This window comes from Strix uralensis, chromosome 12 (assembly GCF_047716275.1).
Source record: "Strix uralensis isolate ZFMK-TIS-50842 chromosome 12, bStrUra1, whole genome shotgun sequence".
NCBI classification, from domain to species: Eukaryota; Metazoa; Chordata; class Aves; order Strigiformes; family Strigidae; genus Strix; species Strix uralensis.
In genome coordinates, this window is record NC_133983.1 from 432,064 (window position 1) to 493,011 (window position 60,948).

The 60,948-nt window shown below is 44.0% G+C and overlaps 1 long non-coding RNA gene across 2 annotated transcripts; it reads left to right on the forward strand.

Moving 5' to 3' along the window:
* Positions 1 to 20,518: 20,518 nt before the first annotated feature.
* LOC141948704 (uncharacterized) lies at positions 20,519 to 59,846 on the forward strand. Of its 2 annotated transcripts, none has more exons than XR_012630530.1 (5): positions 20,519 to 20,724; positions 22,462 to 22,635; positions 27,685 to 27,854; positions 28,390 to 28,586; positions 59,724 to 59,846. It is a non-coding gene; the product is annotated as an uncharacterized LOC141948704 (long non-coding RNA). The 2 variants fall into 2 exon arrangements; XR_012630529.1 differs by lacking the exon at positions 59,724 to 59,846 and adding an exon at positions 29,186 to 29,574.
* Positions 59,847 to 60,948: the final 1,102 nt, after the last annotated feature.

The following is a 60,948-nucleotide window of genomic DNA, read 5'->3' on the forward strand; positions in this document are numbered from 1 at the left end:
AATGACCGGCAAAGCCAGAAGCAGGACAAGCAGCACCAGGGCAGATGAGATCCCCCCTTTTGAGGGGGTGGGCAAGTAGCACAAAACTGTCCTGCGTGAGGAGGAAAAATGGAGAAGCCTTTTCTGGTTCTGGCTTCTCTCTCCAATGAGCTCCCCGGCCTGATCACGCTGACGTCAGCAGCCGGGAGCATCGTGGTCCATAGTCCCCGTGCCAACAGTACGGCATCAGTGCCCTGAGCCCAGGTACCTCTGGAAGCGTGTGGCTCTTCCCAGCGTTTATGGGATGCTGAGGGAAAGAGAGGGGATTGTTCCCTGAGAAATAGCCCAGCTTGCTTGTTTCTAAATGTTAATTAACTTTCCCTTTCCTTTTAGCAGAAGGCCACTTGTTTAAAGGACAAAATGCTTCCTCAAAGTTAAAAGAATGTCTATCCCAGTTAAAATAAAAAATGGGTTTGCTTAGATTTAATTAAACCATTTTCTTTATCGCCTAAAATGATTTACCAAGATGGATGCATGTCTTGCAAATATTACCCATCATCCTGTAATGGCATCTTCCAGGTGGAGAAATCAAAAGGTCTGTGTGTGCATGCTGCAGCTTCAGCCAGCCAAGTGCTCCTCCTCCGCCGACCCCACCACTGACACCATCATATGGCCGGCTGCCTTCCTGCCTTTCTGCTAACAATTCATCAGGCATTGCTTCTCTTTCTGAGAGCTGTCCTACCCTACGTTTGTGTGGCTAATTCTCAGCCAGATTTCCTCTACTGATTCTTGTCAGTAATTCAGGTCTAGAACCATCTCTCTGCCACCCTCCTGTTCTGCCCGTGTCTCCTGAGCGCACGTCTGTCTGTGCCACTCTGGGTGACAGGAACAGTTTACAGTCAGACGAAAACGTTGACTTTTGAATTTTTTTTTATCCATGGCACAACTTTTGGTAACTGCAGGTGGTAAGTCCTGCTGACCCTGCCTGCCTCCACCCACGGCAGCAAGTCAGCAGGATTAAGCCGTTTGGTGCTGATCAGAGTGCTGGGGTGGGAGGGGGGCTGGCCATCTTCTTCACGGCCAGCAGGAGTGTCAACCTCCATCGCTGCCGTACCGCGCTGCGAGCCTGCACCCTCACGGGAGATGTGCTGGCGCTGGGTTTGCGTCCTTGCAGGCGGCAGCACCCTTGGCCAGCTCTGGCATCAACACGGTCATGGGATTTGTTTTTAAGGTGTTTCCTCCTGCTGCAGTTTGAACGGGATTGCAGATTATTTCTCCTACAAACACTGTACAGTGGTCAAGTATTTCATCTGTTATCCATAGAAACTTTTATTTTTCTGGTGGTTACGCACAGCCTTTAACTTTCGAATCTGTAATTCCAGGCAACTGAGCGTGGCACGAAGCCTTGGTTTTTAGCTGCCCTAGACATGGAAATGCCCACTCGTGACTCCTCCGGGCGGCAGCAGACTCTCAGACTTCCTGGGGGCCCGCAATGGCAATGCCCACTGGGGTTCTGCTTTTCATAGCGGAGTCTTCCCTCAAGTCCTTAAATAGGTTAATCCATCGTCACAGGAAAGTGATAGGAAATGAATTACTGCGGTCTCGGAGAAACAAAGTTAGCAGCAAACTTCCCAGTGCAGAGCAGGGCCGGTCTGAACACCGAGAGAATTCAGCCAGAAGGAGACACTGTCTCAGGGCATTAACCAGTTTATCTTCTCAGAGTGCAGGAACTCTTTTGTTTTAGAATTATTGACGAAAATTACACCCAAAACCCAAGAAGTAAGAGTTTTCGATGACTCCAGAATGGTTCTCACAGGTGGATATGTAATGTATCAGCCCGAGGCGACAGAGATGCTGCAGAGGCTGAGAAGAAAGGCGCTTAGATCAGAAGACCTATGATGCTTGAATCGGGGGGGGGACACATTGAGGAGGGACATGGGGGCACAGCAGAGGGTACAGGGGGACAACATGGGGGGACAACCGAGGGGGAGGGGACATGGAGCAACACCAGAGCAGGACATTGCGGGGCAGCACAATAGGCACGGGGGGGGGGTTGACACCAAGTAACATTGGGGGGGCACGGAGGAGGGGACACCACGGGGCACTGGGCGGATGCAGGTTCTGGCGCTGGAGTATAGAGGTTGGGCAGTCAGTTTATGTAGTGAAGCACTTGCTTTATTTAATGCAACATTTAAATTTCAGTAGGCTTTTTTTTTCAGAAGCCTACAGAAATTGAAGTTTTGAGACCTTCCAGGCCTCAAACTGTATTGTTCGAGCCTGAGCAGCAGTTTCCCAAGCTTGCAGGAGCCTCCTGGCAAGGTTTGCAAGGACCGTTGTGAACTGCCCCAAACCCTGGTCCTTTCCTCTGGAGTGGCGCTGGCCCGGGGCCAGGTGCTGCCTTGCTGCTAAGAGGATGCTTTACAAGGGGTTTTACTTGCTGGTAGTCGGGGCTTAGAGGTAGGAGAGGGGGCTGGATTTTAACTTGTTGTTTTCTTTTGCTATTGGACTTTAAAGCGCTTAAGTATTTCTGAGTGTAAAGAGAAAAGGATCTTGTTGAAGAAGGTCTGTTTCTTGTGTGTGGCCAGGGAGCACATGGATGTCCCGAGCACAGGGAAATCCCGTCCCCCAGGCAAATTGCGGTGATTTGCCAGGGCTTGTCCCAGCCTGCCTGCAGCCTGCAGCCTTGTCTCTGCCACACCCCTCGGCCGGCCCCTTCCCTTTCCTATGCTAATAGCGACCTTCCGCAGGAAAGGCTGGAAGCGAACAGAGAAAAGCCTCGGCACTGCGCTGGTGACTGACTTGGTTTGTTCACTGGCTTTGTAAGCCATCGGGGCTACTGCCGAGTGACCTGGCGCAGCCCTGCTGAAATCCCCCTGGATGAGGAAGATGAGGATACACAGCCTGGATAACCCACCCAGAAGAGAATGGCCTGGCCTTTGCAGTGAGGAAGAATATTCCTGCTGAGCTTCTCTCTCCCCTAAGGATATTTACCTGGCACAAACTCCAAGGGAGACCCTTCCTCTGTGCTCATCTGTGGCAAAGTTCCTTGCAGAGCCCTTGGGCTGCACACTGCCAGCCAAGGGCACCTCCACCGCGTGTGAGGTAGGTGACTGGGTGTGGGGGGGGCTGCTGTTTGACCTGTGCTTCCCATGAGTTTTTTGGAAATGTCTGCAGGGTGCTGCAGGTCTGACCTTTCAGCTTGTAGAGCTCTTCTCCACTGCTGCAGTAACCGAAGGTGGGGCAGGGATTCAAGGAGTTCAGAAGTTTTTCTGTCTAGTAGCGACACCAGGTTTGCTTTCCTTTCCATACATTAGTGGACAGACAGCTGGAGCAACTGGCTGCTGCTGCTCACTGCTCGTCTGAAAAAGGGTTTGGCTTTTAAAATGAACACCCTTCAGTTCTCCCCTCAAACAGGTCATGTCAGCTGATACATGTGTCTCAGTCACCAGCAGACAAAGGAGCTCCCTTGTTGTAAGCTGAGGCACGTGGTGTGTGCCTGAAGCTCCCTTTTTGCTGCTTGGGGGTGAAGGGAGTGCTGCAGTAATTTCCAGTGCTCTGGAAAGAATATCATTCAGAAAATTAAACTTTTTAGGATGAGGTAAATAGCTCTTGAGCACATTCTGTGCAGGTGAACTTGCAGTGTTTTGTAGAAGTCTTAAAGGCTCGTAAGAGGGTTTTACTTGTCTTGTGCTGTACTGAGCAGGGGTGATTTTTGCCTGGTTTTAGGGGCTCTAGTCCAGGCCTGAATGGCAGCTCATTGTAGCAGTGTCCTTCCATGTGTGGACAGTGAGAGGAGCCAACTGCCCTGAGAGGAAGCAATGCAGGATAGTTTCAAGTTACATAGTACTTCCACCGAGTGGGTGATACCTGACAAGTCTGAATGAGGTTAGTAAATAAATAGTCTGTGTTTTCAGTTTAGACCATCTGCAGTTGTCTTGCATCATCTCCTGCATGGCAACATAGGTGTACTTTCTTGTGTTCTGTTCCCCTAGCCTGGCCCTGGAAATAGCTTATTTGAGGTATGGTTTTCAAAAATTCTTCAGTTTTAAGGAATTGTTTCAATTGCACTTTCTGCCCTATGATTGGGTGATGGTAACCAACCATCACTGCAGATTTCAGGTCCTGGAACTAAACTTACCATCTGAGCTCTGTGCTCAGCAGAGGTTTGAGCAGAGTGTGAGGTTCGTTATGTGTCTGGCCCCAGAGACTGGAACAGGGAGATGAGAGGAAGCTCTGGAGTGTTGCCTGTCTCTGTGCTGGTGTGGATGACCTCAAAAGTGTTCTGCTTCTGGATCCCAAGTAGTGCAGTTTATAATATAGGGATCCTTTCCTAGGCTTGAGCACATTCTCGAAGATCTGTGTCCAGCTGTTGCTGTAAGCTTTGTCTGTTAAGAAACTCTGAAAGTAGAAAACCTCCCTCTTGGGCAAAACACCTTTTGGTAGAATACAGCAGGACTGTTAGGTTTTGGCCTGGCATTCAATCTGATAGAAACTAAATAAAATTACCATCTACTGCTATGAAAATCTTGATTTTATTTGAACTTGTATCTTGGTTTAGGTTTCATTTGGTCACTTGAGACAAAGGAAGTTTACCTTTGCATCATTAATAGGCACCAAAATGTTTGAATGGATCTGAGTAGCGTAGGCTTCCTCATTCATTTTTCTCAGGCTGTTGGATCTGCCTTTTCAACTGGCCAGTGTCTGTTCCCTGTTGTATGAAAGGCTTGCCTTTACTTGGGCTGCTTAGTGTAACTTCAGCTCCAAGCACTTCTTCCTGCTGCTCAAATGGCATCAGCTGCTGAGCCCTCGATTAATGGGAATGTGGGGGCCTCACAAACAGTTCAAGGCTGTGGAAATGCCTGGGAGACTAACACACACTAACTCAGTAGTAAAGATCTGAGGCTTGAGGGTAAGACCTGTCTATTGCTAACATGGCTTCATCAGTCAGCGTGAAGGGGCATAAACTCGGATTTGTTTCTGTTTGCAAGTCTCTACATGTCCTCTGTGAAGTCTGGTGTCTTGGCAAGCCTGATAAATTGAGATTCATGGACCAAGGAGCAGCAATAACAAAAGGCTTGAAAGGAGAATAAAAGGAACATCTTAGAAACGGTGAAGTTCTTTTCCTGATGTGTCTGTTATACAATTAACTATGTGATGGCTTTAGTGAAGATGTTGCCCATAACACATTGCTTGCTGCAAGGGAGGGCTGCCCCAGTTTCTTTTTGGCTAATTCTTGTCTGTTAGTTCCATGGATATTTTCTGTATGCACTGAAGAAGTAGCAATGTGCTTTGTAACATAAACACTTTAAGGCATGATTTTTGCACATCACTGTGCTTTCTGAGTTGCCTGTTGGATTTAGAAGTTTGTTAGAAGATGTGAAAACATTATCTCTAGAGCAAGGGTAAGGTATGATTAGTGTTCCTGGCTGCTTATTGCTCCTTCTTGTGGTGTTGCAGAGATTTGGCATCTGGAGGTTTAGCCACCTCATGCTACTCTAATCAGATTGTTGGGAATTTGGGCCTCTTCCCTTTTAGATTACTGTAGGGCGAGTCGCTAATAGAGCAGAGGAAGGTAAGCAGTAATTGAATGTGTAAATTTTAGAGCAGAATCTCATCTAGAGCCTGACTTCCAGTGGTAGAGCTTGGTTATGTTTGGGGAGCATGCTGCCTTCTAAACTCACTTTTGAAGGATTGAAGAAAACAGGGTTTTTGCAGGGGTAGCACAGTGCTCTGTCATGGGATAGTGAGGATCAGGACTGCTCTGGACATCTTGGTGCTGGCATTACCTTTGTCTCATGTTTGATCTGAGTACCAGCTTGCCTGTCTACTTGTTGGGCACCTTTTTATTCATAGGGACATATGAGGATTTTTCTGTTAAACCTTTACCTGTGTCCTATTTTAGGGGTTGTCACTGAACATGAGGTTAATGTTGATTTGTGAAATAGTGGAATGATGAGGGACAAGATGTGTGGAGCTGGCGCTGCTTTGGTTTCACAGGTGTTCTTGAAATCCTGGTATCATCAGGATTTAATTTTGTTCTTGGAGTATCAATTCAGCAGTAATACAGTGATTCCTATGTCTGGATACGTTTTCTTTTCCTCCTGATCTCTGTGGAGAGGCTTACCTTTGGAACAGTGCTGAGCAGAAGTGCAGAGAAACTGGGGTGAGCTTGCCTTGGTTCTTTTTAAGTGATGATGGAATTACCACTCTCTGGCAGCAGAGAAAGCAGGTTGGTAGGGAGTTTCTGTGGTATACATGTGCCCTGAGACACGTGGGGAGTGCTAGCCTGGAGCATGTTATGCAAAAGCAAGTATGACAGTACTCTGGCTGATCATGCATCAGACAGAAAAGTTATGATTTCAGCCTTAACCGGCTGCCAGTGGATCATAGCCAGTACTTGTTCAGTAACAGAGCCAGCTAATGCAGTTTAATAGTATCAAGTGCAGGCTTCTTAGGCTTACATGGAAGCATACTCCCAACTGTGCGAATGAAAACAGGCAGCAACAGGTTAGGTAGCAGTTCTGCAGAAAAAGGAGAGAGACACACACACACATACATGTGGTGATTAAAGAGGCAAAAATACTTTGCTTGAAAAAAAGACAAGCATGCGATAAGCAGAAGTAATTTTATTTTACGATTTTCATGCCATTTCTACAGTCTCTAGAGAAGATGTAGAAATATGTAGGTTGTTTATTGTTCCAAATAATTTATTTGCTCTGCTGCATGCGTAAGAAACTCTTCTGTCTGGTTAGAAGTGGTAAGTGTTGGTCCAGAACCAAGGGTTAGCTCTACTCTAGGGAGTTATCACTGGGATTTTCATATTTTGTAGTAACTTAGCAACTCTTGGCTTTTATGAAAAGCTGACCTGAACTAGCAGCAAGTTTGATTCATATTGCATTGCCTTTGAATAAACTTTTAAGTTGCTTTGGGAACTGAAAATAAATACTCCAATTTCACAAACTTTAAAATGTAATTTGTTATTTTGCAACTTATACTATCACAACATCTATAGTCTTACCTCTATTAACAGTAAAAATGTTGCAATTGAACTGTGTAGTTTTGCTCTGTTTAAAATGGTTAAGGGCAGCTGTTACTTAAAGGTTGCTTCTGTCAGTAGTACAACCAGCTTTGTTCATAGTCTGAGCGCAGCACGTTACCACTCTGATGTAAAAACAGGTCCTTTTGGTCTCAAACTAAATGAGAAAAAATGGCAATGATGGAAGTTGTTACACCTTTTGAAACCCAAAGGCCTACCTTAATTCTTTTGATACTTGCTGATAAGGTTAGGACATATGGACTAATTCCGTAAGTATGTGGTTAGAAAAATTACCTGACTGCAGTGGCTGATAAACTGGTCTGAAGCATCTATAATGCTGAAAGGTTACTAAGCTAGCTAGAACAGAGTCATAGGATCATAGAATCATAGAATGGTTTGTGTTGGAAGGGACCTTAAAGATCATCCAGTTCCAACACCCCCGCCATGGGCAGGGACACCTTCCACTAGCCCAGGTTGCCCAAAGCCCCGTCCAACCTGGCCTTGAACCCTTCCAGGGAGGGGGCAGCCACAGCTTCTCTGGGCAACCTGTGCCAGGGCCTCACCGCCCTCACAGGGAAGGATTTCTTCCTTAGATCTAATCTAAATCTGCCCTCTTTCAGTTTAAATATGATACCCCTCATCCTATCACTACACTCCCTGACAAAGTCCCTCCCCATCATTCCTGTGTCCCCCTTTAAGTACTGGAAGGCCACTATCAGGTCTCCCCGGAGCCTTCTCCAGGCTGAACCCCCCCAACTCTCTCAGCCTGTCCTCATATGGGAGGTGCTCCAGCTCTCTGATCATCTTTGTGGCCTCCTCTGGACCTGCTCCAGCAGGTCTATGTCCTTCTTATCAAATCAAATGAGTACATGGATTTGATAAGTCCTAAGCAGGCCTGTTGCAAGTTTCTCTTATCTCATGAGTCTGTGGGACCTTGGTTGGTGATTTCACTTGCAGCTTGTGATCATTTTTGTGAAGTTACTGGAAATACTTGCAGCTTGCTTTGCTGGAGAGGGAAAGCAACATGGAGAAGAACAAGGAAGTTCAGTGCAGCAGTAATGTCAGTAGCAGAAGAAAGTTGTGTTAAAATGAGCCCCTACTCAAAGGCAATTCTGCGTGGGGTTTGGTTTTATTTTTGGAAGGATATTTCCTGTAAGAGATGACAGAAGTTCAGGTTTATTTTGAACAGGTGCTTTGTGTTTTTGTTTCAACTTTAATTGTCCATTGTTGCATAAAATGAATTTTAAACTCAATTGAGGCCATACTCTCAAAGTGGGAGTTAGAGGAGTCTGGCCTATTGGGCAGCCCCTTGGGTCTGCCTTATGGATAATGAAGCATTAACAGCTTGTGCTGCAGTGTCGCTGTGGAGGTAATGTCCTGTAGGTAGGAGAGGGAGTATGTTTGGCAGTGGAGGAAGGAGAAATATTCATGATAGACTGAAAATTTATTTTGATGGCCATGACTGACAAGGGTCAGTCCCTGACCAAGCTCCTGTGCAAAGCTTCATAAAAATAGCACGTAGTGTTAGTATAAGCCAATTTCTGTCTTTCTAAAAGCATTTGCTATGTATGTCCAGTAAAGTACTGGCTTTTGGGTGTATCTTTTCAAATGTCAAGCAGCGTTCTTTTCAGGATGTAGCAAATCCACTTGCTCTGACAGTTTGTCCTTTCGGGACCAGTTGATTTCATTAACTGTAGATGTTGAGCAGCACCTCTCAAACGCTGTCAGCTCCATTCCCATGAGTGCGCTCCGAAGTTGACAGAGTATCCATGAGGTTTGCCAGCTGGAGACAGGTCCTAAAACTGCCATAATCCCTGGTTTTCTTTTGTTTCTTTGTAGATAACTTGTAAATCTTTCCTGTCCCTGATTTGATTTTTCTGACAAGTATTCAAGCTTCTGGTCTGCTGAAAGATGATGCATATGCAGAGGCAAGACTGGTTTTTTGAGGATGAGTTCAGAACATAACTGTTTTTAAATCTAACTCAGTTTCACTGATTCTGTTTTAAAAGCCATAAAGATGTATTCATTTTCCTGTATTCACACTACTTCTGGTTGTTCTCTACAAATATCCCACCAAAGAAGCACGTTGGGCCAGCATGTATCTGTGAAAAAAGATAGCTTTTTAACCTCGTGTGGGCACAGAAAAGAGGAGGCAGTTTGTGTGCTGGGAGGAGCTGAGCATTGTATCCTCTGCACGTTGGACAAAAGGGACTCTGGCTCCTCAGGCCTGCTGGGGATTAGGGGACACCAGACGCTGCCGTGCTGCCCACCTGCTCAAGTTTTCTGCTGTTTCCTTTAGTATCTGAACAGACTGCTTGAAACACACCTGGTGAACAAGGTGTACAGACATGCAGTTTCAGAATATGCTAGAAAACTGGAAACTCATGAGTGACCTAAATGCATTCTCTGATGCCTTCTAACCTGGGTTCATGTGTTAATGTGTTCTGAATTGAAGCAGCAAGGCTAGTTCTGGTTTAAATCATGCAGTAACAAGCTGATCTTGGTTTTTTCCAAGTGGTCTTCATGTGAAAAGCATGAAGTTCCCCCTAAATCCGGTTAGTATTTCTGGTGTGGAGAAGACTGGCTTTGTTTTCACATGTTACCATTTTGTTTGCCTGGTCTGTTAGATCAGTCTTAATGCTCTTTGTTCAGCAAATGTTCTCACTGAATTTGCAGCTAAATGGGAATGGTAGTATCAGACCTTGTGTGTGTCACTGAAACATGCTGAAAATGATGCCAAGGCAATCCCAAAACTCCCAAGCCATTCACATCAGTAGAAAGATTCTTAATGGCTATAGCGGGCATTGGGTTAGACCTTTACAAACAGGTCTAGGGCCGTTTTTTCAGAGAAGAGTTTGCACTGATTTTTTCTTGTGGACAATTGGAAATTTGTTTATACTTGCAAATCTCATCTAGACTGTGTGCAAATGGAGCTTTCCCACTTTTCCCTTTGGTTTGTAGTTTGTGGGTGATTCTGTGTAAACAGAGGCGATTGTAAAGAACTGAACTGATGACGTGTCATTTTAGCTACTCTTTCACTTGATTTGTATTTCAAGGAATACCTTCTCATCTTCTGAATAATTAGAAACTACATTTAAAAAGTGAAGTGTGAGCAGGAAGACTGAATATAGGAAGTGTGTGGCAGGTGTAACCCTGTCCTTAAGCTGTTCAAAAAACACAGCATAGAAATGTCTCAATGCAGTGTATGGAGTTCTGTAATAATGGGTTTCTACATGTTTATAGATAACTAAAAGCTCTGAGCTATCAAATATGATGCTGAGGTTTTAAGATGTCGGTTTCCCTAGTGCTTTCCCTTCAGGTTATTAAGGATCAGATCATATATAAGTGAAGAAACTGCACTAGATCTGTGTGCCAGAGACAACAGAAGAGCAGTTGGGTCAGACATGGGTAGTGCTGGCAGTCTGTCAGGTAGGTGTCAGGGGAGGGAGGGAATGCTAGAACTCAACTGATTACCGAGACACCTAGTATTTTTTTCTTCCTACTCATGAGGAATTTTTCAAATTGTATTTTGCGATGCTTTCCTCACTACCACCCTTGGTTTTATTTCTTTACAGTTTCCTTAAGCTTTCTAGTAATTCTAGGTTTTCTTCTCCATCCCCCACCCCCTCATCTTATTAACTGATTAACTCAAAGACTGGGCACTAGCCAGTACCTGTTCTGCTGCAGGAAAATTTAATGAACTTGTAATGAGTTGTGGTGTTGGAATGTTCTTTGGTCTGCTGCTAATAGCTGTCTCCATCAAGCTGCACTCAACTCCTGTTTCAGGGGTGTTAGGGGAGAAACATGATGTTTGCTCAGATGTTTTCCCATTCAGAGAAAAGGCATGGCTGCACACATGTATGCTCATACCCTGCTTAGGGGAGAGACGTGATCTTGGAGACATTCTCCTCTTGAGAGGAAACTAATGCCTGCTCATACCCTGCTTGTCGAGTGCAGGAGGGTGAATGGGGCCTTGAGGTAATGGGGAAGGGTATAGTAAGTAGTTAGCCTGAGACAGGAAGGATTAGGGGAAGGGCAGACGAATCATAGAATATCTCAAGTTGGAAGGGACACATAAGGGTCATTGAGTAGAACTCCATGAAGCCTTCAAGAAATAGGACAACAGGTTATGGAACTACTGGAAGAACACAGAAGTTGTGTGTTAGGAACAGGGCTAACAAGACTACTGATCTGCAATAAGTAATAAGGGCAATAAGTTTTCATGTTAAGTCTTCTCACAACAAAGAGCTGAAAGTAGAAGCTAGTTGGCTTCTTGGCCACTTGGTTTGAAAATATATTGGTCATAAAAGTCTTGAATTTCATCTGAAGTAGAGTGCTTTCACTGACATGTTCCTGACCTTTAAGGTGTTGGAGATGTATTAAAAAGTTGATATTCTGCCTATTAAAGGAGTTTTACTGGGGCTTTTTTGAGTCAGTTGTAAATAGGTAATCTAACAGGAGAGCTGTGCTACAATTCAGCAGCAGATGAAGTGCTGCAGAGAATGGCTGATTATGGGAGAGCGGTGGGCAGTGGGTTCATAGAGGCTGAAACTGCAAACTACTGGTTAAAAACAAGATTTGTGGCCACCTCACTGGGAAACAGGGTTTGGGGCAGAGAGTTGCTTCTGTCAGCACCGAAATGTTTTGCTGCAGCGCAGAAGCCGGTCTCTCTCTGAGGACAGCACTGGGAATGTTACACTTCTCAGACAAGCAGAATCTAGAGTAAAAGTTGGTTATGCAGCTTTGGTGTGTTGAATCTGGAAGACTGTTTCCTCAGATATGTATGGCTTACTAATACAGAGATCATTATAGTAATCAGTATAGGGAAGCTGAGCGTGCTTACAGAGACCCAGCAAACAACTGCAGAGCTTGCACTGCCCAGATAAATTGATCCATGACACCTATTGTCTGATTGGTCTCTAATGGATGTATTTCTTAATGGGGTGTTTTAGTTGAGAATGCTGGTAAGTGGCATTATGGTGTGTCTCATTATACACAGGTCAGGTTCTAATGCTAATGGTATTTCATGCTTAGAGTAAGCTTGTAGCTTGTCTCAAATATTAAACCCTTTTTCAAAAACACAGTTCTGCAGCTATCTTCATAATACTGCCAAGTACTTTAGAATTTCGGAAGATGTTGTAAACCCTTGTACCTAGCACATTCCTGGTCCGATGTGCAATATAAGCTACAAACTAATGTAAGTCCTGAAAAATGGTTTTTGTTCCATTTTGCAAAGGGTAATGCTGTAAACCAAATAGGGTTGTTCAAGGGTTTTGCCCAAGGTCGCAGGTCTGTAAAAACTGGAAGTAGAGATCCCCAGTCCCCTGATGTTCCTGTCTGCAATTGTGCTTGAGCTGCTTGAATAGGTATTATGTGAGGTCCCATTTTAAATACGTGACCCACCCTCTCTGGATTGCCCAGGGAGGTTGCAGATGCCCAGTCCCTGGAAACACTCAAGTTCAGGTTGGACGGGGCTCTGAGCAACCTGATCTAGTTGAGGATGTCCCTGCCTATTTAATTCTGTCAGGGCTTTTTCCTTTCTAACTTGATCCCTGGCTGCTTGGACAGTTTCTCTGTATTCCTCCCAGGCTACCTGTCCTTGCTTCCACCCTCCATAGGCTTCCCTTTTGTGTTTGAGCTTGTCCAGGAGCTCCTTGTACATGAATGCAGGCCTCCTGGCAGACTTACTGACTGCCTCTTTGTTGGGATGCATCACTCCTGAGCTTGGAGGAGGTGATCCTTGAATATTAACCAGCTTTCTTGGGCCCTTCTTCCCTCCAGGGCTTTATCCCATCTTACTCTGCCAAGCAGACCCCTGAAGAGGCCAAAGTCTGCTCTCCTGAAGTCCAGGGTAGTGAGCTTGCTGTGCACCCTCTTCACTTCCCTAAGGATCTTGACCTCCACCGCTTCTTGATCACTGCAGCCAAGGTTGCCCTTGAGAGTATACAGGACTAGTAACCCTCTGAACCTACTGGTCACAGAGGATTAAGTAATGAAGTGGGAAGGTTGAGGGTTAAAGGGGCAGGTGAAGATGTTCTGGAAACAACTTGCTAGAAGTGAGGTGAACTGAACAAGAAAGCAGTTATACTAGCATTCACATGGACCTGTTCACATTCAGGATAATATCCTTTTTCCTTTTCATAGTCCTTTTTCATATTTCAATGAAAGGTTAATTTGGTTTCAAAAGAGTAGTAAGTATACTGAAGTAAAAACTTTCTAGATGAAGATCTCAATTCACGGTACTTCCTGTCATCATGCTTCATTTTGTCTGAGGGTGAAAGCTTCATTAACGGCAGAAAAGTCTCAACAGGTTTTTTTGCCAGGGTCTTAAGTCTAAAAATGATACTATGAATTTAAATGCTTTTTTGAATTGTTACAGGATACTTATCCCATTTTTTCTCCCCATTTGTGGTTGTTTTCCTAATTCTAACTCTAAAAATGCGAAGCAGAACCAGAATCTGATCTGTAAGCTTTACAGGTAGTAAAACCTCGCCCAACCACTTGTGATGAGCTGTCACCCCTGAAGAGGAAATTGCTCACAAGTCACAACATGTTAACACCTGGGAGTATCCAGAAGTTACAATTTAAATTCCTCATACATAACACGTAGCTGTTTTTATGCAATTACTGTTCTGCATTATAAATAAGGCTTAGGAAAAAATTATAAAATGTACTTATATATTATTTTTGTTATTTGATTCATGCAGTGAAGCTTTCTAACCTGACAGGCCCATTTACCTGTTTATTAGCAGGACAGCTAAACCTGTTTGGATACATTTCTAGGGAGTATTTGCTGCAGCAGAAGCAGCCTTCTAGGACTTAGAAACTTATTAAGCATTGTGTAGTGCCAGTTTATTGGTGAAGTGGAGGTGAAAATAACAATAGCTGACAGGCTGAGAAGAAATGAGATTGAGTTTTTGCAGGGTCACATAATAAATGGGCAGTGAAAATAATGATCAGTTTTTTAATGTGAGCAAGATGCTTTAACAAGGACCCCAGCTTTCTTGACCCGTAGGAAAGTTTATGAAACAAGTGAATTTACATTCTTCTTATGAGCCCAAACATTAACCCGATCGCTGAGTAGGACTCTTGGTGACTAAGTATGTTGGTGCTAATTAGCAGCTGGTTTTGATTTGGGTGACTGGCAGAACAGTGCAGTGCAGTTGCTTTACTTGCTTGCTTGGGGATAGTCTTTTGATTTGCAAGAAAACAAAGTCTAAACACATACCTCCTTTATGAACATCAGTTAGGAGACCTGGTAGTAACCTGCTAATATGGGTAATTACATCCTGCTTTCTCATCTCATTCTGTCTGTCTTTAAGCTAGTATTTTACAGGCAGATTAATCTGAGTTATATTTCCTGTAAAGAACCTTCAGTGAGTTTCAGTGACAATGTACAGTAATGACAGACAGAGGATTAAGTTATTGAGGAGACATTGCCAAGGTAGCCAATGAGCTTTCCCCTTGGTTTTTAGGAGTAGTACTTTTGCTTAGTACTGCATCAAGGATACAGTAAAAATACTTTCTACACAGTATCTTCTGAATTATACCTTGCTATTAAATTTCAGTGGAATGAGTAAAACCTACCACAATGAAGAGCAGCTTTCTCTCATTGCAGATGACTGAAGTGAACTGTAAGTGATGGCTGGGCAACTGGAGTCCTAGGCAGAGGTTTTTAAAAAAATATTTACGTACACCCAGAAGCATTGCATGCACCTAGGGAGAGAGGAGTTCTTGGGGAAGAGGAGGTAAAAGTTGACCAGGACAGGATGCTTCTAAAAACGAGATGTGATTCCAGCATAGCTGAGCTGTGCTCTGCTTTGGGAATTGTCATTCCCACTGTTTGAGGGGAAGACAGAATAGCAAGTGAAAATAGAAGGTGATTCAGTGCTTCTTCCTGACTTCCCTTTGGCATCTCATGTGATGTAAATTGCCTAAGAAACAAATTTTATTCCTAGAACTTGAAGCACTAAAAGGTGGTGGACATGAATAGGAAAAAAAAAATTGGTTTTGCTTCTCTACTTTCAGATATGAGAAGAAAGCAGTGAGGGCTCAATACTCTAAGCTGATCATTCTGCAGACGTGCCCTTTAAGTAATGAAACTGTAATTTTGCTTTTCTTTGGTTTTGGTTTTTGTTGGTTGGTTTGTTTGTTTATTTGTTGGGGTTTTTTTATACCTGTGAAAGCTGACAGCTAGAATGGGAGAAGTCCTGAAAGTATTTGAAATGGTCTGCTGTCAGGGATGGCAGCAAGGCAAGAGAAGGCTCTGCTTCACTAATTTCTGCTGCCTTTCAGCAGATTCTGATATCACACTGACTTGCTAAGGTGACATTTTCACTGTGTATCAGAAACAGATACCTGTCAACGGGAGAAACTGCCAGTGCCCTGTTACTTATGAGAGTGCATCTGTGTCATGGCATAGTGCTTTCTTAACACTGCAGTGAGTAACATTGGACTTGAAATGTATAATTTAGCTTAGATTATTTGAAATGTGTTGAGAAATAGTTTGTGATCAGACTTTCTGAACAACTTGCAAGAAATTAAATGCTATCCTGATAAAAAAATGGAAGACTGAAAAACAACTCACACAATGCATGTTCAGCTGTGTTTCTTCTGAGATAGGATTCAAAGCTCCTTGAGATCAGGCAGTGTCTTGTCATTGACTTCAAATGACATTTATTTTAGATGCTTCATTGTGATTTTTTTTTTAATGTACCATTTAAGATTGGTGCATGAAATTATATTTTTTGGAACATCTGAATTAATAGTACCTTGCAGTGCTCATGTGCCCCTCCAGTAAACATTATCTTTGCTGGTCGCAAGTCACTGCCAGTCCCTATTGTTTATTGTACAAATATAAAGGAAAGAAGTAGGCCAAGTCTTAGTTGAGTAAAATCTTGAAGCATGTGTTTCTTAAGATCCTTTGTATTTCTGTATTTGGTTAAGCTAGACTTGAGCATGTGCAGTTCAGCATGTTTTGCTGAACTGAGGTAAAATTAATTCCCTGACAACTGAATGATTTCTTCATGTTAAGAGCAATCTCTATTTTTGTATTTTAGTTAAACTTTCTAGGATAGAACTCTGAATTGGTTGTATTGTGGACTTGCTGTGGGGTATCTTCCCACAATTGAACATTCCTGCTCTTAGCTGATAACGTATTTGACAAAGAGGTATTGATAGCTCACAGCAGCTTTGATAGACTACAGCAAACTTACACGTACTGGTGCTGACCCCTCAGGAGCTGGCTAAAGCAATGTGACCTTATTGGTGCATTTGAAATCTTTTCCTTTAAGCTTCGTAAATGTTTATGGCTGTTTGAATTTAATTGTGATTCCAGCTGTTCTGCTGATCACATAATACTGAGGATGTGTGCTTGCTCTGGCAGGCAGCGGTCTCTTAGCCCACGGCATGTGTTCATGTCAAATAGAGACTGTTTTGATAATGCTGACACAGGGGTTTTTCTTTCAGGAGCAAGAGGTAGATAGAATGGCTTATCACAGTGGGACCCTGCAAACTTACACTGCCTCGTCAGTTCAGTGATACTCTTCTGGTATAAAGGTATACCCCAAAAATTCTACTAATGGGTAGATAGTTGCTTTACCTTCTGTTATGTCATTGAAACTTTGACAGGCAGTGGTGTGCAGGAGTTCTGATTTCTGAGAGTACATTTCTAAAGAACACTGTTGTAAGATGGGTCCTGTTGCATGTGAAGTTAATTGTATTAGTTGGGATGTAGGGGCTATGTTCTGTATAGTGTGGTGAAACCACCCCATCAGGTTTTATGATGACCTGTTGATAGGGTGGTCATTCCCAGAAGAGATGACCTTCTCAAAACATCTTTCCCCCTTACTGCATTCTCTTCTCCCCATTTCTTCAGCCAACACTGAACAGAGCTTTAATGAGGACTGGACTCCGGTATCAGCCTTAACTCAGTTGCAGCATTGCTGTGAGTGTTAATTATCCAAGCAGTCAGTATGGGTCTCAGTCTGGAACCACTACCCATTGTATCCAGTCTTTTGGCACAGTGGTCATCTGAAGTCTCTCGTGTTTCGTGTCCAGCTGGTCATTCTGCAGTGCCAGCTGGCTGAACCACAAGACCAATTACAAACAATACATACCTTTATTTCTTAAAAAATACTGAAATATAAGATATAGAAGTATTTATAGACTGCTTGAATTTTTTTGAGCAGTAACTGGACTGGAGTGAATTTGAAGTGCGAAGTGATATAGCTAGTAATTAAAATGTCAGAGTTACAGACATGGTGAATGAGGGGAGAAGTGAGCACGCTCTTATGAGATTGCTGGAGCATAAATCAGTTTATCAGTATAAAACAACCTGTTTTGTCCTGGTTATGGCCCCATTACTCTGGTATCTGAGTGGCTCACATTCTTGACGTGCATCTTTAAAACATACTGGTGAAGTAAGAAAATACTATCATCCATTTATTTTTGAACTGAGAAATGGGAGAAGATGACCAAGCCAAGATCAGAGAGGAAGTTTGTACAGGTTAAGGTCCTGGGACACAAAAGGTCTTGGATTGTTTTGCTGCATGAATTTAGTTATGTTAGCGAGCTTTCAATTGGTAATGTTCAGGTGCTGGTGATATCTTAGTTTCAGATCACCTTTGTAGTATGTTGTGTTTGTGTGTGAGTTGAAGCTGTTATGACATCATGAGTCATGGGGCCTGAGGCAGTAGAAACAAAAGCCTGAGCTGAACGAAGTGAATCCTAAGAGTGAGTGTTTAGTTTTTGGTTAGTCAGGAGATCACTAGAAGTAAGAAGAATATATCAGTTACTCTGAACTTAAATCTAACATTAGAGATGGAGTTAGAAAACCAGTATGAGATACTTCAAGTGTGGGGTTTTGATCTAATGGGAGTAGAAGTAGTTCTTTGAGTAGACTCAAAGAAGTCTAAAACTGTATATATTAACATTGCTTATTATCTATACAACACAAAGGCTGTGAATGCACCCCTTGGAGACAGTTACATGGAATGAAGAGTAACTTTCTAGGTGGCATATGAGATAAATTGAAACAGCTTCCTCAAGGGCTTTAAACAGAAGACAAGTATTAGCTGATAATTAGCATATAAATTCCAGTTTGATAATTAGCATATAAATTTCATCTTGAGAATTGGAATGAATGGTTTTTCAAAAGGCTGAGAGGCAAAAGCAAATGACAATGGCTACTACCATCTGATTTAGTCAGACTCCCTCCCTCCCACAGCCACATCTAGGCCATACATCAGGCAACGTTTCCATAGAACAAGAAGACTTCTGCCTTGGGTTATGGCAGGAAGGGGCAGATTCATCCTGGATTTACTCTGAATGAACTTCATAGCATCCCATGGCAGACTGAAGAGGGTGATGGCAGAGGGACCCTGCTCATAGGGTCATTCCAGGTGCAGCTGCATTCATGCTGGCATACCAAGAAGAAGGGGCTAAGCCGGGAGGGCCATGGCCTGTTGTGCAGACTGGCAACCACTGACAGGTTTGTTTAGCACATGTGTCGGCGGGGAGCTGTTGTCCAGTCTCACTTGGATTTTTTTTTTTTTTTCAACCATGATAATTAGAAACTTGCCTTGAATTTCTGCTGAAAAGCATCAACTTAATTCTGTACTGCCTAGGGTGTCTATTTTATATTGCAAGACTGAAGAAATAATTGAGTTGTCACTAGCGCAGTGTGTTCCAGTGCACAGGAGGGAACTTGTGGTGTAAATACTGTGGTGGTGTTTGGAGAAATGTAAGGTAGGAAAAATTGGGCCCAGAAAATGTCCCTGAAGTTCCTGTAGGCTGGTCATCTTCAGAAATACATGAAAGAACTTTTAACAGTGTTATGGTTACAGAGGAATGTCCAAGAGTCTAGTGAATGAGTGTGGATCTTGTTGTGAAGGAAAGCCCACTTGCATGCCATCATAGCACATGGAAAAAAGGCTTACAATATGCTATTCAGAATAGGAAGTAAGTCCCATAATCTGCCATGTGGCTTATGATGGTGATAATACTTGGCTTATCAGCAGGTAGGTGGCATTGCTAAGAACATGAAGGCCACCCTTTCTAAAGAAAAGATTAAACAAGGTCTCCAAATTAACTGTACAAAAAAGTACCTATGTCTAAACACAGTTCTGTGTTAAAAGTAAAAGGCAAGGTGTGTTATATCATATATTGTTTAAGCCGCCAAGAGTTGCTTCGAAGTAGAGGAACAACCAAATGAAGGTGTTAAAATTGTCTGATCAGAGTAATTAAGGGAAGAAGCAGATATCAAAGAAGATGTAAAGGGAAAGAAACAGGAAGAGCAACCAGAATGAGAAAGTTCAAAATTTTCATCTCAGAAGGAAGATGAAGGAGTTCCACAGTAGCCCTGTATCAGGAAATTTTGTGTTAGTGCAAGCAGGGGGAAATGCTTTAAAAGGGAATATGCTGCCAAGGCAGGTGGATCAACTGGCTGCAGAAACAGGGGCCTTCCCAGGTATCAAGCCATGCATTGGTCCTTTCTCCCTCCCACAGGGGACAAAAGAACAACTTCCAAAGGGCACAAGTAACCACGGGATTTCTCAGGGGCTTGAAAGAAAAAGAGTTTGTGAGGCGTGTGCATCCTGAGGCTGAAGAATCGCAGGGCATCACTCAGTGAGTGGACACTCCTCAGCGCACCCTTAGCAGGTCCAGGTGGCGGCTGTCAGGGCTTTGTTTCCAGCCCATGCTCTCTCTCAGGAAACAGCCCTGGACTGAAAAGCAGCCAGGTGAAGAGGTGAGTGGGATGAAACTATTTTATGTATAGACATGCAAAATGAATGGCTTCTGTAGTCATGTACTGGACAGAAAATTCAGTGATACGTCCTGAATACACTGTTTAGAAGTTCTCTCAGAAAATCCTTCATCTCTTCAATAAACCTCTTTTCTATGCCCAGATACACAGAGGAAAAAGATGGACAGACTTCCTCAATTTGAGCAGAGGATGATTTTCAAATCCAGGAGTGGCCATGGAGATTGGAAAAGGCAGTTTAGTGTGAGAATGAGGAAGAAGGCAGGGAAGGTGAACGTGGGAAAAGCGAGAACTTTTAGGAAGTTTAAGACATTTATTTCATTTTTTGGACCAAAAGAGTAAGTTTTAGTGCATGTGTGTTTGTGGATTATGCGCGTTATATTTGCTATATAGTATCCCCCTGGGAGGGGGGAAGGAGACAAATGCACGGCCTTTCCTACCTGCTGTGGAGCACCTGTCGTGTCCCTTTTGACACAGGTTATTTATATAGTAGGGACAAGGGTGTGATCAGATTCACTGGAGCTGCTGGCCATTGACTTGTGTGGACTCTTAAGATATTTAAGAGGTTTGCCTTCCCTGACAAGTGCCTGTTGTGTTGCTTATACCCGTGTTAAGTCTGGATTGCTTTTGTGTTGATGAGCCTTGCAGTGTGGTTCGTCTTAGTGCTGCGTGGTTTGATAAATGTGACCCAGAGGATTGTCTGCTGTCTGTGATGAGCTGTTACAATCGGCATCGTGATACTCAGCAGCTGAGCCTGTGGCTGGGGGCTACACCACATGGCATCTGAATGCTGCACTTAATTCAACTCCTGTTGGCTTGAATTTCCAAAGTTGGCAGGAGGGAAGATGTTTTCTATCCCTGTTTTCCCCTGGTGTGTCCTCTCTAGCAGAAAGCTCGAGGAGTGAATGATGAAGCTGAGCTCTCAGTAACTGGTCCTGGCACAGCTGTAAGTTCCTTTTTTTTTTTTCTCCTTTCTTTGCATTTATGTGCTAGGGACATCTTACCAATTTTTACTTCCAGAAAGCTGCTTTTTACCTTATTTTTACTATAATTACCATTACTTCTCTGAATGGGACTTTTGATCCTCAGCTTTAATAACCCAAAGCTAATTTCTGCTACTGATGATGAATAGTGATAGAAGGAGTTTTAACTTCATTACAGACCATACTTTGTTTTGGTCCTTGTTATCAGTCAAGACAGGAACTGTAATCTGTATCCTGGCATGTAGCCTGAAGCTAATAGATATCTTCTTAATATGTAAAATATTTTGGGACTTGGTACAGGTTTTTTTTCTAAAAGTGATTGTGATGGCACTCACAATTTATGATAAAAATTGTCAGGCTTTAATGCTGAGACAAAATGTGAACGTAATAATCGGATTTTTCTAAAAATTGTCCACCTTGGGTGTTAAATCTCTTGGCTTTTAGTGATAACAGTCCTGCAGGATAGTGCAATTCATAATTCTGAGCTGTCATTTTGGGCTTCTGCTTCCTGTGGACTCCAAAAGGGTTGATTAAAATTCATATTTTTTTTTAAGATTTCCCTAAGAAAAATGGGGAGCATGCTTAGTTTAAGTAAAATGTTCAATGCTCAAGCAAAAATCTGATGCAAGAGAAGTTCTGGGTGTGTGCTGCAGACGTTTATCTTCTGCCATAAGTCCATAATTATAATTTAATTCAGCCTTGCATGTTTTGAAAATACAGAGTAAAACCTTTTGTTTCTTGTTGTAGCAGTGTCACAGATGAAAGTATTGACAGGGTAATGGTTTAGTGAAAAATCTAGGTTTATTAATAGCTAACAGCAATTTATTATTACAAAATAATTCAGAAATACTGAAAGAAAGAAAAGCAACTTATTCACAGATTCTAAAATGACAAGATTCACACTAACTTACTTAAGGGTACCTTAATTTATATATATATATGTGTGTGCATACACAAAGGGGACAAACACACGGCAACAGAGGTGTTTGGATTCAGTAGAATAAACACACAAGAGTTTCAATTGCAAAAGGAATTTTATGCTGTCTCAGGGAAACAATGTTGACAAAGACTGAATATTAAAGAACTCGAGCTACTTGTGGTGGGGCAATTCTTACCCCCCCGCCCCTCCTTGTTGGGCTGCTGGGTGCTCCGTGTGATTCCACCCACAGCCCCGAGCTCCACCCCAGTCTGTGGAGATAAGGACTGATAACATTAACGAGCCGGCTCCTGCCCTCCCTTGTTCCAGCCTTATCTCTCTGTGCTCTGAATTGATGCCTTTCTGTAGCATTGAAAATAAAAATGTCAGCCCCCCCTGTTCCAGCCCCGCACAAAGCCACCAGTGGTGTGATTGCTCCTGTGGCACTTTGCTGGAGGCACCAATGGCATGTAGCATTGTGGGGGAGAGGTGACTGCACTCTGCGACAGGCCGGAGGAGCGGAGGGAGCTGTAACCCAGCGGGGACAGGGCTGGTGTTCAGAAGCTGTCTGGGCACAGTCCTGGGCAGGAGCTCGAGGGAGCCCTTCTTGAGCAGGGGGTTGGCCAAGATGATTTCCTGAGGTCCCTTCCAACCTCGACCATTCTGTGTTTCTGTGGCGTGCCAGAATCTTCCATGTGTACGGGGGCCTCTGAAAACAGAGGAGAGGGAGAGCTCAGGGAGCATTTCAGGAGAAAGTACCAGCTTCTCAGGATTTCTCTTGCAGACCAGGAATGCCTGTGCTGCAAAGTGACAGTGATGTGGCCGTGCAGCCCTCGCACCAGCTCATCCAAGCAGGCCGTCCGTGGCTCCATTCTTTGGTGCGAGCTGTTCCCAGGACTGCGCAGGCTTGGAGAAGTTCTGAAGCACCAACTGCTCGGGCATCTGCCATGGGGCACAGGTAGGACCAGGCTGGCGTTGAGCTCTGCCTCATAGGAAGGCTTTGCAGTTAAGAATGCACAACAAGAGTGAGACCCTTTGCACTCAGATCTGTGGGGTGGTTCCTGTTGCACTGTGGTGTCTCCCGAGCCCCAAGGACTCTGTAACACAATGGAACTGCAGCGATTTGGTGGTTTCTGTTACCACCTCCTTTTGCATTCCAGCGCACAGAGTACATGACCTGCTTTACTTTGTGCATCAAAGTTTAAACAGTAATAGTGTGTGGTACATCTTCACTAATCAGCGGGACTGATGTTTGAGAGAGAGTCTGGCTCCTGTGATGACAGCGGAGAACCTGCTGTGCTGAGGTTCCCTGAGGTGATTCCCCTGTGAGATCCGTACGGGAGCAGGATGCCTTGTGTGTTGTATGTGTGTGTGTCTGTATCTGTGTGTGTATTTGCAGGCTCTAGCTGTGGACAGCCCTTAACGCTACCAAGATTTTTCTGGTAGGAAGATGTTATGTTCACTGAAATCAACAGGAAAATGTTCTTGAACATCACTGAGATTTTAAAATTAACACTCGCAGCTTAAGATCTTATGCAGGTTTTCTAAGTTCTGTGGCATCAGTGAACAGGAAAAGGCTTCTTAGCTGTGTGTTTAGATGCCCATGGAGAGGTGAATGAGGAGATGAAATTAGCAAATATCCTTTTAGTCTTCATTAATTGTTATCCTGATTCTTCATGTTGTGTACAAGCTGATCCTGGTTTTAAGATGTGGCAGAGATAATGTAGCCCCTGTGGTACCATGAGGCACAGTTTTCTTAGTTGTAAAATTTGTGCATGGAGGAAAAAACCATGGCACAGCTAGCACCCAGGGCACAAATGGGGCCAACCTAGTGTGGTGCACGGCACTGCCTGCAGAGCATGGCTGGCTTGCTGCCTTTGGGGAGTTGAAGGATGGCACTGACTTTTTTTCCCAGTGTGCTTTTTCTTCAGCTACTTCAAGTGCAGTAATGATTATGTAGCATGTTTTTAATGCCCTTGTGGAGAAAAGCAGACATAATTGCATGGCCCAAAAGAGCTTAGCATGTACGTACTGATGAGTAATAATATCTCTTGGCTCAGAACTGATTTTTTGGGGGGGGGGCATTGTCAAGAGGAAGAGGGCAATATGTGCTTCATGCCACACTCGAACACAGTGGCTTCTGAAATATGACATAGAAGGATCTGGTCCCTAGTTACCTCCCCTCTTTCTTGGGATAAAATTATGTACTTTAAATCCTTTTCTCTTGTACTCCAAAACTGGCCTAAATGAAGGAACTGAGGCAGAGGTCTTCCTATTCCTTCCTCATGCTTGGAGTCCCATGGAAGTGACTCTAACCAGATGGAGAAATAGCGGTTCCCCCTACACCTCTGCTGCCACACGTAGACAAATGTTCATGCCTGGACCTGTATAAAGAATTCTGACAACTTTGCAAAACAGGCTTGGGATGGTGATGGACTTTTCCCTCTGAGCAGTGAAGTATCACATGGATTCACTATAGATTCCTGGTGCTGTTCAGTCTTTCTTGTAGTGCAGGCGATAGTGTCTTCACAATTGCAGAATTTAAGAACTGTACTTTCTTCCTTTGCTTAGCTGATTAGAAAAATTGAAAAGCGGCCGATGGCTGCAGAAGGCAGACAGCCTGTCAGCCACCAGACGCTTACTCTATTATCGAGCTGTGGCTATGTAGCAAGGGATGAAGCATTCGAATGTACAGACAATGTTTTCTCACTAACAAGGTGCAGAAGAGATCTTAATTCTGTTTAGGCATTTGATTTTCTGTCTTGTCTTCCTGATGCAGTCTCCCAGAAAATGGATCCTGAGAAGAGATGCAAATGGCTCTGAACTCAGGTGTTAAGGCTGAGATGACGAATCTCATTTACTGATGTTATTTCAAGTCCAGTCCTGATGCATTTGGCTATTTCAGTTCATGTTTTCATACTAGTGGAGCTGTGGGATTCTGAGTGCCCTGAAAGGGCTTTTCACTTACAAGAATGTCTGGGAACTTGCATGTCACTTTGAAGGCCAGCTTGCTTGATGTCAGTGAGCATTGCCATTTGCAATTGCCTGCTGAGCCAAGGATACATCTTTATTACTTACTCTAGTAGAGGCACTAGGAGAAGCCCTGATTGCTTTCCAACGGCTTTTACTTGGATTTCTCTAAATGATTTCTTTTGAGCCTGCTTTTGGTATAGCTGTGTTAAAAGGGCTGAGACCCATCCCACCTCCCTGAGGCATTTCAGTTGGGACTAGAGCTGCCCCAGATACAGTGCGCTCCTGTGTTAATGCCAGAGGGCTGAACTGAGAAATGGAGACTCTGTTACACTGGGCAATGTCAGAGGAATGGTTTCACTAGGAGAAGGAACTTGTTACCTAGGTAAATGCAGCAATATTATTTAGCTGCTTAAGCTTTCCTGATCTTGGACAGCTTGCATGCATTTAGCACAGCTCCGCTGCCTCTGCCTGCTTGTCAGAACAGCTTGGAAAGCTGCCCTAGCAACATTTTGTACCTATGGCGGACATGTAATCCACTTGTACAGACTGGGTGAACGCTGAGTATATTGTTCTTCAATCAAAGAAAGCTTAACAGAATTTTGGATGAAGCTACGGCAGTGGTGGGGTATATGCACGTATCAGCTGATCTAATTAGTGCTAATATTTTGTCAGACATGTCAAAGTCACTTTCCTTCTCAAAGCATTACTAAAAAATAGAAATCCACTTCTGTTGCATTCATTTCGTTTGCTGGATTTGCATCATCTGTAAGCTAAATCTGATGCCTCAGCTGTGCCATTTTAATCTTTGAGGAAAAGCACTGTTCAGCCGTGTGCACACCAAAGCAAGAGAGACATCCATTTGGAACTGATACAGCTGAGGCACTGCTGAAGAATTCTGTATTAATGCTTAGCCTGTCTTAGCCACAGCGTGTCTGGAGGCTGTAAAGCAATGGCCTAGTCGGTCAAGCAGTGGTCTGTTTGAAAATAATGTCCTAAAAGCAGGTACTGCTAAAAAGCAGTTCTGTAACGTTCCAGAATCAGACAGTTGAAGGAGGGACACAAGCTGAATAGGGAGCTCTTCTCCCTCGACCCCTGCTGATGTGATTGTTCAGACTGATCTGTGAGTGAGAGAGACTGTATTGAGAACAAGGTGGAGCTGCTGTTAGACAAAATTCAACTTCCATTGCAGCAAAAATAGCACAGTTGGAATTGAACTTTCTTACCAGCAAAAACCATATTGATCATTGTCTTGAATATAATTGTAAATACCTTGAAGCAGCTGTGAAGGCTCAGTGAAGCAATGGGTACTTGTTTTGCTCTAATGGGAAAATGCAGAAAGTGATATTTGATGTCCCTTGAGACTTAAAATGCAACATGAAACTGCAAATAAAGTAATTCCCTCGGAATAGTTACAGTACAGGATTGTCTTTAATTTACAATTAGCAAAAGTGTTCTTTAGTAAAGGCAGTTTTCTGGAGCAGTCTGGTATTCAGTTGAGTTTGCCAGTGTATCCCTACCGTGTGGTGTTACCAAGGTAAAAGCCAGCACTGCAGTGCTGTGCTAGGGCCCCTGCACAAGGCACAGTCACTCGTTTGAACGCTGCTAAAATGAACACAGCTTAGGGAGGCGTGTAAAGCGATGGCCAAGCTGGGGCCACAACTGCATCGGTTGTAAATGCCTGGAGCTGGGCTGCCTTGTGATTGTGTTTTGATGACTGTCGTGTGAGTAAGTGATGAAAAGAGTGGTGGACCAGATAGGTTAAGTCTTCAGTCAGTACTTTCACATGAAGGGGAGTTCCCAAAGCTTTCTTCCTGCAGGAGGAGTTGGGTTGGAATGACCTACTCCTCTCTGAATTTCCTGTCCTTTGTATTTATCATACTCAAATATAATTTGCCAAACAGTAACCCGAGGTCTCGGTATCGGTGTGATACTGTGCTCCAGACTGTTTAAACTTCACTTTTCCATTTTTAGCTGCCCATCTCTTCTCTCTACAGTTCTTTACAACTGATGCCAAGTGACGCCCTATGAGCCGTTAGGCAATTTTGAAATAGAAATTTATTGTTGGGATTGATAAGGGACTGTTCTTGCTGCTTTGAATTTTTTTCGACTTCTGATAATGTCAAGAATCAATTCAGCTTGGAACCTGGAAATAGCTTGTATGACTGTGGGTAACCTGTTTTAGCTGGCTTTTTGCTTCTGCTTTCTATCTTGTCCCTTTGGGGCAGCTGATGATGGGAACCACAACTGGAAACTGGGAATCACAGTAATATCCATCATCCAGTGACATTCATCTTGCAGAAAGTACCAGGAAGAGTAATGTCAGAAATAAATTCCGTTCCATTTCACCTTAAGGACAGCTGGAAGCTTCATTATGATTTAAAATGACATCTTTTTTTACTGGAATCTTTTTGCACTCTATTCTTTTGTAGTCAGTGGTGGTTTCTTCTGATAGTATCGTACCTTATTCTCTGGGATGGGAATGCATTAGGGGATGTGGTATCCCATGGCAATCAGCCCCAGGTAATAGGCACACTAACTTCGGAAGTCCTTGTTAATTAACAGAGTCTTGCTGCGGAAGCTGAGGAAAGCTGTTCCTGTGGATTGTACTGCAGTGCACAGCAGGCCTCTTGCTGGCCCTTACTGCAGTGTGCTGGTGACAGCTGCTGCTGGAGTTGCTTTTCCAAGTTTAGCTTCATGTTCGGGAATGTCATGCATGTGCGTGACATCAAAGCAGCCTGCAGGAGTGACTGCTGAAGGCTACATGCATCACACCGTTATTCACACTAGAGGTGAGACCTCATGTGAAAGCTGTTTCGGTCAGAGTTAGCCAGGTGAGAGCTGGTGGACTTTTTAACCCTTGCTGACAGTTTTTGGGCAGAACTGGGAGTTAACAGTGCATGGGGCATGGAAAAATTATAAACCAAGTCTCTGCTATGAACTTGGTAATATCAGTTGTGCTGGTGTTGTAGGAGTTACTAGGAGACTATGAAAACACTCAAATGCCTGCACTACGCTGTTGTTCCTTTGCTTGCAGCATCAGCTTGTCTTGCTCAGCTGCCGTTCACCAACTTCAGCTGCTGAATTCCACTACACCTCGAGCTAAGTGCTTGGCTGCCTGTTTTATTTTTCTTGTGTTTGGGTCAACTATAGAAGAGATGTCTGAAGACATGACATATGCAGGAAACAGCGGCACAGATGAATGATGTAAGTTGCATATAAAATCTGAGAGCTGAACCTTTAGCAGGTCACATCATCACAGGGTGCTCGAGGTCCGCTGCAGCCATTTGTATGGCCGTTAGGAAATACCATGGAGTGGGTCTAGAACGTTGGAGACTTGGTGTGATTTGCCTCAAGGTTGCATTTTCTAGTATCTTTTCCTTTCCTGCACCTTCCTGACATAATGCATTGTGCCAGGGCTGCAGTGTTTGCTTTGTAGTGCTGCTCTTAGGAGTGCACTGAATTGCTTTTAATTTGTGTCCTGATGAAAGGTGCCAGACAGGTAGTTCTGGAAGGAGAAGTTACTTTTTAAGTAGGGGAAATTCCCTGTCTATCCCAAAGGCACCCTAGACAGAGAGCTACCCCCAAGTTGTTCTACACGTGTCCTCATTTTCTTGCTTTCTTTCCTGCCTTTCCTTTGTCTGCAGTTGCTTGGGTCTTGTACACTGAACTGACACTCATGAGGTTCTGGGTTTTGTGTGTATAAATTTTTCTTAATACCTGTTCCTCTTTTCCACAATAGTCGTTGTCTCTCTGTCTGCCTCTTTACGGTGGAGTTTCATGTTGCCAAGGCACGTGGCCTGTTTGACTGCTCTGCACTGGAGACTTCATCCAGCCTTACAGTGTGCTGGACACTGGAGACCAGCGGTGGATTTATATGCCTGACGGTGTGACCTCTCTGCTCCTGCCAGGCTGATGCTCAGCTCTGTCTGGTGAGAGGTAGGTGCCATCTGCTGCAGCTGCTTAAGTGGGATTTGGGAGTGATGGGGAAGACTTCTGACACGTACTGGATTGTCTCCAGTTAATGCTAGTGTCTTTGGGAATACTTGTCTTCTGGGATCTGGCCTAGGATTCCAAAGCTCACTCTGCACAGCATGCTAGAGAGACAGCAGATGGTGATGCCTTCTGTGCCATTCTAATCTGCTGTGAGCTTGGGCCAGTGACCTAGAAGGGATGGGCTCTGGGATGGTTTGCCTGGTGTCTGTGGCAATCTACCCACAGTTGCCCTTCTATTGCTGTGGAGAAAGTCTCATTGAAGAGATTACATGGATTTCACAATGGGTGCTACCTGATACAGTGTTACTGGCCTAAGAGGGAGAGGGTTTAGACTGCTTTGAAACGAGCAGGCTTTGAAGGCAAACCATCTGTGTGTCTGCATAGCTCTAACCTTCCCAACTGCAGCTTAGTTTCTAGTATATACACAAGCTTTCAAAAGCATCTTTGATTAATACATTAAACATCCTGGGGACCTGTCCAAATTCAAACTATTTAATGGCAACTGTCATCACAGAGCTTCTTCCTCCTTTTTTTCCTTCCAGTTTACCCCTCAACTTTCCCCTGGGGCATAAAGCAGAGCTGGCAAGCTTTGGAGAGGCTGGAACAGTGGCAGGTTCTCCTTGCAGCACAACCTGCTGCTGTTGGCATGAAACCTGGAAGTAGATGTCGCTCTGATATGGCTGCAGGATCACGTTACTGCTTGGGTTCATTTGTAGTGTATCAGCCCTTGGCTGCTTATCAGCTTCATGCTTTAAAATGTTGGAGACACAGAGGGAAGGAAGAACAAATACTGCAAAGTGTGTTGCAATAACTGTGTAAAGAACAGCTGGTCACACACAGGAAATAAAACAAGTTGTCTGATCCAGTTAAGCCTCTGGTTGGTTGCCACATCTGCAGTGACTTATAGTGCTAAGGGACATGATTAGGTGTTTAGAAATACTTGCTTGAAAGTCACTAGAGCAGAAGATAAAAGGATTTTGCTAGAATTGCACAGATTCATGCACCTTGTCCCTCTAGATTCTTTTTAGCTGCCCAGGCTCAGGAGTAATGCCTTGTAAGGATGCAAAGCAGCATTGCCCAGAGGCCGCCTCTGTGACTACCAGGAGGTTTAGTTCTGCTTGCTGCAATTGTGCGGGCAGGTTGGGGAGTTGCTGCGTGATGCCTCGGTCTGCGTTATCCCCACAGTGGGTGGTGCAGGCTGGTTTGTGCCAAAGAACAGCCATGAGTCCAGGCCTAGGAACAGGGTTCCACTTATCAGTGAAGCCAAGTGGGTACATTTGAATGTCTGTCTGAAACAAGCAGGCTTACAGGTTTGTATGCACATATTAGTGGGTTTCCTCCTTCTTCCATTGAACTCTTTGAACGATTGGGTGGCGGAAAGGAAAAGTGGAGAAGGCACTGCACCTTGGATGGGAGGGGAAAAAAAATCCAAGGCATCCTTGTTTTCTGATGCTCAATCAGTATAAATCATGATCTGCCAATGCTCTGGCCTATGTACATTAGTTTCGATCTCAACTCACCTCCAAGGTTAAGCACGAAGATGAACACACGGAAAAGATAGATAGCATGCTGAGTAACAAACATGCTTCTGGTAGGAGTATTCAGATCATGCTATCGGACAAAATGTTATTGTCAGTGTTTCTCAGCATATGAATGCTGCTCAGTATAAAGAGCAGCTCGTACTGTTACTGGTGTTGTGATACGGGAACCACTGGTGCAAGTTCTGGTAAACAGCAGCAGAATTGGTGTTAAAGACTAAGGCAAGGAACGAGACTTTGGTTAGGCGTGCAAGATACAGATACTGTAAAACTACACGCTTTTTGTGATTGCCTGTGTCTTCTGACTCAGAAATAGGAAGCTGGATAGTAGCAGTGAAAGAGTACTGCAATGGATCTCTCTTGTGGGGTCAATAGGCTGTAAGGTCTGTGTTCCACTGCTTGGCAAGGCAGCGACACGGAATGCTGAGAAAGCAGGAGGGAGCTGAGCACTGCAGAGCTGAGCTTCAGGGACTTCTCTGCTGGCATACAAGGCGTAGGGCTGGCAGGTTTGTCTGGGTGGTGACAGGAAGGTTGGGATCCAAGAGCAGCAGTGGCTGTGCTGGCTGTTAGATGGCATTTACCTCTGTTACAGCAGTATCCCAGGTTTGAAGGGATGGATGCCTTCCTGACAGACCTTGTTCTCCCTGCTTTAACAGGGCTGCATCAAAAGCGAGTTGCCTGCATCTTTCTGGCTATAAAAGATATTGGGGCTGCTGTTTGTACCTACTCAAAGTTTATCTTGTGCTTTTAGTCTCATCACATTAGTAAGTTGTTAGAGCAAGGCACAGAAGAAAAGAGGGGGAGGGGGAGGACTGTGGAAAGAGAAGTAAGTAGGAAACAGCCAGACTTCCATTTCAGCTCTTTAGCTAAAAGTTTTGTGGGCCTGGTAGTTTGGAATGAGCTTCTGATCCATGTGGAGCAGTAGCTGTGTGAGTCGTAGTGCCAGAGGGCTGAGCAGTGCTTCCTGCTGCTGAGGCCTGGACAAACAGACCGTTGGAACTCCTGCCAGCCAGTGGCTTGGAGCGCTTTGTGCTTGCTGCAGGACCTCAGCCAGGTCAGAGCTCACCGGTGCTTTAAGTGGGGACACTGGGAAACTGAATACTATCATGTTGTTTTTCTGTGTTGGGATGTCTAAAACAAATTCAGATCTGGGGGGAAAAAAGTCTCCATGGGCTACTTGAAACATCATCCTCTCTTTTTGGATAAAGCATTTTCACCTGAAAGCATTCACCTTTTCAGTGAAACCCTGTCCCATCAGCCATGGGAACATGACATTTCTGCAGTGACTTAGCTCTCACCGCTGTGCTGATCTCTTGCCAAGCAAATCACCTGCAAGTGGAATTGCCTGGGGTTGGCATCTACCAGGTACAGAGAGAAGGTTTTTCTGTGCTGGCTTTTTTTCTGTTTGACTTTGGGCAAGTGTTAATACTTACTTTTGTGCTTTTTGTAGAGCATACAAACTTATCCCTAGCATTAAAGTATTTCTTGAAGGTCCATATTCAATAATACTTAAGTTTGTATGTTCTACACAAAGCACAAAAGTATCCTAGAATTGAAAGCATTTCTTGAAGGTCCATACTCAGTGTTTATGGTGAAATAATCTTTTGGCTACCCTGTTTGACAGGGAAAAGTATAAACATTCTTTAGGATGCCTGCTGTCATCAAACACTCAGCACGCTTCTAACAAGTTATTCAAGTACATCTTTTCCTAAGAAGTTTTAAGAACAGAAGATGCATTAAGAAAATAAAGGAGGTGAAGAGGTAAGGGATTAGTTTATCAAGGAGACTTGGGAGAGAGGTGTTGCTATTAATTGTCATTATTGCTTGTATTGCTGAAGCAAACTCAGAAATCGAATGAGTCCTGTGTGTTAAACTCTTTTTGATGATGAGGCTTGTTTTACTTGCTGTGTTCAAAAAGAAGTTCTGAAGGAATTAAAGCCTAGGAAAATGCTGATGTCTGTCAGTTGTAAATCCTGTTCTTAGGGCTGTTTGCTTGCTGTGTAAGAGTTGTGTGGTTTGAGTCATGCTGCAGGCAAGCATGCTAGAAAGCTAGGTATTTATAGATAATTTGCCAACATGCAAAGTGTCTCCTGTTCAGTCTGTTGTGTGACCATGAAGATCAGGATGAGAGGGCCTGTGGAGTTTCCTAGTGCAAGGATGGGAAGAAGAGAAATCTGCACATGACAGTGGTGCAGGAAGTGCTAATGGAGAACTCAGTTCAGCAAAGTCCTCCCCAAAGTAGGCAGGACATGTGCCAAGAAGGGAGGGAATAGGGGTAGAAAGTGACTCTACCTAGAAGGTCATTACAGGAGCAGGTGAAGATAATAGTTGTGTACTGAAGAGTTTTGAAGAGAGGAATCTAAGAAGATTTACTTCACTTTCAGCAGTGAAACGAGTTCTTCATGCACTATAAAACTGGAAAGGCTGTAACCTAGTCTGTAGAGTGTGTGGGCCAAAAGATACCTGGAAATTAATTTGTTTTTACAGTAGCATTTTTAGTTTAGAAAGCCCTCTAATCTTCGTCATATCTTTTGCCTGTGATGGGAGTTCACGTTATTTGACTTGTTTGCAAGTTTATCATACCTTAGTCCTATGCTTCCTTGGGATTTTTTGGTGTTTGGAAACTGTAGGCCCAGACCTGATTTCTGTGGAACCCCTGCTACGGAATTAAATGCATCTAGTGATTCTTTACTGTTTGTAATTGTGTTCTGAGAACGCTCTCTTAGCTAGTGTTTAAGACACTGCGTGGGATGCAGGTTGTAGCTTAAGGCACGTAAACTTAGGTGTTCATGTGTAGGCATGTAAGCTACAGCCCAGCATTTTGGCTCTGTTTATAGTCAGTGGAGATCTGTAACGGACAATGAAGCTTATTCCTAAGTATAGAAGCGGAGACAAGGTAGCCTGGAAGCTGAATCCCACCCTTACTGCACATTTTATGTTCTAATTTAATCAAACATCTTGTCATACCAAATCATATGCCTTCCTGGGGTAGGAAGGGCTGTTGAAGAAAGGAGGGAACAGTAAAAATGTGGAAAGTCGTAGCTTTATAAGAAGTGGGAAAAGGTGTGTCAGAAGGGAGAAGGAACATTCCTCTATGTATGACTGAAATTAAGGGGAAAGTGCTGAGATGTATAGAAGAGAAGTCAGGGTTAGAAAAAGGGACTTGAGGGATACACACAGGAGAAACAAACCATAAGAGCCTCAGGGTTGAAGGTGAAGGTACCTTTTGGGGGCAGGTAAGTACTACAATAGCTCTTGATAGCTGTCTTGCAAGTAATCAATTACATTTGGGGTAGAAGCATGGGAGAGCAGAGCAAGAGAAGAGAGGAGACTGCTGGTTATGGGTCTAGGGCTGGTTTAGGGTTTGGAATAGTAATGAGGAAGCTCTGAAGGAGGGGGAATGAACTGCAGCAAGTCATCTGTCATCACACGGTGTGGTTGTGATGAGGGTGGCTTTGTGGTGGGAACACGGAAGTGACAGTCAAGAAGATAACCTGAATTCAATTGCCATCACTGCTTTACATTTACACGGTGACTTAGCTCTCAGCACTGTCCTGCTGCTGTCTCCATGGATAAAAGCAAGCTGACAGGATATTATTTGCTTCTTTGGCAAGAGTGTGATAACTTAGGCCAAGTTGCTTGGACTGCTGTTTCTAGTTGTTACCTATCATTTTGAAGCAGTGATAGAGAATTTGTTAAGTTGCTCAGAACTCCCAAATTAAATTTTAGTCTCAAAACCAAGCCTTGATGGACCTTCACAGCCTCACTGGTTTAACTGGCTTCTTGACTCTTTTCAATGGGCTTGGAAGCTTTCACACAGAGTTCTGGCACTGACAACTGACACTGGCTTTGAAACTGCTAATTCAGTTGAGGCAACTTGAGAGTGTGGCCTTGGAAACGCAAGATGGCTGTGTGCAGGAAGGCAGTGAGAAGGGTGGCAGTGTCTTACGCATATACGCTTTCTTGAAGTCACACTTCCAGATACACAATGCTATCAGGCCAATCAAATCGAACATAGCCTTTTGTCTTCCCACCTTCATGCCTGTAAAAGCAGTATCCTTCCATCCCTTCATGACCTGCAGGGTTTGCATTGTTAGTCTGGGCAGTGTTCTTACAGAGCAAACATGAGGATTCAAGTTCAGGCCTAAATATGTTATTAGCCCTTTATTATAATACACCACTGTTCTACCCCAGCCTGGAAACCCAGGTTTTAGTCTCTTACTAATGGGCACCTGGTGGTCTGTTGGCTTCTCGGTGGTTTGTTAAAATGAGCAAGCAAATGCTGCCCATCCCACCTGAATGACACTGTTCACAGGTTTCTTGACTCTCCAAAAGATTTTAAAGGGCGCCCAGAAGTTTAAAAGAGGTTGAAGAAAACCACTTGGTTAAAAAGAGGAGAGGAAGTTTTGGTTCCGTGTTGTGGTCAAGTATCAGAGACACTCAGAGGGCTTGCTTATTTGACACAGCTTGCCCTGTTCTGAAAAGAGTAGGGCTTCATCCTGGGCAGACAGAGTCCCTAAGGAATGTCTGTGTCGCACTGAACTCATAGGCAGCTGCTATCCAGAAATGTCCGTGCTTGCTTGATCCCGAGTGGGTAACTAAAATTCCAAATGTCAGGTCAGAGAAAGAGCATCAGGAGTCAACCTGGTCACAGCACTGCTTATGTTCATTAGAAAATGGTTTCCTTTGGGGCATTGCTTGCAGATGTGGTTTCTTTACACACTTACCCAGAGAGGTGTTTTTCAACAGCTTTTCAGTACAAAGGGTAGAATGCAGCTCCTTCCCAGCTGTGCAATACTCCTCTGTAATACTCACTGCATATGCACCCTTCAGACAAGCTGCAGTGCTGTGCATGGTTTGAAATACCATTTATATGCTCGACTGTCTAGGAGGGAAGGGAAGAAGCGTGGTCCCTTTCAGTCTATAATCCTACTTGCAAATAAGAGGGTTAAATCTCACCAGGTCTTTGGCTCCACCTGTGGCTTTCTCTCCTTCTCCATCAGTCTCACAGCAAGCAGCACTGAAATCCCAGTCACAGATTGCTTTTCCTCAACCGCGGGGCCAAGGGCACTGTCCAGATTAGATACAGACAATAACAGTGAATGGGCCTCAGGGCAAGTTTCAGTTCTTTCAATTTTGCCTATGACTTTTCAGTGTGTTCTCAACTTTACCTCTTGTGATTGTATGGCTTGCAAAGGGTGTTGAGCAGACATTCTCATTGTAGCAATTTCATGTCAAGCATTTGTCTCTTGAGCTGAGAATGTCAGGTTCAGGAATTGCTTTGGTAACATTTTCCTGAGTGATTTTATAGCGAGATATATTTGGATGGTTTTATCTCTCTATTTTTGTTTCTAGTAGACAGCAAGAGACACTCTCTCAATTTTCAGCTTTATGCCAGAGCAAGATCAGTTATGGGCACTGAGTCAGTCGTAGCTCAAAAAAACCTCTCAGGCTGTATAGATAACTAGAATGAAACCCAGAAATAGTTTTCTAGGAAAAAACTGTCACAGCTGCTTCTGTGAAACTTAATACATAGAAATGAAGACTGAGGATTCAATGTTTTGATTACTTGATTGCAGCACTATCAAATGGATGAGACAGAGCAAACCAGATATAAGAAATTAAGAATGCAGGCAAAAGTTATATTACCTTCAGCTAAATGTTGTGTGCATTGAAATGACAGCCTGCCTCTTGATTAATTTTTTTTAACTATCCTTAGGTCATATAACCTTTAAAGAAAGTAAGTTTTAAAAGCTCTTTCAGTGAGCACTCTTCATTCTCTTCTAGATGAACGAAAGCTTCCAATCTAGTTTAGTAATTCTCAGAAATAGAAAAATGGGAAAAAATCGTAGGATGCTTTGGCTCAGCTTCTTGTGAAGGTCAGGAGAAGCTTGAGTAGGGTTCATATTCCTGTCATAAGCCCTGGTAGAGGTGGAGCTGGTGCTTGCCCATGGTGCAGCCATGACAGTGGATGTGTCCCTCGGGTGAGGGTGGGAGCTCCCCTCTGTCCTTACAGGTGTCACTGTGTGGAGTAGTTCCTGCCGGTGTCTGTTCTGACTGGAGGACTCCTTTGGAAAAATACACTCAACCCACTTCCCACTGCCTCAGCATTTGGCTCTGGGGAGCCAGGCTGAGCAGCCCGCAGCCAGCAGCCACATCTGGCCCTTTGGTGCATTCAAAAGTCAGTCTTTGGATGTAGGTTTGCAGGTGCCTCGGGCTTTGTCATGTGGTTACGTTGCTAATGGCTTTCTCGCGTCTGTGGTTGTGATTGCAGGGAATTAATGCAGTTCTCCACTTGGGAACAATTGATTTGTAGATGAAAATGCATCATGCCGATCTTAAGTGTCCTCTTTCAGAGATGAAAGAGGACCCTTTTGTAAATGGTCATTTCTGTAGCGCTTCAGGATCCTGCTTGGGTTGTGCTTGGCAGCAAAGCTGGTTTTGTGTTGGAGGCAAAGGAGTGACAGCCATGTCTGCTGTGGTGGTCATTGCTAAATGGTCCTGCTATTTAATTTCCTGTTGCAGGGACCTTTATTTAAAGCTAATTACAGGTCTACCTGTAATTTCAGCTCTCAAACTAGTCCTGACGGTTTCAAAGCAGAAAGGCTGTTTGTCTGGAGCTGGTGAATTATCATCGCACAAGCTCACATGACATGCAAGCTTAAGAAATTAAGTGAAAAAATGGAGCTTGGAGGAGAGGAGCTTGCCTGATTCTAAGACATGTCTCTCTGACTGGAGGGTGGGATGTGTGTTATCTGGTCACGTGGACAAGAGATGGAAAGTCTGACCAAAAGGCATGATGAAACTACAGTCACAAAGACCTTAGCATGAGACACAAGACCCTATTCCTACCTTGCAGAAGATCAGCCTAAAGGTGTTAGGAGATAAAGCGATCTTTTCCCTGGATGGCCATCAGTTCAGGACAGATCAGAGCATACCATGAGCATGCATATGCCAGGAGCTTCAATAATTTACATCACAAGATCATCAAAATACTTGTAGATGAATGAGAATATTTTCTTTGTACTTCATACTCAATGTGTTCTCCAGGCTCGTAAGAATTAGCTGTTACGGTGTCACCTTGGTGTGTTCCCAGAGTGTTGGCAGTGATGTCCTTTCTATGGCTTGAGAGCAAACGTTCTTGATGATGGGTGGGACTTGTTCTTCTGTGCAGAAGGCGGAGGTTGAACTGCACAAGTACAGACAACATGAAACGTTCCATCAGTGAGACCCTGTTCCAGCATCTCTAGTCACAGTGGTATTCTGTGGTTATAGGTGTGTGTGCAGAGCACTACAGGAAACAACAAACATTCAGTTCTTCACTGTTAGAAATCATTAAAGTAATGGTGGGCAGCCCTCAGCTGATTCTCGTTCAAGCTAATTTTCTTGAGTTTTAAGTTGTGCTGCTGAAAACCCAGTGAAATCTAGACCCAGGGCATTTGTATGTCTTAGTTCCAAAGTCCATCAAGGAAATTCATGGTGACAAAACTTGGGCACAGGTAGATTGGGCAAAATTAGATGGATCTTTGGTCTCCTGGCCAAAGGTATGAGACTTTGAGCACTTGGACCTACGAACAGAAGCAAATGTGGTTCTGTTCTTACTGACGGCTTTGTTGTTATTGCTGTGTTTGTGATAAACCAGTGGCTTCTTTTGCCAGAAGGGTGGTGGTGATGTGATTTCTGTGGTGGGCAACTGATGTTGCAGGGCTGCACAGGGAAATATGTTCAGTGTTTGTGTGCAGTTTGCCTCTAGGCAATGGTGTGGGGTTTTCTTCTTGAACTGCTTTAAGAACTGTGAACATCTGTTATACTGTGAAAATGCATATAGGAAGTAAACCTGAAATCCTTGTGACCTTCACTTTTTTCCTTGTGTCTGGAAAATTTGTTGCTCATATGGACGTGGTGGTTAAATACCACTTACATCCTACCGTGACAGTAACATAAGTATCATGGCAACAAAATGTGCTCTGGGCATATTAAGGGAACGGTATAAAGGTGGCAAACTTTAGAAAATAACGGATCTTTTGTGCACTATTTCTGCTTGCTATTGAACTGTTGCAAGGCAATCCATAGCTTTGGAGTCATCGCTTTGGTCGATAGTCGAGAGCCATGCGAGGGCCTGGTGGTAAAAAAAACCAAAAAAAAACAGAAAAACAAACAAAAAACCCCAACAAAACAATTCTGTTGGCTCAACCAGCTCCTCATGAGCACTTTGTGCCCTGCTTTCCACTCGCTCTTCGTGACTGTATTGCTACTGGGGAGAAGGGGTATGTGAAAGATGTCTTTGAAAAACAACCCACAAACTTAGTGAAGCTGCAGCTTCTTCCCAGCAGTGAAGTGGGGCAGGTTGTTGGGAGCAGAAGAGGGTTCATTTTGGTTCTCTGCTCTTTTTTTGTTCTTTCAGCAGTCTGGTTTCAATGCATCACTTAGATTATTTCACTCCTGTTGTGACCAGGAACTGGTGCTTCAGTGGCAATCACAACTACTGGATCTTTTCGATCTGTTTGCAGAATAAATTGTGCCTGGTTGAATAGGCAGTGTTAGAATTGGTGCTTGGGAGAATCAACTTGAAAATTAAGTTGATTGCATGTGTGAGTATCTGAACAGTCAATTCTTGCTCAGTTTGGACAAAAGTGTATTTTGTTTTCTACTTAAGTTCAAAGCATGGAGCCTTGAAGTTCAGCACTAGAGTCACTGAAGCTGCTTCCCCTGCCCCAAGCCCCTGTATGTGTTTTTACCTGGATCTTTTATCCCTGCTTGGAAGCTTGTGGGCTTACAAGTGAGAAATCTAGCCTTATGCTCTGACAGCCCTCTGGGTTTTGAACGGAGCTGAACAAGTCCAGATGCAGAGCATTTTCTTACAGCAGAGGGAGTAGATTGCCAATTAATGCCAAACTTGCCTGGTGTGGTCAGTAGTCTCTATTATGCAAAACATAGTTCTGCTTGGGGGCATCCCTTTGTTTTAGTGAATGTTGTTTGAGTAACCCAAGAGGTAAGGGATGGTATATGCTAAAGGGGATTTATGAGATTGCAAGACTCAGGAATGAGTTCAGGTGCTGAATTTGGACAGCCATACATTGGGAGGTAGCCAGGGTGCAGTTTTACTTGCCCTCTCTTAGGTGAGATGGTGGTGCTGCACCCTTAAACCCACTGTAGTGTTGTGCTATGGAGTGTGTTTTGTAGATAAGATTTTCCTGATGGAACCAGTTAGGAAAGGTGGAAGGAAAAAAGCTTCTGCATGATTCTTTTCTGTTCCATCTGCTGTTTCACTGTGTATATGGCCAAAATGGTTTGTATTGATGTTAGAGACTTGTCTCGTGAGCCATTGGTGATAGAGGATGGGTCAGCGAACCAAGCTAACAGCTGGTCCTGCAGCTGGTACTGCAGCATCACTATTACTGGCTTTGTAATTCTTATTACTATTTTTTATTTGGTAATATAATGGGCATGTATGAACCCTGACTGAGATCAGGCATGTTCTCCAAACGGACGGTGGAGAATTAGCCCTCAGTTTAGATAAGACAACAACTTTCAGCAGAGGCTGGCTTTAGTTGCTTTTGAACTTGGCAAATTGGAAGGCTGAAATTTTTCTTGCTAAATGTCCAGATTATCTTCATATTTATATTTTCTAACTCTGGGAGTTTAACTTTGTGTCTTTGTTCTTATTTATTGTAGCTTCTAAGTATCGTTTCTGTGTAGTGCTTGAGTGGTATCTGAGGGCCTGTGTCAGGTACTGTCATATTCTATGCAGTGCTGTAGGTCAAGGGTCACAGGTGCTTCTTTGGAGAAGTAGTGGCGGAATGAACAGTGATTTATAAAAATAAGGGAGATGAAATTGTTCACTAAGTTGGGTGATCTGAACAGCTCGCAAATGTTAAACTCTTTTGCGGCAGTTTAAAAATCAGTACGTTAATTAACACAATGCTGTTTGTCTAATTTTTAAGAATCTCTAGATTCATTCTGAATGCCCAGAGATGATTTCCTATGCAGCCACTTGGAGCTTTCCATTTTGTAACTGCTGTTCAAAGGGAAACTAATTGAAGAGGTGACTGAAATTGCTCCCATTCCTCTTTACACAAATGAGATTTATAAAGTATGTGCTACTTATTAAATTGTCTCAGCATGAAGACATTAGAGAGACATTTCCTCCCTGGATAAGAAGGTCCGTTATATAAACCTCACTCACTACCTGAAATGTAGAAGGGTTTACGTTTTTAATAGAAAAGTTATTGAACCTTTGTCCCAAATGACAAGACAGACTCTGCTTGGTTACTTGTTTGTTTACAGCAGGTGTTGCAGAGTGTTCCCAGAAGTCATCTGTTGAAAAATCGCTGCCATACCGCAGGGAAATCTGGCCTGATTTCTGTGCTCTTGGCTGCTCTCCTCGGACTTCTGTGTCCTTCCTGCCAAAGCACTTACCCCAGGGTACAGTGAATTAGATTTGGATATTGCTTATTTTTACTTTTGGGACGTCCTGGATTGTGACCGGCTTTTGCGTTGAACCATCGGTGTGCAGTCTGCTTCCGAGATGAGCACACAGCACACGCTTGATTGCATTGTGAGGTGCCTGTTGTCTTAAAAGTGCTTGTTTTCAAGTGCTCCGTGAAAATACTGATAGAAAGGTCTGATGCCTCTGAAGAACCCAACTGCAAATACTGCTGGTTCCAGTGTATTGGGAGCACCCACGGAGGGATGCTCTGGTTAAGGTGAGGTGCAGCAGCCTGACTGAGAAGGGCTGGGGCAGGCAAGTAGTCAGGTGCTAATGAAGGTCCATTTCTTCCTTTGATTCAACCCTTTATGCCATCTCTCCCTTCTCCTGAGCAATGCTGTTGAACCACAGATAAGCAGGAACGGGGCAGGTACTTTGTTTTGTAAGCAGCTTGTATGGTTTTGTCCTCTGCTCCTGGTTGTCCCGTGTGTTTGGTTTTTCCTCAGTTGTGATTTATCTCTCTGACACTCCCCCACCTCCCTGCCTTCCCCCCGAGTGGCAAATAGCAGTGTCACTGGTTGGATCACCTAGGCAGCATTTCAGGGAGCAGAACTCATGTACCTGAATACTCCATTCAGGTTAAGCACCAAGGGCTGATCCCAGGTACAGTTTATGAGGCATCTAAAGGAGGAGCCTGCTCAGGCTCCTTGTTAAAAGGAGACTGTGATTCAGCTCAGAGCTACAGCCTCTCTCTGACCTCTGGGTGTGTCATCTTGTTACAGTTCAACATATAACTGAGTTTCTGAAACAACACTTGTGAATGCTGGGAAGTGAGTTCTCTCTTTAGTCTTCTGAGCTTTCTGTTACAGGGCTGCATCCTGGTTTTAGTGCTGAGGAGCGCTCTGGCTCATGGGACAGGCTGTTTCCCTACACGTGTGCATTTCTGACTTCATACATTCTTCAGTGGTTGACACTGATTCTTACCAGTGGTCTCTCGGACAGCTTTTTGATGCCAGCAGTAAATGATGGAAAAGCCCAAGTATTTTTGCTCCCATGTGATATTCCTTTAAAAGACCACTTACAGCGGGAGTCCTCTTCACCCCATTCTTGGCTAAAGCCCTGCTTTTATTTTTGCTCATCAGGGCATTGAAAGCAGGGCAGGAGTTGCTGTCTTGAGCAGTGTTTCTCACTGAAGAGGTTAACCTGAGCAGCTTTTTTTTTTTTTTGAAAAAGAGCTTAAAGCTGAGGAGTCCTACATACAACAGCAGCCTCCTGAATGGTGTTGACAAAATCGGGCTATTAAGTATGGTTCTGAAAACTTCAGCTTCTCCTGTGATTATTGCTTGGAATAATCCTGAAATAATAATCTCGCTTGGAAATCCTGCAGGTTCAACAGTGAAAAGAGAATGGGACAGGGATCCTGTACTTGTACACATATTCCAAATCCATACAGTTCTAAAGATCACTGTACAAATTTTGTGGAGGCAGTAACTTGTTAGGATGAGTGAGATCAGGTTTGGAAATACTGTTTTATTTGTCAGAGCCTTTTTAGTATGCCCTGTAGATCCACAGAGGTTTCTCTGATGTAAATGGACAGGGTAAGGGGCTGGTGGCATACAGTGCTAGGAAAGAGCACTGAAGTTCATGGGCTAATGCTTCTCTAAAAAACCATTAGAAAGCATTTATAGTTGGCTTGATGTAGGTTGTGGACAAGTTGCTGATGCTGGCACTAGGGCATTAGTTTCCTGCTTTTTTTCTTTAAGGAAGTGGGGCTGCTCTCTGGGTGTTAGAATATCATATAAACACAAGGAGAGAAGATGTGAAATGGCACAAGATGTGGGAAAACCCTGGACAAGTAATAAACTTTGCAATTTCCTGGGCAAGCCTGTATCTGCTTTTTGGCTCCAATTCAGAAGGAAGGGATCTGGAGTCTGGGAGCTTCGTAATATTATATAATGCTCAAGAGTAAAATGCCAAGGCTCAGATTTCTGTCTCTCTTGTGGTTAAAATGGTTTAGGAGGCTTTGGCCCTGATTCAGCAAAGCACTTAAGTCTATATGCTGCCTTATCTTATTAGTCTCAGTGGAACTATTCATGTGAATCGGACTAAGCCAGAGCTTGCTGACCTCTCTGGACCAGAGGCTTTATGGTAGGTGTGGAGATGAAATGGTCAATCCTAAAACAGCTGTTGATGTAATAGTTGTACAGAAATTGAAGTATAAGCAGCGCTGAAAGCCTGGAGAGAGGATATGGTTTGATCTGTCTTGTGTGTCACCCTAGGCTAGCTTTAGAAACTTCTGACAAATGTATTTCTTGAGTTCTTAATGCTCTCTATAGAGGGAAGACAGCATAGACTCCTCCTCCAAAGTGGTGAGAAGTCAGTGCTCTAGCACTGAACCTGTCTCTAAGCACATGAAGTGACACTGTGTAGAGGAAGATCAAGTTCTCAGCTGGAGATACCGTGTGGGCTGCTGCATCTCTGGCAATGGTGTTGCCAACTTTGCTACCAGGAGTTGCCCAGTGTTAGACAACTAAATGCACTGTTGGTACCTGACCAAGAGTTTGGCTGTACTGGGTGGTTGCGTGTCTGCAGACAGCACTATTTCATACTGAGGAACTGAATGTGCATCTCCTGGTTGTCCTGGACAGTCTGCATTGAGGCTAGTGTGTTACTCAGGAGCGCCACCAAGCTCAGGGTGAATAAACTCCTGTGCTAGGTGCTAAGGGCAGCAAAACCAGCCCGCATTGTCTCCTTGAGGAAATGGGTAACTGAATTCAATAATTTGGTAACTGCTTGTCATCTTTTACATGTATTTCTGCTGATGGACTCTCTGGGAAAATCATAAAAAGACCTATTTAAAATGGCAAGTCACAAAACTCGTGCTTTTTTCCTAATTTGTGCTACTGATGGTATCAGAGCAATGAATGAAGAGCATCTTAGCAGTTCATGAAATGAGTGCTTTCACCTACAGAAAGAGTATGGTTTCTCAAAGCAGTTACTTAACTATCAGCTTGCAGCCTGACAACAGAAGTATCTTGGTTGAGCTTTCCAACCTGTCACATGGAAACTTTCAACTGCTGTTGCTTTCCAGCTCGCTTCCCGGGGTGCTCTGGGCAAGCATTTTCTGCCGCAGGTTCCGCATGGTCAGTGTCTGCCCTCATGGATAGCAACATGTGTCTGAGGGCAGAAATGCTGCCTGCCTTCAACCCTTTCACTCAAAATCCTGTGCCTCGGATTCCTCCCTTTTGAAGGTGCGGCCCTGCTTAATCTGTTTATTTAAGAGGCAGGGCATTTAGCTCTGAATTCAGATTCAGAATGGGAAAAGATGTGCTGTTCTGCCTTTTCCAGATGTATCAGGAAACTAAGGAAAGGAGAAGAGGTGCAGCTCTGTATTCTTGTGTATTCCAGCATCCTTTTCTTGTCTTTATAGCTGATGAGTAACAATTACTGCCCTCTTTCTCAAACTACCACATCTGTCTCCAAATGCTGTTCTTTATTTCAAGGTGTCTGACAGCACTGGCAATGCAGTTGAAACCTTCATTATGCAGAAGAGCAAAGCAGGTGTTAGACTTGACTTGCCCAAAGAAGTGTTTTGAACCAAAGAGAGTCGAATATTCCCAGTGAACAATTAGTCTTATTTATTGTGTATTCAAGAATAGGGCAAAAATTACTTTACTGATGTCTGCCAGCAAGTAAATGGCTGGTATGGAATTGACTGTATAAAAGGGGATAACCATTTTGGAGAGGGAAGTAGCAGCATATGATACTACAACAGTTACTTGTTTTGTTGTCATTCTGCTGATGTCTGGCTTGGACTGGCAGCTTTACAGCAGCCTAGCTCATTGCCGGATGCCATTACACTGCTGTGATAGTGAGGTGCAGCAGTGGTGAGGTGAGACCTCCGTGTTTCTTTAATGGCCATGGCAAGGGTGTTTTAGTGCATTGGAGTTGGAAAATGACCCATTTTGAAACTGTCTTGTCTTGGCATCCCTTCTTTCCTTCTGAGATCCTTATTTATGGCTTGCTTTGACACATGCTCATTGTAGACATAATCTGATTTTTATAAATAAATTTTAAATCGGAGGTCCTGATTGGATTGTCTCTGCTTGGAAACCCTGTGGGATTAAGCATTCACCTACCTGAACTGCTTCTTAGGTTCTTGGTTGTGTGGCACAGCTCTAAAGTTAGGTTTGGGAAACGTGTCTCTGATTGTAGCACATGTCATCAGAGCTTTACCTACCTCACGGTAACGCTGAGGCCTAGAGCACAGTAACAATTTACAGGTTCTGTCTGGATTCTCCTTGTGTCCTGGGGTTACTCACCCGTTCCAAGGCCTGAACTAGTTCACATGTTCCCCTGGACAAGGAAGAAAGGGAAAGAGGAAGGAGTCTGCCCATGCTGTTTGAGTGCTAGAAGTGTGGTGTCAAGTGTGTCACTAATCCTGATCTGGGAACATGAAAGAAGTAGGTTGTACTCTTCTTCCAAGATCAGATTGAATTTGCAGTCCTTGAGTACTGAACTGCCATGAGACTGAGAAACCGTGTCAAGCTGATGTGAAAACTGAAGAGATTAATAAGGAACTCCAGGAGACGTGTGTTCCATTTCTCTGGATGGGAAGGCACTACGCTTTCTGAGTGCCAAAGGCGATATAAATCAGACCCAGTGGGCTGTTAAATGGTGGAGGCATGGTACAGCAGAAGAACATAACAAGTTAAAACAGCTTCCTCTTCCCTCCACCCATTAATGCTGTTCCTTGTATCTATATACGATGCCATGTACAGCACTTAGCTTTGTTTCTGTAAATCAGCATAACTTCTGTGCATTTTATAAATGGATTGAAAAGGTGTGCCTCTTGACAGGGTGTTTATATATCCAAAGTGAAGGACCAGTGTTACCCCTGTCCTTTTTTTGAGTAAGGTACTGTAGCTTTCCTGGTAACTTGGCTTGTGTACTGCCCTCTGCATCTGGAAGGCCTGAAAGGAACGTGCACTAAAAGCATAGCTGGGCTTACAGCTGTTTGAGAGCTAGGAAGACCATATTGACTGATTTAGATCTATAGAGTGATATGAAGTACATGTGTTAGGTACTGGACTCTAAAGGAAGTAGTCAATACAGCAAAATCTTCTGTGTAAAATAATAAAGTAAACCTTTACTCAGACATATCTTCCCAGTGTTATTCGTAATTTATCAGGTGTTAAGTCATAGAATCATAGAATGGTTTGGGCTGGGACCTTAAAGACCATCCAGTTCCAACCCCCCTGCCCCAGGCAGGGACACCTTCCACTAGCCCAGGTTGCCCAAAGCCCCGTCCAACCTGGCCTTGAACCCTTCCAGGGAGGGGGCAGCCACAGCTTCTCTGGGCAACCTGTGCCAGGGCCTCACCGCCCTCACAGGGAAGGATTTCTTCCTTAGATCTAATCTAAATCTGCCCTCTTTCAGTTTAAATATGATACCCCTCATCCTATCACTACACTCCCTGACAAAGTCCCTCCCCATCTTTCCTGTAGCCCATTTAAGTACTGGAAGGCCACTATCAGGTGTCCCTGAGCCTTCTCTTCTCCAGATGAACCCCCCCAACTCTCTCAGCCTGTCCTCACAGGGGAGGTGCTTCAGCCCCCCGAGCATCTTCGTGGCCTCCTCTGGCCCCACTCGAGCAGGTCCGTGTCCTTCTGATGTGGAGGCCCCAGAGCTGGGCCCAGCACTGCAGGGGTGGGGTCTCACAAGAGTGCATCACCTCGCCTGACCTGATGGTCATGCTTCTTTTCATGCAGCCCAGGATACAGTTGGCTTTCTGGACTGCAAGCACATTTAGAATGCACTTTGATTTCAGACGTCTCATGTAAGATTTTTTTGACCGTCTCTGCTGCTTGAAAGTAACTTTTCTTTACGCTTGTTTCTTGGGCTTTAACAGGCCTTAACAGCTACCACTGCTTATCCCAGGATTTAGTAATAGTATGTGGGAAATGAGGGTAACCCTGTCAAACAGAGATACTATTGTCACGTCCGGGGTGAGGTGGGAGGGTGTTTAGAATGGTGTTCAGTCAGGTACCTTCCTGTGAATGTCACTTCTGAAAACACCACCACACCAGTTTCATAAAGATCCTCCTTGGGCTGAGCTCTTCTTCAGTTTTAACCATTAAGATAATCCTCTAAAGCCCATTCCCTTCTAAATTACTGTCTCCCTAGCTAACAAGAAATGCAGAAAGCTGCTACAGTCTAGGGGAAGCTGATGCCATTCTTTCTGCACGGTCTGTGGGGTCTGTGTACATGGCACTGATACCACAAAACTGAAGAACTCAAATTACCTTTTTTTGTACTAGTTTATGCTGAGGCTTGGTAACTACCATTTTTAAATGATGTATTTTAGAGAATGGTTATTGGGTGAGTAATAAGGAAAAACAAGACCACAGGGTTCTGACTGCTCACCTTAAGAAAGTAATGGGAAAGCCTTGCTCTGAAAACGCTGCTGCAATTTTGCTTCTAGGTTATACTCTGCAGTACTGCGTGTTACCTACGGGAATTACTTGAGATCCCTAGTTTAGGTTTGACAAGGTCAGTGTCACCCACACAAAAGACAGGATTTGAGCTTTCCTTCAATGTAAGATAAGCAGAGAACAGTACTAAAGCTACAAAAGTAATAAAGCTACTTGAAAATAAACCACTAATTTTTCTTGATTAGTCTGGCATGTTCTTGAGTAAAGGTCGTTGCCTGCTCTTTTTTTTAACCAGAGAAGACAGTTCTGAGTAGTTATTGGCTTCTTGCCTATAAGCAGTGCCTTTTGCATGTCTGGTTTGTCTTCCCACATGTCACAGATTTCCTGTTTATCTTGTGTTCTGCTGTTGCAGTGGGAAGGAAATCCAAATTCTAAAGATTTTTTTCTTTGACATGAGCTATCAAAGTTAGGACTAGAAGTCAAAACAATGAACTGCTCTTCATCTGCTAGTGTATTGCTAAACAGAAGAGGTCAACCGCAAAGGGGCAGAATTTGCAAGTGACATGCCATTATATGTTAGCAAAAACTAGAAAAGAGTTTGCAGTGCATTGGCAGGACCTTGTGGAGCTGCAAAGATTTGAAGAATCAGAGCAGATGAGATTAAATTCAAACCAGTACCAGGCAGCACATGTTGGAAGTAAGAATTATAGCACTGGTGTGGTTGACTTTATTGTGAGCAGCCAGGAAGAAGAGCAAGGTTTTAATGTTAACAGCTCAATGAAAACAGATGTTCATTGCATAGCAGGAGTTAGAAAATTGCATATTTATACAGTTCAAAAGATGGTCCCCAGTTCCAAAGCATGAGGTACTCTAGGAATGTGTAAAGGAGTTGTGCACTTAGGTTTCTGGCAGTAGAGATCCTTCTAGGGACCCAGTTGTGCTTTCTTAACTTGGGCAGATTATTCCTCTGACACACGACAAGAGTACAAGGTCATCAGACTGGGAGCATCACCATCTGACCCAGAGTTGGCAAATCCTGTGTCTTCGTCTGAAATCGTACGAGGTGCTACCTGCAATGGTTAGGACAGAATCGTGGCAAGAAAAGATTTGGTTTCTGAATAGAGGAGCAAAGAGTTTAGTGTTAACATCTTCCTTGAAGTTTAGAGCAGCAACATGCAAACAAGCTGAGGTCTGGACATGGCTGAGGTGAAAGGAAGAGAGGAGGGAATCCTAAACTTTGCAGTTGACCTGGTTGGTTTGTTTTAAACTCTTTCTCCTAGTATTGACAGTATAGCGCCACCTATGTATCAGGCACTGGGGTCACTGGACTAAATTGTGCAATGCTTGCTTTCTCTTTTGGTGCACAGTACTGTGTGTGCAGGATGAGATAGTGGCTAAGGCCTATTTCTGGAGGATCAGCGTGTATAATTTCTGTAGTGGATGATGTTGTTATCCTTCCACTGGCAAACCAGTAGAAAAGCATTATGTAGGCAATAAATACCTGTTTGACTTGATGTCTTGCTTCACTGATTGGTGATTTCCAGCTAATTCTTAAGTATAAGATCAGTTTTCATCCTCCTGCTTCCTTGGATTCATAATAACTCTTCTAAAACTTCTGCATCTTGTCTTGGAAGTTTTCTGTGTTAGGTGAGATTGTTGTTGAACTTGCTGAGAGGAGGGGGCCTTGGAATGTAGGGCTGAGCTTCAGAGAACTGAGTTTGTAGTGTTTTGTAGCATGAGCTACTGTTTTTGTAAACAGTGAAACTGCTCCTTGCTCCCAAAGAGTAACTACCCATCCTCTGCCATGTGTGTGGTTCAGCAGCATGTGTTTAAAGGCATAAAATCCCAGTTTTTCCGTTCAGCCTATTAACAAGGGAGATGGGGAAGAGGGGAGAGGTCTGATGGAGCTCTGAGCGTTGTTTGTGTTCAAAGTATATCAGACTAGGACACGGGGGGAGAAGGGGAGACAGGAAGAGAGGCAGCTGAATTAGAACAGAAAGGGAGAATGTACAGGAGCAGCATATAAGGAATGTGAAATGCAAAATAATTAGAAATGTGGCAAATACTTGACATGAGTTTATATTCTTACTAGAGAGTATTTATTGCTGTGACCCTCTTCAGGTCACCTCTCTTCAGGAGAGACACAAAGATCATTCCCACCTGCAGGGAGGGCTGGTGGGAGGTAGGACCTGTCCAGCCAAGGCAGTAGCTCCTTGTCCAGTCACATTCCTTACCCTGAACCCCCTTGCTTCCACCGCTGCCTTCCCCTGCCCTGCTCTCGCAGTAGCCCAGCTCCAGGCTATGGGCACATAGGAGCTGGTGACTAGTAAAATCCAAGACAAGGCACGTTAATGATGGCTGAGCGAGACAGGAGATGCATTACATGAAAAAGAAGAATCCCCTCAGTACAGCTCTTAGGTTGCCCTTACTAAGCATCACACTTTCAGTTAAACTTTCGTGGTGTCCTGAGCTGCCATTCATCTCCGGGTTTTATTAACTGGCAGATTCCCAAAGAGCCAGACAACCCTGGTGACTGAAACAGGCTTTCTGACCTCCCACACTGACGTGGCAGGTGTTTGCTGATTTATCTTGCTGTTCTGATATATATTCCCCACCCAGAGGGCAGGTTGTATGAAGAAAAGTCCCAGCTTGCTTGGGAATCCTCTTTTTTGCTGTGTTACCAGTGCCGTGTGTGTTTGGTGGTGTCTGCTGGGCTTCTCTTGAACAGCTGCAGATTGCTGTGGCACAGCTCTGCTTGGCCTCCGACTGCCCCAGAGCTCAGGCAGCTTCTGCGAGGGTGAAGGGCTAAGGGGCTGTTGAGGGGAAATTTGATTGTTTGGGGTTTTTTTTGGCCCCTCCTCCAACTCTTTTCAAACATGGACTTTCAAGCCCAAGTCCAGGCCAGGTTTCCACACTCTCTGGCAGATTTAGCGGAGCTCTTAGAAACCATTGTCTGCTTCTGAGGAGTTGGCAGTTCTGTGCACGTAGCATAAAGCTCTGAACTCATGATTATTTTTTTTATTGTAAAAAAAATCTGGTGTTTCAATTGAAAAGAGATATACCTAGTAATGGAAACTGGCAAAACATTAGTACAGTAGCCCAGGGTCCAGGTCCACTCATTTAACCCAAAATGCTGCACACTTCCACTTCAGCTGCTTTTTATCACATACCATAGTTTTATGCCTAGAGCTCTTACTGTAATTGATATTTATTCCTGCTAAGTTCATTTCAGCTGATACATTGATTAATGCTAGAATTGGTTTTCAACTGTTAAGTTTCAAAGGAAAATATTCAGGTTTTACGTTCAGTTTTATACGGGTACAGTACAGGTTTCTAGTTTCACCCTTCGCATTCTGAGTAAACGTATGAGCTCCCTCCTGGCAGGTGGCCTGGATCAGCTGGAGCTGCAGAAGCTGTTGGTCTGATTGCCACCTTAGATGTTATCTCTGTAGCAGTTGGAGTGCCTAGGCAGAGGGAGGGAATATAGCTTAAACATTCAGCTCATAACCTTTTGTGGCAGTACTGAGGCTACAATTCTTCTTTTGTAACATCCGATTGACTTTGTAGATCCATGTGAACACCGCTGATGGGTAAAGGTAGGGTTTGAGTGTTGTGGCTCCTCATATTCAATGTCCTTCACGCTTTCATGCATGGAATTTACATTCCCCAATTGGTCTGACATCCCTCCCCACCCTCTTTCCCTTCTAGATGTCCTGAGGGTATATTATAGAGAGAGTTTTGGTGATTATATTAAATGTGATATGAAGCTGTTAAAGTCAAGGCAAACCACTTCCAAGGTGTTGATGTTCAGATTCTATGGCAGTGAGGCCTGGAGATTTCTCCTTGCTCTGTGTGCACTGTGAGAAGAAATGGAATCATTTCTTTCACTAGTTACTTTCTGAATGGTTTTTGGTAGCAAAGCTATTGCACACCTACACACTTTGCACGGGAGCAAAATGACAGCTGTCCTGATTGTGGGGCTGCTGAAGCCAACCCAACAGGGAATGCATGAACCATGAAAATTGCCTTTCCAGATTATATCTCTGTGTTCTCAGGAACACCGGGAAAATGTGCATTGAAGTCTGACTTTATTCTGTTTGCATAACCCATTGTTTAGCAACATGCAGATGTGGCCTTTCTCTTATTTCAAGTTCCCCTGTGTTTGTGTGGTGACACAGGCAGCCTTGCCCCTTTCTTCTATGAGTAATTTGGGATGTTTGCATATGTCCAGAACAGTCACTTGTTTTACATGAATCTTCATTGCTTGTAGGGAAGCCTAGGAAAGAATTGTACGTGCAGACAAGAGCAGCTGTGATGGACATAGCACATGGTATGGGTGTAGAGTCTGGATCAGTACAAAAAATTGTATCTGATCAGGATGGTCTTTCTCCATACAGGGGCAGACCCAAGATGGCTGTAGTCCACAACCTGTCCACTAACCATTTAGTGGCCAACATATACACACATAGAGAGTGATAAAAATGGGGCATGCTTAGGCGAGACTTGCCCCAACTGCTTTCTGCTCTTTAAGTATATTCAGTATGTGGCTTTTTCTCAGCTAGATGTGGATTTCTCTTCCATGAAATTGTTCACTCTCCTTTTGAACTTAGGTCAGCTTTTAGGACCCACAGTCATCTTCTGCAGTGAATTCCACACATGTCATGTTCTCCTATTGATTTTCAACCTGGCTCCTGGTAGTTTGATTAACAGCCCACTAGTCCTTGTTTGTGAACAGTCTAACCAGCCAGATCTGCTGGTTGGATCTGCTGTCTCACATAGCTGTAATCCTTGAGGTTCCTGCACACAAAACCTGTACAGGCAGTCTCTTGAGGACAAACCTAGTGACTTAGAGGGAGCATGCAGTTTTGGAAGGGTCCATTCAGCTGGGTGGATTTGTAGGAGGAGCCTTTAAATACACTCTGGCTCTTTGGCTCATTTCAAACTGCTCTTTCTTACTCCATAATCAGCAATTCTGATTTTTTTTTTTCCTAAAAATCTGATTCGAATACATTTTTTCCTGCTCTCCAAATGTGATAATGATAAGTTTCAGTGTAAATGTACATCTCTTTTCTGAAAATATCTCTGTGAAGTTGCAGCTTTTTAGTCCTCTGATAACTTTATTGTATGTTCAGGTGTAGTACTCAGTGTTGGCTTGGCAGAACGTGGAGAGCATGACCTGACCTTTCTACTTTCTGATGGCTGTTAAGTAAAAGCCTGATTCAAACCCAGTGAAATAAACGTGTTGCCTTTGGATCCAATCCATGGTTCCCAACTTCATGCATAACCTCTTTATGGTACCCAAGAGATGATCCCCAGTCTCATGAATCTTAGTGTGACCTCAGTCACAGAAACCTCCCACTTAACAAAGAGGAGGGAGGAAAGAGGTGGGACAGCACTGAGTTTGTGTGATGGACTTGAAGAAATAACCTCAGTTCTTGTAACCCCTCATTATGACCAACATCATGAAATGCACAATTATGTGGTGAACACAGAAGTACCTCTGTTGTTCAGATACCAAGTCATCCGCTACGGTACTGCAGTAGTATTGTGTCTCTTAGTCTCAGTAATACCTGACAAATCAGTTTGGGTTTTTTGTTCATGGCCAATAGTCTTGTAATGTGAGAGCTCATACTAAAAATCTGAGCAGTCACTCAGCTGTGGAACCCCCTTTCTGCAATAACAATTTTTAATCAAACAGGCCACTTGAGAAGGTTACCAGAGGTCAAAGCATCACAGTGGTTTGTTTTCAGAAGGGCCATGCATCTGGCAGCTGCTGCTGACATCAGAGGAAGCTTCCTGGTGCTCAGATCTCTTGAATACATTGTGTAAGTGTCACCCTGTCAGGAGAGTAACTTCTTAATGTTGTTTCAAATGCCTGGTATCTCTCAGGTCCCAGAGACAGCTGCAGCTGTCAAGAGGCTGTATTTGCTTTCTTAATTTCTGTGCAGTTATCGCTAGTTTTTAATAACTGCGTGTGCCTTGAATTTCATTTGAACATCTCAAGACCTCTAAAATAAGATATTAATGAAGATAAAGTTGGAGATTTTCCTACAGGGTCAGTGAATGAATGATGGTTTTGAATGGACTGCAGCAGGATTCTGTCCTTTATGGAGTTGAAGACTGATGGGGATATTTAGCTCAGGAAGTTTCCTGGAAACTGAATACTCTGGAATACAGACGAATAGGTTGTTACCCAAACACACAAATACGGACGTGTGATTTTTGGAGACGTAGGGTTATGTTTGTTGGGTTCAACTAAGAATTATCAGGATGTTGCTGGGGTCGTGTGGGAAGGGGAGAAAATGATTTATCAGGCCAGGAACAAGGAGGGGTCGATAGACTTAGGACAGCTGAAAAATGCGTAAGAGTTGTTGTCAACTAAATGTCCTTTGGGATGTTCAGTAAGCAGAGTGAAAAGGCACGTGTTTGGGGATGGTGTGGTTTCCTCTGTTCTGAGTTTTCCCACAGACATGTAGGCCTGAGGCAGCACAGTCAAGGTTCAGATTGCCCCAGACCTTTTAAATGTGGAGTATGCAGAGAAGGAATTTCATATCTTGCATTCACGTCTGCAGCTTGGAATGGCTCCTGTGAAGACAAAAAAGGTGAAGTTGTTCTTGGACACGTAATCAGTTTCACGGAGGACGAGAAGTTGTGGCCTCTCCAGAGGTTGTCAGAATGGGCTGTGTGTGTTTCTCAAATGGCATTTCACATTTTCTCTGCTTTATTGATCAGAAGCCCCGTTTTCCCTCTCTGCATAATACCCCAGGCTCTTAGGGCAAACAACACTGTATCTTTGCTCTACCTTCCTTTCTGTTTTAGCCTCATTCTGCAGTGATTGGAAAGGAGACCAAAACTCTCATCCTCTTCCTCTGTTGGTCTGTTTTTCCCCTCCCTGCTGTATTCCTGACTCCTGAATACAGGATGCTAGCAGTCTTACTCAAGTAGGTCGTAGGCACAGGAGTAACCATATATATTTTTTTTTTTTTTATTGGGGGGTGGGTTGTGTCCTGGTTTCAGCTGGGATAGAGCTATTTTTTTTTTTCCTTCTGAGTAGCTAGAATAGTGCTGTGTTTTGGATTCAGTATGGGATTTGATATGAGAAGAATGTTAATGTACTGATGTTTTCAGTTGTAGCTAAGAAATCAAGGACTTTTCAACTTCCCATGTCCTGCTAATGCACAGGTACACAAGAAGCTGGGAGAGAGCATAGCAAAGTGACAGACCCAAGCTGGCCAATGGAATATTCCATGTCATATAACGTCACGGTCAGTGTATAGATAAGGGTTAATCAGGAAGCTCACTCTGGCTTCTGGGGTTGTGCTTTCAGGATTCACTCTTCTCTGGGATCACTAGCCAGGAAAGGGCTGGGCATGGGTCAGTGGGTGGTGAGCAATCACATGGTGCATCACTCGTTTGTATTTCCTAGTATTACTATTATTATTATCATTATTATTTTAATTTCAATTATTAAATTGTTTTTATCTCAATCTACAACTCTCCTTACTCTTACCCCTCCAATTCTAGTTCCAACCTCCCTGCCATGGGCAGGGACACCTTCCACTAGCCCAGGTTGCTCAAAGGCCCGTCCAGCCTGGCCTTGAACCCTTCCAGGGAGGGAACAACTTCTCTGGGCAAGTTGTTCTAGTGTCTCACATTACCTTCACATTAAAGAATTTCTTCCTTATATCTAATCTAAATCTTCCCTCTTTCAGTTTAAAACCATTATCCCTCATCCTATCCCTTCCCCCCTGATCAAGTGTCCCTCCCCACCTTTCCTGTAGCCCCTTTCAGTACTGGGAGGCCGCTCTAAGGTCTCCCCGGAGCCTTCTCTTCTCCAGCTGAACCCCCCCAACTCTCTCAGCCTGTCCTCACAGGGGAGCTGCTCCAGCCCCCTGAGCATCTTCGTGGCCTCCTCTGGACCTGCTTGAACAGGTCCGTGTCCTTCTGATGTTGGTGCCCCCAGAGCTGGACCCAGCACTTGCAGGGGGGTCTCAGGAGGGCAGAGTAGAGGGGGAGAATCCCCTCCCTCACCCTGCTGGCCACGCTGCTCTGGATGCAGCCCAGGACACGGTTGGCTTTTTGGGCTGCAAGCACACATTGCTGGCTCACAGTCAGTTTTCCATTCACCATCACCCCCCAAGTCCTTCTCCTTGGGGCTGCTCTCCATCCACTCCTCGCCCAGCCTGTATTTGTGCTTGGGATTGCCCCGACCCACGTGCAGGACCTTGCACTTGGCCTTGTTGAACTCCATGAGGTTTGCCCAGCCCCACCTCTCCAGCCTGTCCAGGTCCCTCTGGATGGCACATCCCTTCCCTCCAGCGTGTGACCACACCACACAGCTCGGTGTTGTTGGCAAACTTGCTGAGAGTGCACTCAATCCCAGTGTCCATGTCACTGACAAAGATGTTAAACAGCACCAGTCCCAGTATGGACCCCTGAGGAATGCCACTCATCACTTCTCTCTGCTTGGACATCAAGCCCTGAACACACACTTTGTGACACATTCCGTGTTAGTGTCACATTGCTAAACTGTGTCATGGAATAAAAGTGAAATTTTACAAGGAGTACCATGAAGCCACATAAATGTACTTAGAGCTCTTAGATGCTCCGAGCTGAACAGTTTTTTTCTCAAACTCCTCCATTGTGGTGGTGCAATTCTTACCCCGCCCCGCCGCCCCTCTTTGTTGGGCTGCCTGGTGCTAGGTGCGATTCCACCCACATCCCCGGAGCTATACACCAGTCTGTGGAGATAAGGACTGACAATGTTAACGAGCCTGGCTCCTGCCCCTCCCGATTGCTCGGAAACAGCTATAACAGCCCATCAACTCCTCAGGGCCTGGCACACCTGTGCCTGGGATGTGGTCAAATGGGAACAATAACAGAGTCGCACATTAATCAAATTCTTGTGTAACTGCTGGAAGGCACCAGAAGGTTTTTGACAAAATTCAATTATCTTGGACCCTATAAATGGCGACCACAAGGGAGACCCTTTGAGCTCTCCTGGATCGCAGCAGCCTGTGACCAGCATCTCCCCTGAGCTGGGAGCCTCTCAGGTACCAAACCCTTAAGGTGTCGTCTGCTCCAGACGGAAGGCCAGGGCGAAGTCCCCCACTCGAGTCTCAATTATCGCCCGTTGAGGAATGCCAAGGCATTGGGAGTATTTGCTCTAAACTCGAGAAGGGAATTTTCTTTGAGCTAGCTTCTCTTTACTCTGTGTGTGTGTGTGTGTGTGTGTGTGTGTGTGGGTACGTACCCTTGTTTCTGTGTGTGTATCTCTGTTCTGTGTTCATTCTACCGAATCCAAACTCCTTTGTTTCTGTATGTTTGTCCGTTTTGTGTATGCACATGTATATATAAAGGTACCGTGAAGTAAGTTAGTGTGAATCTTGTCATTTTAGATCTGAATAAGTCGCTTTTCTTTCTTTTAGTATTTCTGGATTATTTTATAATAATAAATTGCTGTTAGTTATTAATATACCTAGATTTCTTACTAAATATCACCGTGTCAATACTTTCATCTGCGACATCCATATAAGCTCAATTTACTAGAAAGTTTCCTGCTGGCTCTCTAGTTGGTGAAACTACTTACGTGTCTACATGATTTTTTTTTCTGAATGTGTTAAGAGACCACAGGCAGGCATTAAGTAGGAAAGTGTGAACGATGGAAGATCTGCTGAATTTTCATGTCCTTCATTGAGTACTTGCCTTAATTCCCAATTCTAGCTCTATCTTCCTCTGGCGATGCTCATACTTGTATTTTCTGCAAAGTTTTTGGAGCTCTATGTATATGATCTATCTTCTCCATGTTAGGCTTTAACTTCTGTGCTTCCCAGAAAGTTTGGGAACTGAATTCACAACCAGAAGTTTCTAATCTGATTTTAGGTTGCTGTCTTCCGAACAATGCCAGAGGTTTTCTTTACCTTCTTATTTTGAATGGTCATTCAGCTAATTTGTTCAGTTTGATCTGAACAGAGCCTTTCAGACAAATTTCCACACTTTCAGTACTTCAAACCAAGGTGAAAGTCTGAAATCTTTCACGTCAAAGAGCCTTTGACAGAGCATTGCCTGTCAAGCATGTATTTCTGAGGCCTAACTCAAGCATTATTTTCAAGCCTGCAGTAGTTTTTACCAGGTGAGAACTTGCTTCTGATCTGTGTTTCTGCTTTAAACTGCGACTTGAAGTGTAAGACTTGCAAAAGACATCTTTTAATTGGGGGATTTTGTCTGTCTGTCTTCATATATGCCCTCATCCATCAGAATTTTGCACAGTATTAAAGATGGTTATCCTCCGAAGGTCACTTGGAAATGGTTTCAGTTAAACCATGCTGACACATCCTATGGACATAGGCCAACATTGAGATGCCTTAATGAAACCAGTTAAACAATCTCACACCCTTCATATTTGGATTGGGTTTGGTGTGCAGAATGTCCCTTCGTGGATCCTTTTTAACCTCTAATGAGGAAGACAATAGGTTTATAACCAACAATGTGATAGAAGTTTGTGAATATAACTTGAAATGTAAAATGGAACTGTATTTCTGTGTACAATAAATACAGTGAATATTGAAAACATTCTTTTATTAGGCTCAAGAGTGAACAGGAGTTCAGCAGACAATTTAATTTTGTAATTTTTCACTTAAGAAAGATGATGCAGAAGTTTCCCAGGTGACTGTGCCACATGCGTGTCCTCACCACACCCTGATGACTTCTGTATGGCAGAGCTCAGCCTCCTGGCCACTCCAGGCAGGAAAGTGGCCCTTTGGTCAGAGAGGGCATTGAAGATCCAACCCAGCCCAAGTTTCCTCTGTTGTTTCTGTCTCTCTCAGCTTTATAGGCCGGACTGCTTCTCAGTGTTTAATAACCAACTAACCCACCCTGGCAGTTAATTTATGCTGTAATTGATACGCTGCTGCTTAAATGAGAGTGAGTGGGAGGATTGGGTCATCAGGCAGCAGGCTTAGGTCCCCTCTGTCACATCTGGCTGCTGCTGCTGGAGCTTTTTTTCTTTTTCCCTGAGGTTCTTAAATAAACTAAATGACAGTTCCCAGACTTCTGGGCTGTGGGACATATGTCACTGTGTGTTGTAGAGTAGTGAAGGGTGGTGGTTGAGTTGGTTTGTTGAAACCTCCCTTGTTGGGTAAGGCAGAAGACAAGAAGAGTTGGTCTGTTTTCTCAAGCGTGCTGCCTGGTCATGTTTTCCTGTTCACGGGGGCCCTCAGGAGAGAGGTCAAGTCCTGTGTACATCTGCAGTCAAAAAGAGGGATGGGTCTGAAGGAGATTTGTGGAACAACAGGGCCTAAGAGAATATTCTGTCTTTGATGACCCCGAGGTTGTAATTGGGGTGGAAAGACATGCATTTTAAGTGCCAAAAGGGCAAAACACAGAGCTTGTCGTCAGTAGGTGACACGTGCAATCTTAGCCAGGCAGCGTAATATTTGTGTTTATGTAAGAGGAGGAGAGTTTGTGTTACTTGATTTTAGCTGGTTTCTGCCATTTTCCAGATCCATATGGGATCTCTCTGGTCATCCAAATCACATGGCATAGAGTGGAAAGCTTCCTGCTGACTATGGCAGAGCAGCAATCTGACCGTGAACTCTCACCTTGTTAGCCCAGGTCATAGCTGAAGCCCGTTCAGTGCTGTTTCAGCATGGCAACTAAGCTATAGCAGCCACAAATGCTCCCAAGGATAGGGACAGGAGCCTGACAGTTTGTGACAGCTGTTACATAAAGCTGTTTGTATTATCTTTGATCTATGGAATTGCTCTCACAGGGCAAAAATGCCTAGAGGGATGACATAAACCTGCATGCTTTACTCTTCAGCAGCAGCTGCACAGAACATACTAATTCCCTCTTGAGTCTCATCCTGAAATCAAGTCATTGATTGTAAAGGACTTAGAACAGTCCATCTATCATGTAGCACCTACTCTACTCTTCAGTGATACTCCACAGCAGTTCAGCTGAGAGACACTGTTGAGTTACACATATTCCATGCAGGGAATGGGCCCTGCAAGAGAAAACATGAGCTTGGGGAGAGCAACACTGCAGTGGCTGACTCTGGTACAGTGGTGCTGAGCTTTGCCAGCTGAAAAACTTGTGTGATTTTCCAGATGATTAAGTCCACTTGAACAGATCATTTCCCTCAGAAAAGGTCACTTCTGACACAACTCCATTTTCTAACAGGAGTAATGTTTTGATAGAAATTACAAAAAAGAAAAAATAGCCTTTTCTTCTAAATCAGCCAGCATTAGCATCTCTAGGCTTATCCTTGTGAAAAGCATTGCTGGCATGAAAGATAGAAAGTTCCTGTGCTAATGAGGGTTCAAAACCAGAGTTTAGCTTGGAGCTAAATCCTGAAAGCTGACAAGCATGTGAGTCTTGTGCTAAACTGAAGAGAAGGTGCTCAGCAGGTCTCAGTATCTGGCCTTTAATGAACAGCAGGAGACAGGCCTGACTGGCGTAAGGTGGGCTGAGGGTGCTCCAAAGGGCTTTGTGCACCACTTGATGGGCTTGTAAAGCTCTGACATTGGCCACTGGCAGCACTATTCAGAGACCATTCCTGTGAACAGTGAAGTGAAGCTGTGCAGATATTGAAAGGTAATGACTGGGCAGTAGTGAAAAGGACTTTCCTGCAGCCACTGCCCCAGAAAAGTACTGATTGATGCTTTCTTTATAATTACAGAGTAAGCTGCCTTGGGTGGTATGCATTCAGTCACTGCTTTTACCCAGACTTCATACCTACGTGTCAGTTCCGATCCCATACCAGGACTACAGAGCAGTGTGTTCATTATTCCATGGATGCTCCCTTGCTCCAGAACTATAAAACACAACCTCTTGGGACAGTTGCTCACAGATGATGAGAACTTGTCAACTTCCTTTGAAGTCAGGGTGGTGGTTGTGTACTGCACTGTCTGAGCATTTGGCCTAATAAAACTGAATTTATAGTGGAATCGAGCCTCTCTTGGTACTGAGACCCTTTAAGAGTTCACAGGCTGACCTGGCCAACAGCCTCAGGAGCTCTTCTTTTACTGGTTAAGATCTCTTCCACCTAGACTGCTCCACATGAAGCCCAGCGTCTGGGAGAACAAGGACCATTTCAGGAATGCTAGTTGCAACACTGCAGACACGTTTTTGTATCAGGACAATCTCTACTGAGAGGACATAGACTTTCTCAGTCCACACACGTCTACAACTGCTTTTCAGTTTTCTTGTTACATTCCCTATACTAGTTAAAATTAGTGTCTAATCTACAACTGTTGACTCATAGCTCTGACCCTGCAGTTCTAGTACTAGTTCACCTCTTTGGAGGAAAGAATATGGTCTAGGTTAGTGCAGATGAAGTTACCTTTTTCTGTCAGATCTTCTCTCTAGGCATAAAATGGCAGGGAGTATATGCAGTATTATTACTTCCTCTGCCTGTGATTGTTTTTCGTTGTTACACCCACACTCTGTGCTGTACTGGCTTTGGAAAGTCCCCAAGTTGTTACAGGAAATACTGTGTGTGGGCTGTTACAGGATTAACTGTGGCAATAATAGGGTTTGATGGCAAGGCTCTCCAAGAAAGAATGAGAAAAAGGGTTTTTCAAAGATGGTCTGGAAATGGTTGTTCTTACAGAATCAGTCTTGGCATTGGCCTCACTGGTGACATTGATTACTCCCTTGGACTTGGATGTTAGGTGACAGCTGCCCGTTTCCAAAAGCACCAGCTCTGTTCACAGGGGATGTGTTAGTTTGGAGATACCTGAATGGTGCAGGTTGTCCTCCAGCTTGTCAGACGAGTGGGCAGGCGTCTTAGAGTTGCTGTTCTCTGACATTACTGACTGTGTCTAATTCACATGTGGTTGGTTTTGGCACAGTGGTGGGGGCGGTGGCTTATAAAAGCTCAGATTAAAATTTAATTTCAGTCA